General features: G+C 43.2%; 2 protein-coding genes across 2 annotated transcripts; one reads left to right on the top strand and one right to left on the bottom strand.

Annotated features, from left to right (window-relative positions):
* Positions 1–5,152: 5,152 nt before the first annotated feature.
* On the top strand, positions 5,153–22,000 carry MYG1 (MYG1 exonuclease). Its single transcript, XM_073662948.1, has 7 exons — positions 5,153–5,417; positions 9,060–9,172; positions 9,247–9,406; positions 12,218–12,367; positions 20,355–20,477; positions 20,882–21,063; positions 21,734–22,000. Exons 1-7 carry the CDS (start codon positions 5,196–5,198, stop codon positions 21,891–21,893), a joined length of 1,110 nt encoding a protein of 369 aa, XP_073519049.1. The 5' UTR covers positions 5,153–5,195; the 3' UTR covers positions 21,894–22,000.
* A 10,357-nt stretch (positions 22,001–32,357) lies between these two features.
* On the bottom strand, positions 32,358–55,680 carry AAAS (aladin WD repeat nucleoporin). The gene is made up of 17 exons (XM_073662947.1): positions 55,448–55,680; positions 52,309–52,437; positions 48,984–49,111; positions 48,823–48,878; positions 48,601–48,692; positions 47,886–47,932; positions 47,240–47,338; positions 46,416–46,559; positions 45,732–45,852; positions 38,711–38,835; positions 38,570–38,630; positions 38,393–38,483; positions 37,425–37,518; positions 37,284–37,351; positions 36,815–36,896; positions 34,997–35,081; positions 32,358–32,896 (listed from the first exon to the last, which is right to left on the bottom strand). The coding sequence occupies exons 2-17, from the start codon at positions 52,429–52,431 to the stop codon at positions 32,741–32,743; spliced, it is 1,572 nt and encodes a 523-aa protein (XP_073519048.1). The 5' UTR covers positions 52,432–52,437; positions 55,448–55,680; the 3' UTR covers positions 32,358–32,740.
* Between the last annotated feature and the right edge of the window lie 470 nt (positions 55,681–56,150).

The following is a 56,150-nucleotide window of genomic DNA, read 5'->3' as shown; positions in this document are numbered from 1 at the left end:
GTTTCACAATTTTTCTTTACTGGCTGAATTAGGACACAATATTAAATTGCCTTTCTGTTTTGCTATTGTAGCGTATCACAGAACGATGAATCCACAGTCAGGGCTTGTGCAAACCACTGATTTTCTCAAACAAGTGCAATCCATGGTTTTCGTGGATAGCTCTTGTGCCTATGATATTTTAATGGGCTGTGCACTTGTCCGATTTTTTTCCTCGGACCGAGTGGTCCGCAGAAAAATTGAGACAGGTTCAATTTGGATTAAAATTTGGCAATGGGTGTTGGATCAAAATCAGCAATGCAAGTCTATGGATCCGTGAAAAAAATCGGATGTCTTGAACATGTCTACGATTTTTTTCCGCTGCAGATAACCTTTTTCATGGACTGACAGAATGGAGAAACTTTTTTTTTCTTCACATCCAAGAAAAAAAGAATGCCACAATGACCAAATAATCTGACTGTTTTTCTCGGATGTAGAGAAACCGGTCGTGTGACCCAACCCTCACACTGACTATGCAGGTACAGCACCTCCCTATCTTGAATCTCTGGGTTTTTATTAACAAGAACGGCTCCCACTCCCATTTTCGATGTGCTTTTAACACTAGTGCAGTAGTACAATATGTAACAGCACTGGGAGGTGGAACCTCTGAGCTGCAATACAAAGGGGAAGTCCTTGTAAGGAAGCGGGTGACTCCCAGGGAAGGCAAGCAGATAGTCACAGCAAGTGACTGGGACAGTCTCTGGGTAAGCAGGCAGGTGGTCACGGCAAGTGATGGGGACAGTCTCTGGGTAGACAGGCAGGAGGTCACGGCAAGTGACGGCAGGATCTCCAGGCAGGCTGGCAGAAAGCAAGCAGGTGCTCCCAGGTGAGCGGGCAGACAGACGAGGAGGATAACTGACAGGTAACTGGCGGGCGCTCCCAGGTGAGCGGGCTGACTGAGACAAAGCAGGTAACAGGCAGGTAACTGGTGGACGCTCCCAGGTGAGCGAACAGATAGCCAAGGCAGGTAACTGGCGGATAACAGGCTGGCAGGCAGGACGAGAAGTCAGGCTAGCAGCGGGACCTGAGGGCTGAAGCACAGGAAGACACAGTGCAAACAACTTTGCTCGGGCACCTCCATTTTGGAGGAGGTGCCTTATATATGGGAGATCCTCCGGCAATTGGCCGGGGACTCCTTAGGACGGCAGTGCCTGGGAAGCAGCGCGCGCTGCCAGCAGCGCGGGAGGAGGACGCCGAGCACGGAGCAGAGAGGTGAGGGGAACGGCGTCTCTGCCTAGCAGGGTACAGAGATGCCGATGCTACACAATACGATACAATTTTGGCCATTTTCTATCCCTGTGAGGAATGAGTGGTGAGCTTTGACCCACCCTTACACGAACAGCATAAGATGGCGCTACTCAGTTGGCCCCCATCTATTACACTTGGTTATGATAGTCCTCCCTGATTCGCTTCGCCAAATCATTTTCTGTGATAATTGCAGGGAATTATGGAGAAGTCCGCCTGGCCGAATCTGTTGTCATTAATCCACTTTTTTGGGGGTTGATCCTTGTGAATCAAATTGTTTGAATTCTCAGGGACCTGCAAATTTCAGAAAATTCGACTTCAAGTCGATCCTCTGTAGATCAATTTGAATATCTACTAATAAATTCACAATTGAATAAGCTCTATTCAAAGAAGAAATGTATGATTTAAAGGAAACCTGTCAGCTGCTGCATGTTGCCCAAACTACATGCAGCATGAATTATTCTTATTGTTACTTTGCTCAATCTGTAATATTGGATAAAGTCCTTTGGATTAAAGGGGCTGTCCACTACTCGGACAACCTTTTCTCAGTCACTATGTTTCCCTCCAGTAAAATAATAACACTAAGGCCTTGCTCACATCTACGTATAAATCGGACTAGTGCAATCAGAGCAATTTTTTTACGCATATGTGAGCGGAGCCTTAGGGGTCTTTCACACAGCCGTGTTTCCAGTACGTGTGGTGACAGTTTCCACACGTACCAGAGACACTGACACACGCAGACCCATTCAAATCTATGGGACTGTGCACACCTCAGTGTGTTTTCACAGACCTTGTATTCCACACGCTGACATGTCCGTTTTTGGACGACAGCACGGATCACACGGACCCGTTCAAGTCAATGGGTCCGTGTAATCACGCCGCACACGGATGCCATCCGTGTGATACGTACCGGCGCTTGGGAACCAGAGTACCGTTAGTGTTGTTCCCAAGCACTGGTGCTGAACGCTGCCCTCATCATGGCTCCCTGCCGGCGCTGTGATCATCACCAGCAGAAACAATGATGAGAGTAGTAGTGTCTGCTCCCGCAGTGCCCACCTGTAATAATAAGAATAAAATAAAAAATCCATATAATCACCTATGTTTCCCCCACTGTAATCCATGCGACCGATCAGCAGAAGAGCCAGGGAGAATGGAGAGCAGCAGCGAGCGGGCCCGGAGCTTTGCTCAGTGAGTGACAGGACACCGCTCCTGAGTGCAGCTTCGGGGTCCGCTCGCTGCAGGAGTCATTCTCCCCAGTGTGATCAGTCGCATGGATTACAGCGTGGGACACTTAGGTGAGTATATGGATTTTTTATTTTATTCTTATTATTACAGGTGGACACTGGGGGAGCAGACACTACTACTCTCATCATTGTCCCTGCTGGTGCGGATCGCAGTGCTGGCAGGGAACCATGATAAGGGCAGCGTTCAGCACCCGGAACTTGGGAACAGCGCTAACTGTACACTGATTCCCAAGCGCTAGTACATGTGACACGGATGGCATCCGTGTGCGGCACGTTTACACGGACCCTTTGACTTGAATGGGTCTGTGCTGTCGTTCAAAAACGGACATGTCAGCGTGTTTTGCCCACAGACACACGGTCCGTGGAAACATACTGACATGCGCAGACCCATAGATTTGAATGGATCTGCGTGTGTCAGTGTCTCCGGCATGTGTGGAAACTGTCACCACTCGTACTGGAAACACCGTGTGAAATCAGATGTGATGAATCAGACGTTATCAGCGTCGTTCAGATCTTACTCTGAAATTCTAAAAAGTTTTAGAGAAAACATACCTTTGAAATGCGGGCTAGTGACTAGTCAGATGTGGGTGCCCGGTGGTTTCTCCCTGCCTCCTCATAAGACCTCATTTAGATATTCTGTGTTGCACATACGTGTGGTATCAATATCCTTCACGGATACAACACACACCCAATATAATCTCTGGTGCTATTCACATGTCCGGTTTTCCAGCAGCACGGATGACAAGGGCCAATACAAGACTATGGGTCCGGGAAAAACACACAGAGCACACGGATGTGTTCAGTGTACAGACTGTCTGCTGTAAGTGTTTAACATTGTAAAGTATAGGAGAAGCTTTGTAGTTATATATTTCTTTATCTGTGAAAAACATGGATGACACTGATGGTAAAAACGGACACACGGATGACACACTGATGGTAAAAACGGACACACGGATGACACACTGATGGTAAAAACGGACACACGGATGACACACTGATGGTAAAAAAGGACACACGGATGACACACTGATGGTAAAAACGGACACACGGATGGCACACTGATGGTAAAAAAGGACACACGGATGACACACTGATGGTAAAAACGGACACACGGATGCACAACACTGATGGTAAAAACAGACACACGGATGACACACTGATGGTAAAAACGGACACACGGATAACACACTGATGGTAAAAACGGACACACGGATGACACACTGATGGTAAAAACGGACACACGGATGACACACTGATGGTAAAAACGGACACACGGATGGCACACTGATGGTAAAAAAGGACACACGGATGACACACTGATGGTAAAAACGGACACACGGATGCACAACACTGATGGTAAAAACAGACACACGGATGACACACTGATGGTAAAAACGGACACACGGATAACACACTGATGGTAAAAACGGACACACGGATGACACACTGATGGTAAAAACGGACACACGGATGACACACTGATGGTAAAAACGGACACACGGATGGCACACTGATGGTAAAAAAGGACACACGGATGACACACTGATGGTAAAAACGGACACACGGATGCACAACACTGATGGTAAAAACAGACACACGGATGACACACTGATGGTAAAAACGGACACACGGATAACACACTGATGGTAAAAACGGACACACGGATGACACACTGATGGTAAAAACGGACACACGGATGACACACTGATGGTAAAAACGGACACACGGATGACACACTGATCAAACACTGAGGACATCGTTACCATTCTTTTCACGTATGTGTATAAATATGGACATGTGAATGAGCCGTAACAGACAGGTCTCCTCTTACACATGCATTTAGTCACAGACCTGTCTCTCACCTGGGGTGGGGAGAAGCCACTGGCCACCTGCCTCTTTTACCAGTCATGCGAGACCCCTGGTGCCAGGTCATTAATGTTTTGTACACCAATCTTAATGGAGTCAGAGAAGCCTAATTCAATTAGCGGCCTCCAGAAATATTACTCTTCTCAGGGACAGGACTGGGATCCTGGTGTGAATACAGATGAATTCGCTGTGTGGATCAGCCAGCCTCCATCCACTTTATTGGACTTGGCCAATACTGACGTGCAAAGTCGCTACTTTTTGTGGACATTTGAGTTGGGAATGATGTGACATTTCAAGGTGTTTTACCCCAGAAAACTGGCAAAAACACTGTGATGAATCGGCTCCTATGATCCCCAGCCGGGATGTTTTCTGTGAAACACCTCAGAATTTTAGAGTACAGAACATATGGCTGAAAAACCGCAGATAACAGCGGATTCCTGCAGTGTGAATGAGGGGAGAGAATTTATACAGGGGCTAATGTAAACAAGCCATAGTAAATGTAACCTGGCCCAGTGAGAGGGCAGAGCAAAGAGCCCTAAAATTAATCCAATATTACAGATTGTGCAGTGAAACAAGGATATTAATAAGATGCAAACAGCATCCGACAAAAGCTGCTTGGTATTTTGGGCCCTGTGATCTCGGCACAGCAGTCAGCCCTCCGGCTCACACTGCCATGTGCATCGGCTGACCCAATACAGAAAACTACTATGGGCAAACGCCCTCACTAACAATGGTAGCCGCGGCTTCCGGAAGTGCTGTGTCCGCACTTTTATCCTTTCCGCCTCCAAGTCTATTTGGTTCCACATGGTGTGGCGGGCCCTGCAGTCCCGCGCCGTCCATTTGCTCTGCCGCGCCAGCTTCTCCATCACTGCAGGCGGATTCACTCCACTCTTGATGCCTGAAGACCCAAAGCGGCCCCGGCGGGAGGAACGACTCATGGCGCCGAGAATCGGCACCCACAACGGGACCTTCCACTGCGACGAAGCGCTGGCGTGCTACCTGCTGCGGACGCTGGAGCCCTATAGAGTAAGACAGTCGTGGCATGTGCGGGGAGCCGGGCGTGACTGTAGTGTGCTCACCTGGGGCTTGTAAATAAAGTTTATTGAAATGAGCAGTGTATGGTTCGTGCTGTGTCCCAGGTGCTGCTGGGCAGTATGGTGTGTCCCCTCATATGCAGCACAGCGCCCCGTGATGTCCCACCTAGTAACTGCAGTGCAGGGGTGCACCACAGATTTGATTTTCGGGTGCTGGCTGTGTTGTACAGCAGGCACTCCTAACAGCAGTGACCAGAGCTAGCTGATTACTGCTGTCTAACCCTGAAAAGCTGCGGCCAAGTGCTGAGTGTAGGGTGATTCCACTCCCTCCCCTCCATCAGGGCGCCCATTTCAGCACCCATCGGTGCAGTTGTGTTGTCATGGCAGCCAGAGCCATCTGGAAGGCCCCCATCTCTGCCATCCTACAGAAGACTGCGATTTTCACAATATATTGCAAGTGATTGTCCACCCAAGATATCATATACTTTACCGTCCGGTCCAGCAGTGTTGGCGCCGGACTCGCATGACACTGTTATGTCATGTAAGCCCTGCTGATTGGTTCCTGTTTATTAGGCAATCCCCGCATGTGTAGTGTCTGTACACCGCCGTAAAACATGCAGCTGCACGGAGTCAAACATATTATCAGATCACGCCCAAGATACTTTGATAACACAGAGCATGATCGGATAGCGCGTTACTAGAGCACGTTCCCTCATCACTATTCATAATGTCACGGGAGCCCCGGGGCCAACATCTCTGGAACGCTGCGGTAGGTGAGTAGCTGTTATTTTCGTTTCACAAGGGCGACTGCCTCGTTTACAAGGGGAGTTTGTCCCGATAGTGGACAGCACTAATATAGGGAACATGTGACCAAGTGATCGCAGTTTAAAATCACTTGTAGGGACTAAAGTGACAAAAAAATATATATAATGTTCTTTTCTCCAACCAAAAATAAAGAATTAATAAAAAGTAATGTAACCAACTAATGTTAACAAAAATAGAATCTAAAGGGGAGAAAAAAATTGAAATTCCAAAATTGCCATTTTATTTTTCCTTCATCACACATCCCGCAATAAAAAACAATCAAAAATTTCCTCAAATAGTAGAACTAAAAAGTGGTATAAAAAAAAAAAAATCAAGCCGTCATACAGGTCCATAAAAAAAAAGGAAAACTGGTTTTCATAAATTGTTATTATAACAGAAACGGCCATATAAGTTTGCTATGAATGTAATTGTATGGACCTGCAGAATCGTGCCGGCAGGAGAATGTTATTGCATAATAAACACCGTAAAAATAGAATCCCAAAAGCAATGGCAGAATTGCAATTTATAATTTTTTCCCAGCAATTCACATCACTTTTTCCCGTTTATTATATAGGAAAGTGAATGGTGTTTTTTCAAAACTACAACTCATCCGGCAAAAAAAATAAGTTCTCATTCAGCTATTTCAACAGGGAAATAAAACAGTTATCAGGTTAAAACCCCCCAGTAAATCATAGCACACGCTGGGACTTGGAAGCTAAAGGCTGTCGAAAAAGTCGCCTGGACTTAACCAACATTATCCTTCAGAATGTTTCTTTCCAATGCAATTATACCATGCAGGGAACACCTTTGCTTTGAAGTGGTCGTCGTATGAAAGAAATGTTTGTAGCCAATTCTAAATAATAGACCTTACTAATATACTTGTGTTTCCAAAGGTGCCCTGATCTTCACCCATCAGTAATGGTTCTGGGTCCCAATAGGAAACTTCTGTTTCCATGTCTACACTTAGGCTATGTTCACACATGTTGTGTTTGTTTTCTGTCAGAAATCTGCAGGAAATCAGATGCATCAAATCTGCAGGTTTTGCTGCGTTTTTTCAGTGTTTGTTTTCACTGTCTTTCTGTCTCTATTTATGCATGTACATAAAGTTCTGGGAAAAAAAAGAACCCCATTCTATTTTGCCATCAAAAACGCTGATGCAAATTTTTGATGCGTTTTTTTTCACCACCCAGTATTTCCTATGGGTGAAAAAACGCTGAAGAAGTGACATGCTCTATTTTCCAAAAAACCCAACCAAGGCACAAAATACGCAGCAAAAAAAAACAAACAAGATGTGTGAACAGAGAATTCTGGTTTCTCATAGACTTTGCTGGTACTGCAAAATGCTGCTGACAATTTGCATAGAAATCTGCAGCAAAAAACACTGAAAAACCCAACATGTGTGAACATAGCCTAAAGGGGGCTGCCTTATTTCAGTAGCTAAGTCAGCGACCTTTTGTCATGTAAGGCATAGATATAGAAGAGGCTGGCTGTGCTATTGAAATAAGTCAGCCAGCCCCCTTTGTAGAATGATCTGTTGATGCTCTGATGCAAGAAACACTATCCTGCTTTGGACACAATCTACAAGGGAAGATGCCAGGACTGCTGAAGAGCAGTTCACTTCTGTAAATATATTTGTTTTTATGGACTGCATTGATTGGCTGTCATCTCCGTATATGATGGCAGCAGTCACTGGTCACGGCTTTGATACAACACCTCACTGATGGCACTGCTGCGGCCAGTGAGTGGCTCCTGTAGAAATGGTGGATGAGCTTGTTTTATCAAACTTTACTAAATAATGGTGGAGAATGTCATTCTCTCCACTGCAATGTTGTCGACTCATTTCATGACATGATGTCACGTGACTGAGATGATGAATCTGGGCAGCACGGTGGCTCAGTGGTTAGCACTGTTTCCTTGCAGCACTGGGGTCCTGGGTTCAAATCCCACCAAGGACAACATCTGCAATGAGTTTGTATGTTCTCCCCGTGTTTGTGTGGGTTTCCTTCAGGTTCTCCGGTTTCCTCCCACACTCCAAAGACATCCTGATAGGGAAACTAGATTGTGAGCCCAAGTGGGGACATCGCTGTGGAATATGATGGCGCTATAGAAGTGCGCATAAGAAATAACTGTTGTAATGTTATGTTCCTGTTTATAGCCAGCAAGCAGAGATACTAACAATGGGGGATGAATTTCATTGGGAAGCGTATTGTTTCAGTCCATCCACTATTACCATAGTCCCGATCCCTGCATTTGGCTTGGCGTGCATTTTTATTCCAGTGGGGAGAGGGGAATAAGCCGATCGCTGTCTCCTCTGGTGGCAACTTCTCTCCTGGAGGAGTAAAGGAATCCCGCATGTTAAAATCTACCCCATCTTTTCCCCTGACTTCTACAGTCCGGAGGCCTTCTTACGGTCTGCGCTCTACAGTTACTTCCAGTTGGTGGCTTTCTTATGGACAGGACCAAGTTTCCAATTTTTCTCTAAATCGAAATGAAGAAGAAAAAAAAAGTAGCAAGTGCAGCAGAAATCGATGGATCCAAAATGCTTCTCTGCAAGACCTACATGTGGTTATTACCGTCGCTTTAGTTGGAAACAGAAAACCTACAAACTAGTCTGATTTATGGCTGAGTTGACTCTTTCACTGCTATTGTCTGTACAAGTGTTTACATTCTGATTTTAAAGACCGGCAAATAGGTTGGGGAAAAGGGGTTTGGAAGCTTCTTTGGGAAAAATCTGCAACAATTAGGGCATGTTGCAGAGTAAGCCGAACATTACATGTTTCATCTTGCTTTTTCTGTGGCTACCTCACTTTTTTTTGTCCTTTTTAATTAGGAAGCGGAGATTGTCAGAACCCGGGACCCTCAAATTTTAGCCCAGTGTGATGTTGTTGTTGACGTGGGCGGAGAGTATGATCCTCTTCGGAACCGTTTTGATCATCATCAGAGGTAAAACTCCATCTATCAGTCTTGTATTTCATTTTCTTTCCTTATTTTTTACTTTATCCATTGAAATGTTGCAGATCTTTCTGTGAAACCATGAACAGCTTATATCCTGACAAGCCGTGGGTTACCAAGCTGAGCAGTGCGGGCCTGGTGTATGCTCACTTTGGCGCACAGATACTAGCCACACTTCTAGGAACTGATGAGGAGGACCCTGTGATACCCATTCTGTATGACAAGGCAAGTGGCTATAAAAAAATGTCAAAAGTTGATGTGGGCAGTGTATCTCTATCTGTTACTGGCGACTTACGGCCCATCCTTATGAGAGAGCTGTTGGCCGATGAATGGGTGGCGTAATGGATAAGCCAAATTCTGACTTCTCTACTCCTTTATATATGCAGTAATTATAACTAATGTACTTTACTGATCCCTTTTTTCCACTAAATAGTGGCTTTACAGTTCTAAACTTTTCTAAATAACTATGAAGATGAACATATTGGAATCATTACATTTCTAATGACTCCGCTGACACAACTTCGATCCACAGCCCTGGGTGCATCTGTGGTCAGAAGTGGTCATCAGGAGCGTAACTTTAGTGTTTCCTATTAGTATATAGTGATCTTGTTTGGGATTGCAGAATGCAAATTGAAACCTGACTATGGGTCCATTAAAAGCATTGATGGAAAATGCCACTATTGATTTTATTCCTAATCAAAGAGGTATTCCCCTAATAGGATCTTCTGACCGATGACAAAAAGCTCCCGGTTTTGAGAGTCTGGACCGTTACCAGTGCTAAGCTGTAGTGGTGATTGTTATAAAATAGATGGGCTTCCCAGAAACCTACTAGTCATGCTGGTCACCCACATTAGATGGCTGTCGGCCGAATGCTTGGTTGGCCGATAGTTCTCTCTCTCAATCCGCTCAGAAGGGAGTAAGCCACAGCCAGACACGTCTGATGAGTTTATCTCCCAAGTGAACAAAAGGATTGAGGATTAAAGATTGTCTTTAAGGCTACGTTCCCACAATGAGTTTTTTGACGCTGCTTATTTTTGTTGCAGCAAAAACACAGTATCTTATAGTTCCAGCAAAGTGGATGGGATTTATAGAAATCTCCTGCCCGCTGTGCTTTTATTTCACTTGTCGTAAACTCACCTGCAATGAATGTTTCAAATCCGCAACATGCCAATTTCCCGTTCAAGTACACTGAGTTTTCTGTGCGGATTTTCCCCATACACTTGCATTACGTGCAGAAAATCCGCAGGTAAAAAAAAGTTTTGTCAAAGCCAAATAGCAGGAAGTATCAAAAGTAAAGCAACTTTATTTAAAGCATGACACACAAAAAATGCAGCGTCAAAAACGCATGTTAAAAAAAACGCACACAAAGCACAATGAAAAACCGCAAGTAACCTAATTTAAATAATAGGTGCAGAAATTCTGCAGTGTCAAAACTCAACAAAAGCTCATTGTGGGACCGTGGCATAGCAGTCCTGGTGACTGACTGTTTGGGACCAGACAGATCTCTCTCTCCGACTCTGCTAGCGGAAGCAGCTTTGCCTCTGTAGCATCTGAGGAGCGCTGAAGAAAAACGCCTGTGGGGTGCTGCGGGCCCCTGGCGATTCTTCTCCTGACCGACACTTGCCTTTGTACAGATATTAGTATTTATCATATCACCTGCGTGCCTATGTGTTTTGGAGGGCATACTTGGACTGGACCCATTTTCCATTCCAAACATAAGCATATGCCTATGTATATGTTTATACTCAAATTTATTTATTTTTTTTGCATATATCCCTATTGTTCACAACTAGTCAGGTTACCAGGAGTCCCCATTTCTTTTTATCTACAAGTGATGTCTCGATATTACTGTATGTCTAATTGTCCTTTTATGTATTAATAAAATGTACCTTTTTATTACATTTTGGCTTGCACTTTTGTATGTCGGGATTCTTTTTCTATACTATGGTGCATATAAGGCAGTGTATATATGGATTGTTCAGAAGATGAACACGACTCTTCTGGTGGGTGGTGCACAAGTAGGATCCAATCCCATCAAGATATATGAAAAACTTGGCACTCGGGTGTGATAAATAATAGTGGAATTTTATTTGTAGTAATATCTAGGCATAAGGAAGAGACGTTTCGGGCTACAATTTAACAGTCATCAGTCTAATGGAAAAGATGTATACAAAAATATATATGAATATCACTATATATTACATGTCAGAAAAAAGGAAAGAAATTCATGTAGAATTCTAAGGAGCTAGTCACAATCCCCCACACATGATTAAGTGACGTATTCCTCTTTGTACTGATCACTGATGTAACTGTAGACCTGATTATTTTCATTTTATCAGTCGGTTTACTTTCCCCTTTTTGACATGTAAGTTTTTCGTATATCTGGATTGTGGCTGCAGGGGTTTCAGCACTGAAGTTGACCAGATCCAGCAAACCTTCCAAATTCAAAGCAGCTATTAAGTAAAGAGCCCACTCTTTGCTTAGGAAACCTGCCACCTCTATATAGACTGCAGAGGTGACTGTAACCTAGGCAATGAGCGATAAACTATTGAATTAAGAAAAAAGATTTTTAATAAGGGGCAAATGCAAAGTTACTTGTCTTTACAAGCACTTTACAATTTTACCCATTTAATAAAATTCAATATGCCCTTTCTTTATCTCCCTTGACAGCATGTTTCAGGTGAGAGTCTGGAGGCCCTCATACATATCAGATAGTAAGGGGGCAGACAGACGGCCGTATTTCTCGTGTGAGGATCGCATTGCAATCCTCGGACAGGCCGGCACCTCTCCTGACCTGAGCCTGATAGCGGCATAGAAATAAATAAATCGGTCAGGCTTGGGGCAGGAGAAGTGCCCGCCAGTCCGAGGATTGCGATGTGATCCTCGCGTGAGAAATATGGCCGTCTGTCTCCTAAGTGAAACCCTCAAATCTGTGTGTTCATCCAACTTTGTGCTTATGGCTGTGGCCAACACAAGACATGTTTTGTTAGAGAAGGTGGATGTGCTGTATAAACCCAGGACATTTCTATTTTCCAGATGTATGAGAGTTTTGTTGAAGAAATCGATGCAATCGACAATGGGATATCACAGTTCGATGGGGAGCAGAGATACAACATTAGCACCACCCTGAGCTCCCGAGTGGGACACCTGAACCCCCGCTGGAATGAGCTGGATCAGGACACAGAAGTAATAACTCTGTCATAGGGATCCTTTTATATGGGGTCACCTTGGTAAAGTGAGAAGCTGATGTCAAAGTTGCTGTGCTGGAAATATAAGGACCTCCTGTTGTGAATGTGTAAGGTGACACGATCCTCCACTGTGATCACACTGAGGAAAAAGGAGATAATGCACATACTTATGTACAGAAACATTATATGTCACAGTTTAGGAATCATGCAAACAGTAATATCACTGTAGTGTCATAATACACACGTCCTAGTTCAAGGGAGATGCATGCAATGATGTCACAGTCCAAGTGTAATGCTCACTGTGATGTCATAGCATTGCAATTTTAAACATCAAATGTAATTTCCTTTCCTTGCTTTTCCAGTAACGATCATTACATTGTCTACGCTCCTCTTCCATCGGAGAGAATCAGGCCTATTATGCTAATGACGCTTCAATCAAACTCTGATCGGAGTGTCAGCATAGTGTGATCCCATTCTCTTGGATGAGAGAACAGCAACGCACTGTCAGGAGCAGATGGAGAACATCATTTTTCCATGTTCTCCATTGTGAGTCCGGAAATTGGACTGCACTTAGATGTCATCCGAGTGCAGTCCGATATTCTCCATGCACCCATATACTTGAATGAATAAATGTCTTCTGAGTTCGAAGTGAAATTGCAACATGCTGCGATTTCTCTAATAACCCCCCACGACAGTACATAGGAGGATGTAACCCCACCCTAATAGGGACAGGAAATACGAAGAGATTTAAATAGCCCCTCCCACATCCTCCCTCCAGTGTTATTTCCTGTCCCTATCAGGGATGAAGAGGTCATCCCCGGTGTGCTGGGCAGCGACAGGCACAGGGTGAAAGCTATTAGCCGGGCAGCGGAGGATCGAGCGGTTTACCTCTCCTTCTCAGGGCGCTGCTCCCGTCTCCTCCGGATTTGGGACCCCCTCCTGCACTCTGCGTTCTTGGGCAAGGTCTGCAGGATCTTCTGACCGGAGGCCTCTTTGAGCTCTCCGGTCCATCTCCTCCTCCTCTTTCCCGCTGGATGCGCGGGCGATGCCAGCTCCAGGATGTGGAGCGCACGTCGCGGTGCCGGGAGTGACGTCTGACGCCACTTCCAGCTGTTTTGCATACCACTGTAGACCGCTTCAGAAGCTAAGGGGGAAAAGAGCGGTAATGCCGCCGGTGATCACAAGTCTTCACCTGGACACCGGAGGAGGAGCCCTCTAAACAGAGGGAGGCGCTGGTCCAGTCGCCCATAAAGGAGCCCTGGACAGGAAGACATCTACAGGTAGGACAAAACCATGTCTGTTGAAGCTTCTCGCTCTGCATCTGTAGAGCCCAGCGCCGGTCCGGTCCCAGTAAGTATGGCACTGGTACTCCATCTCCCAGATAAAGGTAATAGTGATCATAGCTCCCCTTCCCTTCTCCCCTCTCTTGTAGGGGGACAAGGAACGTGCATCTGGAGACAAAGTTAAATCATCACGCTGATGTCCCATCTGTACAAAAAAACTATCGTCCTCCTGTATTAAGCCCCTAAGCAAGGACTGTACGGAGAAGATTATCAGGCAGGAACAACCTTCCTTAATGGAAGAGAGAGAGGGGATTGTACGTCAAGAGATCAAATCCTCCTTAGCCTCGGTCACTCTCCTTACGCCCTCACCTAGTCGGGGTTCTACATCTACTCCCTCAGCAGCCAAAAAGAGGAAGATTAGCCTGCCAGAGGGAGGGGAAGAAGACTCTCAAGAGGAGATATGTATCTCGGAAGATCTTCCAGAGGAAGGTGAACTGAGTCCAACTCCTGATAACTCCCAGCGAGAGAGATATTACTTTCCATCAGATAACTTGGAGGAACTCCTCATAGCAGTAAGGAGAACTATGGAGGTCGAGGAAGAAAAAGCTCCCCAAACAGTACAGGATCAGATGTTTGGGGGGGCTACGTTCCAGAAAAAAATTGGTGTTCCCTATACACCAGAGTATTAGGGACTTGTTCTTAGAGGAGTGGGAATCTCCAGAAAAGAGATTAAATACCCCTACGGAGTTAAGATAGATTTCCTGTAGACAATGAGACGGCAGAATGCTGGTCTGAAGTCCCAAGAGTGGATATCCAAATTGCACGAGTGGCAAAGAAAACCACACTGCCCTTTGAAGATTCCTCTCAATTAAAAGACCCCTTGGAACGCAAAATGGAGGGAATACTCAGAAAATCCTGGGAGACCTCGGCAGAACTATTAAACACCAACGCAGTCTCTACGGGCGTAGCTAGATCAATAGCTCGTTGGCTAAATCAACTGGAGGAACACCTAGTCTCGGGCACCCCCAGGGAAGACATCTTGGCATCCCTACTGCTTCTACAGAAAGCTACGGGGGTTCTAGCAGACGCTTCTGCAGAATCAGTGAAAGGTGCGGCAAGAGCATCTGGGCTATCAAACTCTGTAAGAAGGGCCCTATGGTTGAAATCCTGGAACGGCGATGTGGCATCAAAAATTAAATTGTTTCATCCCCTTTAAAGGGAAATACATGTTCGGGCCAGCCCTAGATGATCTTCTAGAGAAGGCCTCAGACAAGAAGGCCCTCCCGGAACCTAGGAATGTGAGGAAAAGGCCTTTTCGTTCCTCCCAGGAGCAGACCCCTCAATATAGGGGTAAAGGGAAAACCGGACGATGGAGCTACCCAAAAGGTAGAGGAGGCAAAAATCTTTTTCTCTCCCAAAAGCAACGTCTGAACAGACCATGACGTCCGGACAGTCGGGGGCCGCATCTCGAATCTTCTCTCTGTGGAAAGAAATCTGCTCAGACCCATGGGTCCTGAGGGTTGTTTAGTTCGGAGTAAAAATAAATTTCTACTTCTATCCTCCAGAGAGGATAAAGTTAACACGGCTCTCTTCTCAGAGTCGGCAGGCCACCCTGATATCTGGTCTTACGGACCTATTGTCCTCAGGGGTGATGACTCTGGTTCCTACAAGAGAGATGGGCACAGGACATTATTCCAGACTCTTCCTAATAAAAAAAAACAAACAAATGGCTCACACAGTTATAATCAATCTAAGGCCACTGAATCAGTATATCCACTACCAACGATTCAAGATGGAATCCATCAGGTCGACGGTCCCCCTGATAGGACAGGACCATGTCGTGGCCACAATCGACCTTCAGGATGCATATTATCACATCCCCATACATCCACTTCACAGGAGGTTCCTAAGATTCACAGTGGCTCAAGGGGAACAAATAGTCCACTATCAATTGAATGTTCTCCCATTTGGAATATCACCAGCCCCGTGAATATTTACAAAAGTCATGGCAGAAGTCATGGCTTATATCCGGGGTCAGAATATTTCAATAGTACCATACCTCAACTACCTGTTATTAATCGGGCCCTCAGTACCAGTACTCCAAGAACATCTACAGTTGACCACTCAGATTCTATAGTCTCTGGGCTGGTTAGTGAACCACAAAATATCGGATATGGTTCCCTCCATGACAAAAACATTTCTAGGAGTACTATTGGATTCCCACAGCCAGATGTCATTCCTGCCCAAACAAAAACAGGTCATGCTAAAAGCAAAGATCAATGTCCTAAGGAGCAGGAGATCAGTATCACTGAGAAATACCATGTCGGTCCTTGGGTCTATGACCTCCTGTATTCAGATGGTGGCCTGGGCTCAGACACATACCCGAACATTACAGACCCACATCCTTACGAATTGGGACGGATCCCCACTGTCTCTGAACAGGAGAATCCCTATACCACCACAGATAAGGACCTCTCTATTCTGGTGGCTGAGCGTAAAGAATCTGAACAAAGGAGTACCATGGATCCAGAATCCGCTAGTAACCATAAAAGTGGATGCCAGCGAGAAGGGATGGGGAGCCATGGTCTCCCAAGAGCTATTCCAGGGTATATGGACCAAAGAGGTGAGCCAACGCTCATCAAATTTCAGAGAATTAAAAGCCATAGAGGAAGTCCTCAGAGCAGCAGAGCCTCTGGTCCAGAAATCTCAAATTCAGATATTTTCAGACAATATCACCATGGTGGCACACCTTCGTCATCAAGGGAACACAAGATACGAAAGCTTTAAAAGCAATCTCCGCGAGAATATTTTCCTGGGCCGAAGAACATCTTCTATCCCTGTCGGCTCTTCATATCAAAGGATCAGTCAATGTCCAGGCCGATTTTTCTTAAGCAGAACAAAGATTCATCCAGGAGAGTGGAGCCTAAACCCAGACGTCCTCCAGTCGAGAGTTGGGGCTATCCAGAGGTAGATCTCTTCACCGGACACCAGAACGCGAAAGTACCTCAATATTTCTTCCTGGATCCAAACGGCCCTTGCCTGGGCGTGAACGCGTTCGCTTACCAATGAGAATTCAAACTAGCATATGCTTTTCCCCCACTGCCTATCCTTTCAAAAACCTTACAGAAGATAAGGTCCGAAGGGACCAGAGTAATCCTAGTGGCCCCTCTCTGGCCAAAAAGAAGTTGGTTTGGAATGTTAACCAGTCTGAGTGTGGAGAGCCCTCTAATCCTTCCTCCCATCAAAGATCATCTTCTCCAGGGACCAATTCACCATCCGGATCCCGAGAGACTACACCTAGCTGCCTGGCTTCTGAATTCCTGATATTAAAAACAAGAGGCCTCTCAGAGAAAGTCATCAAAACTCTCCAGAAGAGCAGGAAACCTGTAATGAACACCATTTACCATAAGATCTGGAAAACCTTCTTTAAAGTGGTGTGTGTACCCACTCACCCACACCCTCATAGGGCTGATGTGGCACAGATTCTAGATTTTCTACAAGAAGGTCTGGACAAAGGTCTCAGACCTAGTACTCTTAAGGTCCAGGTAGCAGCGTTAAGCTCCTACTTTGATCAAAGACTAGCTGAACATCAGTGGGCGAAGAGATTTATGACAGCAGCCACCCGCATCCACTCAAGAGTAACAGACTTGGTTCCCCCCTGGGACCTTAACATTGTTCTGAAGGGGTTAACCCTTTCACACTTTGAGCCCTTATCAGCCATAAGACTGGGCAGGCTGACCTGGAAAACTTCTTTCCTGGTGGCAATAACTGCAGCCAGAAGAGTGTGTGAACTACAGGCCCTTTCGGTCAACGAACCCTACCTGAGAATCCTGGAAGATCGTCTAATTTTCCAACTTGACCCTTCATTTCTACCTAAGGTGGTCTCAAATTTCCACAGATCTCAGGAGATAATCCTTCCACCATTTTGTGACAACCCAAAAGACAAAAAAGAAATGGAATTCCACACTCTGGCTGTTCGGAGAATAGTACTGCACTATCTTCAGGAAACAGAAGAAGGAAAGACAAGAACTTATTTGTCCATACACAAGGTCCAAACAGAGGAAAAAAGGCAGCAAAATCCACAATAGCCAACTGGATTAAGAGGGCAATTACGGAGGCTTACCAGATCCAGGATCTACCTCCTCCAGCAAGGCTCAAGGCCCATTCTACAAGGGCGATATCTGTCTCCTGGGCTGAAAAAGCCAGCGCATCCATCGAACAGATTTGCAGAGCTGCTACATGGTCCTCAATTCATACTTTCTCCAAACACTACAGACTAGATCTAATGTCTGTTGGAGATTTAGCCTTCGGAAGGAAGGTCCTTCAGGCTATTGTCCCTCCCTAGTATATCTTTGGTATACCTTCTGTATGCTGTCGTGGGGGGTTATTAGAGATAATAGAATTAGACTTACCGGTAATCCGGTTTCTAATAACCCACCACGACCGCACGGGTAATTCCCCCCCCCCCCCCTCACTTGTTTCTACGACAGTTGGATCAGTAGAAATAAAAATTAATTTGAAGCATCTATACTCTTGTGGTCCTTTGTAATAACACTGGTGGAGGATGTGGGAGGGGCTATTAATCTCTTTGTACGTCCTGTCCCTATTAGGATGGGGTTACATCCTCCTGTGTGCTGTCTTGGTGGGTTATTAGAAACTGAATTACCGGTAAGTCTAATTCTATCCCCCCTCCACAGATTCAGTCAGTGAAGAAAAATCGTCCATTAGCACTGCCCCATTGAGTAACATTAGTCCGAGTGCTGTAACTTTTTCATAATTTGTGGCAAAATTTGCATGCGTTTTTTATATACAGATTTTTGTTGAGGGGTTTCCTCATGGTTAATTTTTTGCAGTATTTATTTTATTGCACAAGATCGAGAATGCACTACTGGATATAGAAGACAAATGGTGCAAAACTTTTAAAGACGCCCACTTGCAAAATATACATTGCTCCAAAAAATAAAGGGAACACTCAAATAACACCTAGAAAATGAAATATTCTCATTGAATACTTTGTTCTGTACAAAGTTGAATGTGCTGACAACAAAATCATGCAAAAATCATCAATGGAAATCACATTTATTAACCAAGTGAGACCTGGATTTGGAGTCACCCCCAAAATTAAAGTGGAAAAACACACTACAGGCTGATCCAACTTTGATGTAATGTCCTTTTAAACAAGTCAAAATGAGGCTCAGTATTGTGTGTGGCCTCTACTTGCCTATATGACCTCCCTACAATGCCTGGGCATGCTCCTGATGAGGTTGCAGATGGTCTCCTGTGGGATCTCCTCCCAGACCTGGACTAAAGCATCCGCCAACTCCTGGACAGTCTGTGGTGCAACGTGACGTTGGTGGATGGAGCGAGACATGATTTCCCAGATGTGCTCAATCGGATTCAGGTCTGGGGAACGGGCGGTCAAGTCCATAGCTTCAATGCCTTCATCTTGCAGGAACTGCTGACACACTCCAGCCAAATGCCAAGCGTCCTGCACGGTGTTGGGCTGTGAGCACAACCCCCATCTGTGGACGTTGGGCCCTCATACCACCCTCATGGAGTCGGTTTCTAACCGTTTGTGCTGACACATGCACATTTGTGGCCTGCTGGAGGTCATTTTGCAGGGCTCTGGCAGTGCTCCTCGTGTTCCTCCTTGCACAAAGGCGGAGTTAGCGGTTCTGCTGCTGGGTTGTTGCCGTCCTATGGCCCCCTCCATGTCTCCTGGTGTACTGGCCTGTCTCCTGGTAGCGCCTCTGGACACTACGCTGATACACAGCAAACCTTCTTGCCACAGCTCGCATTGATGTGCCATCCTGGATGAACTGCACTACCTGAGTAACTTCTGTGGGTTGTGGAGTCCGTCTCGTGCTACCACGAGTGTGAAAGCACAACCAACATTCAAAAGTGACCAAAACATCAGCCAGAAAGGATTGGTACTGAGATGTGGTCTGTGGTCCCCACCTGCAGAACCACTCCTTTATCGAGGGTGTCTTGATAATTGCCAATAATTTCCATCTATTGTCTATTCCATTTGCACAACAGCATGTGAAATTGATTGTCAATCAGTGTTGCTTCCTAAGTGGACAGTTTGATTTCACAGAAGTTTGATTTACTTGGAGTTATATTATGTTTGTGTTCCCTTTTATTTTTTTGAGCAGTGTATATATTTATCGCCCCAAATGCTTATATTAAGTAAAAAAAAAAAAAAGTCCCTAAAGGGACATGATATAAAAACTTCCTTGATTGTTGCAGTTGCTCTGTCGGTGGTCACATGAAACTGTCTGCAGCGGTCACGTGGCATAATCAGTGGCCGCTGATCAGCAGCAGCGTTTTATTTTATTACTTTATCAGAGCAGATGTCCGCTTTGACAGAATAGTAAATGCTGAAGTCAAATGGACTGGTGTAATGCTGCCTCATCTGCACTGGTTTTCCTTACATTCTGGAAGTGCGATAAAGGACTGCTGTGCAGGAGAAAGTAGGTTAGAGGAGGCAGCACTAAAACAGCATTGTTACCCCTTCTTCTTTCTCGGGATCAGTGTTGGCGACTGGCTGTTGGGGCCCCTTGTTGGTGGGAACATTGTAGTAGTTTTGCATGGCGTGTATGGGTGTTTTATTACAGGCTTCTCATTTTATAATTGCACTTATAAATTGTCGGCTGTCCATGTGTTTTGTTTTTGCGACTCACAAATGAATTTACTTTGCAGATCGGATTTAGAAAGGCGATGGACCTGGCAGGAACAGAGTTTGTGTCGCGCTTGGACTTTTACCACAGATCTTGGCTGCCGGCTCGTGCATTAGTGGAAGAAGCAATCAGGCAGCGATTCCAGGTTTTATAACCATGATTGTTGTAACTTGCTGAAACTGATCTTACTTTTGGCGTAAGATTGCTATCTGTGTTTTTCACTGATATCTCTCATATCTGTGTATAGTCTATGGGGCCATTCACATGTCCGTGATTCTTCGTGGACTGAGAGGTTCGTGGAAAATGGCGGACACATGTCTGATCAAAATTGGCAATACAAGTCGGTGGGTCGGTGAAAAAAATCGGACCGTAGTCTGATAACAACATCCAAGTGCGGTCTGATTTTTCACACAGTCAGAACGGAGAAAGTTCAGAATTTTTTTTTTTCTCGTGTGAATGAGGCCTAATGCTGGGTCGTAAGGAGTATGTGATGGTCAGTCTGCCTCTCGGGGATGTAATGTGCAGTAATCATTGCAATGTCTCTTGCAGGTGGATGACAGTGGAGAAGTGGTGGTCTTAGCCCAGGGTGGATGTCCTTGGAAGGAGCACTTATTTCAGGTTGAAAAGGAAACCAGTCTGGATAAACAAATTAAATATGTGATCTATGCAGATCAGAGCGCTAAATGGCGGGTGCAGTGTGTCCCCACGGGTCCCAACACTTTTCAGAATCGGTTAGTATTAATCTCTCAAACTTAGCACCTCCATTCTGCAATCCTTGTTTATGTATCAATAAATCACATAAATTGCAAAATCCTAAACGATAGGCTTATGTGATATTTCTCTTGGAAGATGGCAGTAATTTAGCATAATGTCAGCAATACACTGTGGTCAACTGGTTTACATTAATTGAGCCTTATTTGATGGACACCACCATTGAAATGGCGGAGTATGGTAGACTAAACAGGTTCCCTTTTAACAATTTATTATTCTAGAAAACCAACATTTATTCTGTCACCTGATTCTTGCTAACTAAACCATGGACGCCAGAAGCAGATGATGCATGCGGTTTGGGTAGAATGAATCAACTGACAGGCTCCATTTAAAGGTTTATTCTACAACAAAAATTACAGACCTCTCCATTTTTGTAGATGAGAAAACTTGCAAAATCGGCAGTGTATCAAATACTTATTTTCCCCACTGTAGGTAACCGGCCACTCGGAGACTTTGGGGTGGCTGATAACCTAGGTAACGAGCTTTACACTATAACACAAGAACATAGGGATTTTTAAATAAGAAGTAAATTGCAATGTTTTTTGTTTTCACTTGATGCAATACTTTAAGGTTTATTCTAGTTCTGGTATTTTTGGGGGAGAGTAGGTAACAGTTTCTTTTCTTCCTTAGGCTTTCTTTACCAGAGGACTGGCGTGGGCTTCGAGCAGATGACCTCTCCTCTGTCAGTGGCATTCCTGGTTGTATTTTTGTTCATGCCAGTGGCTTCATTGGTGGAAATGAGACACAGGAAGGAGCTCTGGAAATGGCACGGAAAGCGCTGACCTCCTAAAGCTGTTACTTTGTGTTTAAGGCGAGGTACCAGCCACATTCATCATGCAGAGCAGGGACGATTTTGTATTTATACCATGCGACATCAGTAAATATTTTTGTACTGAACACTTGTCCGTAGTACCAATTATTTTTCCCACTCCTCTACAATTAAGTGACAGTCTAATATACAGTATTATGTAATCACTTAGGAAACCAGTCTTGGTTGTCCCGGTTTTGGTCACAAGTCTACAGTCACTCTGTGTGACTGCAGACTTTGTGAATCCTCACAGTGCGCAGTCTGGATTCTCCAGTGCTATCGCTGGGAGCGAGCGGGCGCATGACCTCAAGTATTTGATTTGCATACATGCGATTATATGCTGACGAGTAGACATGCGCAGCCTCACTCAATACAAGTCTAGTCAGCATGTGGCTGGAAGTTTGAAAATCACATATTTGCGGTCATATGACAGCCCAATCCCGGCACTGGAGAATCCCGATAGTGTATTCACAAGTGTGGAGTAACATACAGTGACTGAAGACTTGAACCTAAAGCCTGGACAGCCCCTTTTAATGTTCAATACGTCTGCCTTATGTTGTCATGTAAAAGCATTGTGTTATGGCAACAGTTCATTCAAAAAAGTGGCCAAGATTAAAAAGCATTAAGTTTCTTTGAAAGACTTTGCTATATTCATGGTCTAAGCTGCTACACTGCTGTTTTGGGTTAGTAGGAAGACTGACAGTTTTGTGAAACTCTGGTACTGAGGATCCCTACGCCAGCTACTTGGTATAAAGATAATGGTAGCCTTTAACCCCTTAAGGACTGGGCGATATCCCCCACCCCCCTTCCCCTTTTTACAAGAGTCATAATTTTATTCTTCTGTTTAGTCGTTTTGAATGACTCCATTCATTTGGCTTCAAGAATGTACTGCGAAACGGGGAACCTATTGCTAGTACAGTGAAAATAAAACACTCTTCCGCTATTGTTTTTACAGTGTTCACTTTGTGGTACAAAGTGACCTGGCAATGTTATTCTCCAGGCCAGTACGCTTATACAGAATATTAAACTTTATAAAAAAACATTTTTTTTTAGTATTTAAAAAAAAAAAAAAATCAAAACTTTGTTTAAAAATAATGGAAAAAAAATGTGTAACTTTTTTTTTTTTTTTCTAGTAATGGAGCTGTATGAGTGTTTTTTTTTTTTTGTTTTTTTTTTGCGTATCAAGATATAATTTCTACTGATACCATTTTTGGGCACATAGTGTTTTATTGCATTTTTGAAGGAACCAGGGAAAAAAAAAATTCAGTTTCCTTTTTTTTTTTTTTTTTTTTTTTTTTTTTTTACCTTTTTAATCTGCAATCGCCTTTTGAATACAGTGGAATTGCGGAGCTTCATAGGGGTTCTAACATTACGGATCTAAGGGTCTTAAGCCAGCCTACGACTGCAATGCTAACTAATCGGCTCCCCGAGATTGGGGGTCTGATGGCCACCTAAAGTGAAGGACGTCATGATGGCAGCATTTAAGAGGTTAATCTATCTACATATCTACAACAGTGGGATACCCGAAAATGAAATTCTTTCCAGGTGAATACTTAATAGCAATTTTAAAATGTACCTTTATAACTGTTGATCTACTCAAGAAAAAGTGGTGCAGATAATACATATTGACCACCCCATACCATTTAATAAGTCATCTATGCAACGTCCATACCACTTTATAGGGATAATTGGTGGAGAAGATAGGATTCCTCCCCCCCATGACATTATCAGTCCCACAAGTGAAGGGAAGAATTTGGACCTTTTCGGTTTTTGCATCTCTTCTTTTCTCGGTGTATGTGAACATTCTATTGGAATGACATGAAGAAGTTACTTGTGAATTTTAAAGAAGTGATGGATTCCTTTTGTTTTTTCTTCTGCCCTGCCGGTTCTTTGTGCTTTTGTCTGCTGTGGATGAACGGTTGGAATCATTGTATTTACTTCCCAGTAATCGCATATCTCACTTTTGTTGTACTACTAAAGCTGGAACTTGTGCTGCATGGAGCCGGCCTCAACTCCTGAGCCCGCAGAACATAGTTCTTTGCCGGCATACACATACAACAGCTGTCACAAAGGTAGTAAAGGCCATGGACGCTTTTGTCATGGGATATGATATGAGAAAAATGTTTACATGTTAGTACACATTTAACTTAAAAGTGAACACTGAGTTTATATGTAATCTTCATTCATTTTCAGAACCCCTGATATCCAGTTTGTAGATAGTTCCACATTTCTCTTTAAAAATGTGTTCCCCTCAGTAATATAGACTGGATGTGAGGTCTGTGAGTATACAAGTTGCTTCTGTCTTCATTAGCTCATATATTCGCTTACTCTATCCTGCACTTACAGCTGAAACCAGAAGTTTACATACACTATGTAAAAAGACACCTATGTATGTTATTCTCATTATCTGACATGAAATCAGAATGACCTAAAACGGGAAAGGTTTAATTAGGATTACCCTCATTTATAATATTTGCCAAATGCCAGAATAATGAAAGAGAGGGAATGTTTTAAGGCAATTTTATTACTTATTGCAAAATCAAAAGTTTACATACACCAAGATTACTATGTGTTTAAACAATTCTGCACTGCCCATATGATGTCATGTGTTTGGAAGCTTCTGAGTTTGTTTTTTGGCAACATCTGAGTTAATTAGGGACACACCTGTGGATATATTTTAATGCACACCTGAAACACACTGCTCTTTGTGTAGCATCATGGGAAAGTCTAAAGAAATCAGCCAAGATATCAGGAAGAGAATTGTGGACTTGCACAAGTCTGGCTCATCGTTGGGTACAATTTCAAGATACCTGAAGGTGCCTCGTTCATCTGTACAAACAATTATACGCAAGTACAAACTAGATGGGAATGTCCAGCCATCATACCACTCAGGAAGGAGATGGGTTCTGTGTCCCAGAGATGAACGTGCTTTGGTCCGACAAGTGCATATCAACCCAAGGACAAAAGCAAAAGACCTTGTGAAGATGATGGCGGAAGCTGTTAAGATTGTGTCAATCTCCACAGTGAAACGAGTATTGTATCAAGATGGGCGTAAAGGCCACTCTGCCAGGAAGAAGCCATTACGCCAAAAGAAACCTAAAAAAGCCAGATTAATGTTTGCAAATGCATACAGGAACAAAGACCTTAATATATGGAGATGTGTCCTGTGGTCTGATGAAACTAAAATTGAACTTTTTGGGCATAATGACATCGTTACGTTTGGAGGAAAAAGGGAGAGGCTTGGAAGCCTAAGAACACCATCCCAACTGTGAAACATGGGGGTGGCAGCATCATGTTGTGGGGCTGTTTTGCTGCATGAGGGACTGGTGCACTTCACAAAATAGATGGCATCATGAGAAAAGAAGATTCTGTGGCAATACTGAAGCAACATCTCAAGACTTCAGCCAGGAAGTTAAAGCTTGGGCGGAAATGGGTCTTCCAAATGGACATTCACGCAAAGCATACTGCCAAAATGGTAACAAAGTGGCTGAAGGATAACAAAGTCCATGTTTTAGAGTGGCCATCACAAAGCCCTGATCTCAATCCTATTGAAAATTTATGGGCAAAGCTGAAAGGGCAGGTGCGAGCAAGGCGACCTACAAACCTGGATCAGTTACACCAGTTTTGTCAGGAGGAATGGGCCCAAATTTGGGCCAACTATTATGAGAAGCTTGTGGAAGGATAACTGAATTGGGAAGAAGAGAAAGCCAGTACCAAGTACTGTTCTAGTCTTATCAGTTGCCATTTTTAAGGTAAGCTGAGGCACCTCGCTCTGTGGAGATCGGATGCTACTAAAAATGCAAAGAGTACAATAAGTAACAATGCAGAGAAAAAACAGATTGCACTCACTGGTCTAAAAAGGAGGATTTTGTGTGGAAGGATATTCCGAATGTTTGACCCAAGTCATTCAGTTTAAGGGCAATGGTGCCAAATACTAATTAAATGTATGTAAACTTTTGACTTTGCAGTAAGTAATAAAAATGCCTTAAAACATTCTCTCTCATTATTCTGGCATCTTGGCAAGTATTTAAAATGATGGTAATCCTAATTGACCTAAATTGGCAAAGGTTTAGTCTGATTTCATGGCACATATTGAGAAGAACATTTGTGTTTTTTTATAGTGTGTATGTAAACGTCTGGTTTCAACTGTATTAGCTCTTCATATGCATTTCTCAAAAGCCTGTTTTCTCTGCCCTCCCAATACCGTATGCAGCAGGGTTGTACACAGATGTAATCTCCTGGAGCCAACTTTAGTTGACTCTTTTAAAAAAAAAAAAAAAAAAACACACAAAAAAAGTCTCACGTGACCCTTCATAAACAAATGAAGCTGTCGCGCTTTGATGGGGGGGGACCTGTGGCCCGTCAGTGCATTGCGTTCTGCAGTCGGACCGATTTGCAACAACTTCTTCCCTTTTTTTTTTATTTCAGACACTAGATCTGCAAAAATATAGCAAACTGAACAGCCCCAAAGACTAGGATGAGTACTTTTTCTATCTGTGAAAAACAGATTGTGTGTGAAAACTGGACTTCTAAATGAGGCCTTAGACTAACAGGTAGCGTATTAGACGCTGCGTTTAGCACGATCTGATCAGCTATAGTAGATGGCATACACATGCAGCTGTTAAGCTTCTGGATGCTATAACAACCCATTGAATTCAGCATGTGTTCCCCTAAACAAAAGAAAAGTGCGCTCTTACGGTAAGTATGTAAAGAGACCATGGAATGCATGGTTTCAATGAAGGGTTCACCTTGACAAGTTGCGCTGTGAGCATAACTCCAGGGAAGATGGGTCAGGAGTGGCAGACTGATGTAGATCATTGCCAGTGCCTAGACTACGTTGGGTGTGCCAAAACCTCTCTGAGATGTAATGAAGCTTCTGCAGAATAGAAGACCTTGTGGTGCAGATAACAAGGCATTGCTGAGCAGAGACTTGATGTTCATGAGAGAGCATCAGATACAATGCGTTTCAGAAATCTGCCAGATTCTGCCAATTTTTACCATAGACTTACATTATTTTGTCACTTGAGAAAGGGACCCAAATGCCTCAAAAAGCATTGTTTCTGATACTATCTCAACAAAGAACATCATGTCTCTCATCTGCACTACACTGAATTTTCCATTCTACGGAAGCTTCATATCAACTCATTGGTCAAGTTGTGCAACAAATAGGTGTTACTATTTTCACATGTATATCATTTATAAATGTCAGGACATAAGGTTTCCCAAAAAAACATTACACTGCCTCTGCCAGCTTGTCTGCTCCCCACAGTGCATCTTCGAGCTCTCTCTTCCCCCATGCATGTGACTGTCCACATGACAAAAGAAAATCACTTGACCAGGCCACCTAATTCCATCACTCCATAGTTCGGTTGTAAAGCTCATATGCCCATTGAAGGCAGTTTGATTTGTGGTCAGCACAGGCACTTTATGCGCTAAGCAGCCCTATATTCAAGAAACTGTGATGCTCCTTATCTTCTGACCCCTTTAGAGCCAAGCTGACCTTAACTTTTGAAATCTGTTACAGTATTTCTTCTGTGAGATCAGCCAAGACAACTAACCATTGTTTACTATGTCTATCGATTAGCCTTGGGCACCTACTTTTGGTAGATAGGTGCATACCAAGGCCACCTCACAAGATGATGCTCTGACCCAGTATTCCTCAATTACATTCATCATGTCGTGTTTGCATCTTCGCATTGCACATGCGATTGTTGTCATGGTCTCAAAGTACCAGAGGTGTCCTCTCTGTAGGATCCCCCCAAGTCACAACAGGTTGGAATTGAAAAAATTATAATTACTTACCGGTGATTGGATTTTCCAGAACCCACGACAGCACCATGGAGAGAGAGGATCTGCCCCCCAAGAACAGGAAACCTACAGCTTTAAAAGGTGAGGTGGTTTACAGAGATACTCCATTTGGTTAGTTTAATAAGACACATAAATATATACATGTTTAGCAACGTACACTTATACTCTTGTATATTTACCACCATTTCCCCCAAATATATATCTCCACATGTCCTTTTTTTTGCAACACCATGCATCAAATGTGTAACACACCACCACAGAAAGAAGGAAGGCATAAGGAAGGGTGCTGTTGTGGTTTCTGAAAAATCTAATTGCCGATAAGTAATTCTCATTTTTCCCTTCCCCATGACAGCACCATGAAGGGAGATTACAGAGGAATTTCTTATGGAGGGACTACTGCTTGCAGGACTTTTCTCCCAATAGTAAGGTTAGCAGAGTCCAAGTTTAACCTATAGTGCCTAAAAAAGGTGGAAGGTGAGGACCACATAGCTGCCCTCCAAATCTGCTCGAGAGAGAGGCGTTAGCCCTCTCTGCCCAAGACATGGATTCAGCTCTGGTGGAGTGTGCTTTCAGGGGGGTCCATACCCACTGACGAGTATGCCAGGGAAATTCCTGTTATGAGCCATCTGGAAGCGGAGTCGGGGTCTTAGTATGACTATCTGGAAGAAAGCTCATAAAGAGTTGGTTTGCTGACAGAGCCTGCAACTCTCCAATCCTGGCCCATGCCCATGTAAGATCTACTAAAATGGCAGTTTTAAGGGTTAGTATTCTGATTTTGAATGGTTCAAATGGAGCTCTTGTCAAGACTTTCAAGACTAAGTTGAGGTCCCAAGGGAGGGTTCGTGGCTGAGGCAGTATACTGAACCAACCCACTACTTTAATAAATCTTATTAGTAAACAGTGATCTGCTATTTTGCAGTTAAAGAGAACCACCAAGGCTGCGACTTGGACTTCAAGTGTATTCATTTTAAGACCCTTCTTCAACCCCTTTTGTAGGAATTCCAGAATGACTGACTAGGGAACCGGGTTGTTTCTGAATGGATTTTACCCTGAATAGGAACATCCTCCATACTCTATCGTAAATATTAGTGGTGATCGTCTTCCTAGAATTCATTAGCGTGATTTAGTTTTTTTTGAGAACTGCCCTGGCCGCTAAAAGCTCCTGCTTAAACACCACGCCGTCAGATGGATTGGAGACCCTTCACGTTGGGATGTAGGATTGGCTCTTGAGAAAGTAGGTGTGGGACTTCTGGAAGGACCCATGGGTCTCCCACCGCCATTAGGCGTAACCATGTGAACCAAGTTTTTCTGGGCCAGAAAGGAGCCTTTAGTATTACCTCCGCCTGATCCATCGAATCTTCCTCAGCACCATTGGAATTCGTGTGATGGCAGGGAAGTCCTAGACTAACACTCTCTGGGCCATTTGTGGAGGAGGGCATCCACCCTATAGGGGAATTCCCTTTGGATCCAGGGAAAAAAAACCTTTTATTAACTTTTTTGTATATTCTGTTTGCAAACAGATTTATTAACGGCTTTCCCCATCGGCGAGTGATTTCCTGGGGAATTAGTGGGTTTAGAGACCACTTGTCCTGGTTTATCTGGTGACTGCTGAGGTAGTCTGCTTCTAAGTTTTCTTTTTATTTTAGGTAACTTGCTGATAATAGCTTTAGCTGAAGAAAATTTTCAATCATTATCTCCATTGCCTCTGCCATGAGTTTTTTTGGACCTTGTGCCCCCTTGCTTGTTCACGTATGCCATCGTCGTCCTGCTTTCTGACAGCACTTTCACGTGGTGGCCCCTTATTCCAGGCAGTGTTCCTAATAGGACTATCTTAATTGCCACTACTTTTATGTTTGAAAATGAATTCTCCAGGACTTGGCAGCCATCTTTCTTGAAGAATCTTGCCCTCTGTGTGAGCCCCCCATCTGAAAAGGCTTGCGTCTGTGGTGATGATTTTTGATTTCCCAAGGAACCCCGAGGTTTTATTTGCAGAGCGGACAACCTAGGGGTTCTTGTGTCCCCCCGTCCAGTTTTTAGCCAAAGACCCTTCTCTCTGAGTTCGAGAGAGCATGATTTCTACAGATGCATTTGCCAGGAAATTTGCCGCCTTCACAATAGTTGTACGAGGGACCAATTAGTAAGCCTCCCGTTTGTTCTTAACCAGTTGGAATCCCAAATTAAGCCACACACAGAGATCTTGCTGTGCATGTGGCCGCTATGTTGGGCTTAAAGGCTGCCGCCCCTGATTCTCAGGCTTTCTTCAGAAAGCTTTCCTATGTACCAGGTCCTTTAACACAGTGTTCCCCAACTCCAGTCCTCACGGCCCACCAACAGATCATGTTTTCAGGATTTCCTTAGTATTTTACAGGTGATGGAATTTTTGCCTGTGCAGGTGATGTAATTACCACTGAGCAATACTAAGGAAATCCTGAAAACATGACCTTGAGGACTGGAGTTGGGGAACACTGCTTTTACTGACCTGCATCATCAAAGGGGGGCGGGATACTTTGTAGACTGCAATGAATATTTTTGGTACCTTGTCCCAGACCTCTGAAATCTCATACTCAAGATATTTTCTTTTAATTTCTCTTAGGATAAAAGCTTTTTTTTTATCTCGCGTTTTCCATTCTTTCTTAATAAGAGAGGCTATGTTCCTCTTAATGGTGAAACATTTATGCTTGGGTACTTCTAGCCCACAGAACATTTTGTCCTGCATAGATTTTTGTTCTTTTATCTCTACATACACTCATTGTTGCTCTGATTGCCTTCACCAGTTTCTCTGTCTTCGGTGGGAATACATGGATGCCCCCCCACCAAATCGTCCAAGGAGGAAGATGCTGATGATGACTCATCTGAGTAGAGCCTCTCTAGTTCCCCATCTTCAATCTCTTCTGGGCTAGAATCTACCATGGTTTCTTGCCTTCCTGTTGAGGTGCTGGGCCCCTTGAATACCTTTAATCATTTTTTTAATTTCACTTGATCTTAGACTTCATAGTGTAGTGTATAGAGAGGCTCCACCTTTTAAAGCTGTAGGTTTCCTGTCCTTGCGGGCAGATCCTCTCTCTCCATGGTGTCGTGGGGAAGGGAAAATACTATTTATTAATGAGAAACATAAGCTGCAGCTGCTGGGTGCCCCAAACAGGGTTAAAATTCTTGTCTTTACTTTCAGGTATAGTCACGTCCTTTAGAGGAGAAAACTAAACTTTTTGGACATATGAAAAGGTGATACGAGTGCTACATCGACAATTTGTTACACATTTGTACAATCGATATAGCCTCCTTACAATTGTTTTGTAAATACATTAACACCAATTAGTTTAAATTTGCAATTCACCGATGGAGTCCATGAAAACCGTACTCCTTTTTGAGATATAATTGTTGGTTGGCTATGACTCAGATAGTTTACACATCATCATATCATAAACCTAATTAGGGCAATCCGAGTTTGCTAGCAAATAGTTCACACTCAATACATAATAATGAAGCAATTCTAAAAGGTGACTGCACAAGACTTAGACCAGCATGCGCATTAGGGTTCCATATAAAGAGCCCTAACATCAGGACATGAAGGAGACTATATCCGAGAGGTTATTCAGGTATAGCGAGCACTAAGTCAAAGAAAAAAAATACAACTGCAATAATGAAACCATATTTCATAGAAATTTACAAGTAGCAAGAAGTCTAACAGTTTCTGGTCCTATTCACTTGTATTATGCTGGGATGTAGCAGTGACACCTAGCAAACTTCGGTAGTGCAACATGTATCACCAAAAAAGTTGCCATGTTGCCCCAACCTAAATATTTATTCTGGGAGGAACATAGTGGATATTTTAAACATCAGGCTGAGCAGAACAATAAGCCACGAGTCAGAACCGGTGGGGTCATGCTTGCTCCCCGCCATCTCTCTTTTTATCACTTTTATTGTGGATTAATTACATATAAACAACAGAATGGGCCAGTCTTCACTTTTCATCCACAAAATCTACTCTCCAGTCTTTCCCTTCAATGTAAAGGTTTAATAACATTGCTGCAAAGAGTAAGATACTTTTCTTGGTTATAGGCTTTTATGTGCATCCTCCTCAGCTGGCTTGTAATCTTCCCTGTCCATATGGCTTCTGTTCGGAGCTTAGTTTACGAAGATTGATGTGAGGCCGAGATCTAAATTGCACATAATGAAGGAAGAAGCAGCAGATTCTCCGGGCTCTTTCTGATATTACAGCTTACACCGCACATGCTGTGAATGAGACAGGAGGTGTCTGGCACATCAATCATTGGGCAGGAGAACAGGAGGCCTCCATCTTCATAATACACCCAGTAGACATTTTTCTAATCGTTAAAACATTCTTTGTGTTCTGGGTAAAGTTGTACTGTTTTTTATTTTCACTAGTCAGTCTCTACATCACCATTACAGTTGTCTAGAGGACGTTAAAATGAAGTTTCTCAAGTGCTTCAAGGGATGGAACAAGGAGGGGTGAACACAGGAACTATGAATAAGATTATAAAGTCCCACCTGATAGGGTCAGTGAAGAGTAGGGAACAACAAATACCCTTCTTGAGCATTTTATGCCTCCAGCCACTACTTTAACTAACAGCGTAGGCAAAGAATAGGTGCATGGGTTTCCAAAGAGAGATTATAGAATTTGTTTGAATGAAAGTGTATTACAATAAGAAAATATACATGCATGACAGCAATGAGAAGCAAACACAAAAACGCCCCTAGCAAAAATAATTTTAATCAGGACGCCTAGGGTGATCTACGTTATAACAGCATACATTCAGAACATGAACGGAGCAGGGGAACTTGGGGTTTCCATCCTGAAGAAGACGACAGAGAGGCCTACAAGGATGAGTGATATTCATCCAAATCCATGACTTAGAATAGCAACCTCTAAGGGAAGATATCCAAGCTGAAAAGTACCACGATTACTGCTGAAGACCTACAGTCCCACAATGTGTCCAGTAACAGCAGAGACAATCGGATACAAGACGTCCACCTCCATAGTATAGGATGTAGTTCACACTTCATTCTGCCAGGTTTGTCTCTGTGAATAGTGACCGTACGGTAGTGCCACTGCTGGTGTCTTCAGCTACAATTGTGCCAGTTTCAGGCAAGAAGCGTGGAAACTGTGCATTTATAAAGTAGAAGGGAACGTGGGTGAGGCGTCCAGAACTCCACAGCTACAGAAGAAAGAACAATCAGTGCAGGTAGCAATAAAAAACAATGCATAAGTGGTCAGTGAGAACTATACACAGTAAGTTAGTGGGAGGCTATCAGCCCAAACTGACAGTAAAAGCACTAGGCCATTTCTGTTTAGCTGAAACAGAAGTTTAAAGTAACTGCTTCCAGGTAATTATTCAGAATTATGTGCAGTTGTGGGTGTTTATCAGGAATAACTCCATTATGTGACTTGTATCCTCCATTCTCACCCGTTTTCCCCACTCTATCTACTTTTTATTTCGGGGAGGGAGAGGAGCTGCAGTGATCTCTCCCATTAACAGCACAGAGAGGGGATTCTTACTCTTCAATCACTTTACAGCTCACAAACTGCAGCATGAGGACATTATACAGCAGAGCTCAGCTGTGTTTATCTGAATAAGCTCTGATGTGAGGTACAACACTTGTTACAGAGCTCTGCAGCATGTTTTCCTGTCTGCTCTTCACTCCTCCTCCTCCCCTCTCCATACAGTATAATGAGCTATGTCACATGAGACCTGCTGTCCGTCTCCTCTGAAGGACTGGAGCTATTTTTTCACAGTGGATGGCGATTTCAGGGAGCAGGGGGAAGGCAAGTGTCTGATAAGCGGGGAAGGAAACAGATTTCTCTGATGAGATATATTACAAGGTTTCGTATAATTAACCCGTACTATTGATTTCTGCAGTTTATTGAAAGTACAGTTCCTTTTACATTGCACTAGTCGTTGGTTATGCATGCCCAGTCTGCCTCTCTGACAGCGTTGACTTACCTGAGCTTTCTACAATCACCAGTGACGGAAGCAGGGACATGCAAAACCAGTGGTTGGAACAGCGAACTGAGGCTCTTGGCCACACCAAGGGTGCATGGAGCACCCAATTAGCATACTTAATTTAACTTTAATTGATGCAGATCGGAGCCAGCTATTAGAACACTTGAGATGCTATTTTTGTTTTATTTTTTTTAAAGGGATTATATCCCCAACAAGGGTATATGCTTGGTGCATACAGTCAGTTTGGGCTGACAGATGCCTTTAAGGGTTTAAGCATATAGGCAAATGGCAAAATGTGTTTGTATGGTATGTCCTTGGGGTACTGTAATTGATTTAGGGTAGTATAACTGCATAAAAGGGCATTCAATAATGCATGGCATCAATGACTCCGTATGAGAAACAACCCCTCTGTGTGCATCTCTATAAGATCCAAGGCATGCAGAGGCACAGTATGGAGTAATACTTATCTATACATTACAAATCTGTACTACATCAGGGTGCTAGACAGCTATAGGTAATATTTTGAGGATACATGCAACATCTGGTAGAAAAAAAAGACTTAAAAGTTTTATTGTGGGTGTATAGTAGGGAACAATGAATACCCTGGTTGTGCATTTATACCAATAGCCAGACGTCTAATTACAAGGAAAAGAAGTGGAGAAGTTCACAGAAGAGGGAAAAATATGCAGAATCATTACAGTCACACCGGTAAGGCGAGGTTTCCATTATGCCCAGGAGATCTGTACACCATTAAATAAAAGGGAAAGTCATGGCACAATTCAAGTAGAGGGAAACATTCCCTAACATTTTTGTGAAAATATTTAACAAATCTATAGTCTCAATTGTATTTGACAAAAGCAATGAATAGTGCATATGTTAAGAACTTACCAGTAGGTAGTTAGCAATTACCTGCCTGTTCTGCCCTGCGACCATCTCTTCCAGCTCAGAACAGTCACGGACCGCTCCGGCTTCCTGTAACGTCAGACAGAGCAGTGCCTTCTCTTCCAGTCTGCTCTGTTGATGGGAAGACACTGTTGACATCATGCTGATTGACAGTCAGCTCCCCACTGATTAACTTCAGAGACCTGGCTGTCAATCAGCATGACATCAGTAGTGACACCTCGTTGAAAGAGCAAACCAGAAGAGAAGGAGCGGCTCTGTCAACATGACATCACAGGATGCAGGCAAGTTCTTAGCCACGTAAGAAATAAAAAAATAGAAGTCACGGATAACCCTTTTAAATCATCAGGTGACTAACAGCAAAGCTATGAGCGAACAGCCATTCTCAGTACAAAAAAACCAAAAACACTTTACCACAGAAAGCAGCGCCCCCTTCTTAAAACCTGGGTGAAACTGCATGAGTTGTGGAGCTTCCCCCACTTGACTTGGAAGAAAGCCACTGGAGAGAAGAGAAAAAAAAACATTTAATAAAATAAAACTTAAACTTAATTATTTTTTAATCAGATGGGTCTTTAAGTTGATAATTATTTTTAGTGCCTTCCTGCCCCAAAAAATGAAAGTGCAAAAACAAAAATTGGCCCCAAGAGCCATTTTTTCCATTATCAAAATAAAAAAAACCAAAAACCCCTCAATATGGTTAATTCTTTATTATGGGACGAGAACTTTTGAATTACACCATTCACTTTATCATGTAAAGCACTGAGAAATGGGGGAAAAATCAAAGTGAAGTGAAAAGAGTTTTGTTTTCAAAGGATAAATGTGTAGTGAAAATGACATGGATACCGTATACTTAAAGTCATACGATCAAAGTGGTTTCAAAATGATTTTTTTTTCCCAGTGGTTTAAAAAAAATAATTAAAATAAAACTCTGAAATCTTCACTCCCTCAAAAAATTGCTTTGTATCGCCATTTTCTGAGTTTCTGCTGGTTCTGTGTCAAGGCACATACAATGTTTTGATCACATTCTTGCTATTTTTTTGGGTGGTGGTGGGAGGGGGGGGGGATTTTGCTGGTCAAACATTCTGGCGTTTCAATGTACCTTTTTACAGCATTTACCATAACAGTTAATTAGTTTAATACTTTCAGAGTTTTGCAGAAATGGCGATAGCATGTATTTTTTTCTATTGCTTTACATTTGTATTGGGAAAAGAGTGGACAATTTAAACTTTTTTTTTATATATCTTAAAATACTTTTATTACAGGAACCCTCTCATGTAAAAAAATAAAACAAAAAACACACACCGTGAACCTACTATTGTTCTAATTCAGTGCGACCGCTGCACTGAAAGCCTGGCTACCGAGAAGAAATAAACTTTATTCCTCCCTGCAGCCTCAGGCTTTCAGTCATAGAGGTGCAGCCGGCTTACAGTGACTGTCAGTCAGTGAACAGCAGCTGTAACCATGCCCCGGCACTATGTACTGAGCGGTGACTGAAGCCGTGGCGGCCGCACCTCTATGACTGAAAAGCAGAAGATGCCAGGAATAATAAAGTTAATTTCTTCCCGGTAGCCAGGCTATCAGTGTGGTGGCCATGCAGCTTTAGAACTCCATTAACCTATCTGCAGGTTAATAGCACTTTTTTTTTTTTTTTTTTTTTTTTTTTTTTAACATGGTTCCCTTTAATTACTTTTTTGCCATACACTGCCTACAGTGAAACTGACGATCTCCCATCACGCCCAATTACAGGGTGGGCTTCATAGGAGTACAAGATGGAGGTGATGGAGCTTTCAGTAGGCCCTCACTAAAATGGCATCTCATGGGCACACCACCAATATGACATAGAAGGCCAATAGGCATCGGAAGAGACCCAGACTGGATCACAGCACAAATTCCACTGTCAAAATGAATCGGAGCTCACTCAGATCGCTGCTGTTAGACAGGTGCCGGCTGTACAACACAGTCAGCACCAGCTGTGTATGGTGCAGGCTTAGCTTATGAGCTTGCTTCACTCAAGCACACCCAATATCCACTGTACATACACAGTGAATGTGTGAAAGAGGTTAAGTCTATGTAATGCAGTGGCCCCCTGTCCTGACACAGAAGGGGAACCCCTCTATAATGTCCAAATGCTCTAATAGGGCATATGGACAAGGGTCACATTGAAGTCCCATTCATATAATCAGAACTTTACATACGGTCACCATAAAATACAAGAATACATTAAAGTCTTACCAAGGAAGGAGCTCAAACTTAGGGTTGTTCTTAGTGCGGTACACTGCAATGGCTGATTCACTCGTCTTATCGTCTGGGTTTTCTGAAAGGGAAATGCATATCAGATAGAGTCTTTGAAAAGTAAGAGTATAGATTAGGTGCTTGGAGCGCCGCGGTCCGGAGCACCTTCCCTTGGCTAGTTTGGCCAACAAGCGCTGCCCCTACGTCACTGACTGAAGGTGCTGGCTGCACTTGGACCAGCGCGGTCTTGACTGAAATCCTGCTCACGTGCGGAACAGGGAGGTGGCCGACTGCAATAGGAAAACTGGTTTGCGCGCAAGCAACTCCAGTGATTCTTCTTAGGCCAAGCTGTCCTACCTGGAGCGGTGTGCATGACTTCCTCTGACATTATATTCATCTATACAATACTTTTAAAACATGAGTGTGAATGAGCCCCAAATACTGGTATAGGAAAATGAATAAATCCCACCTCTCAGCAACACGGCCAGCCTCTCTCCACTAGGGTCCCAGACCATAGACTGTATTTCCCCTCCAACTCTATAATATATAATGAGACGAGTGTTATCGTTTTAGTGATGTTATAGTGGTCTCCTGTCTTTTTTACACTCACCTCACTTCCCCCTCTTCTCTCTCAAAAATTACTTCAGACACATCAGCGACTGGGGTTGCACGTTCACTTCCACCAACACAGGCTTGTGCCTCCCCTATTTATTGTGGGACATGGGCAGAGAATTAAGAAGTACATGTAAATGAGTCCCCAAATTAAAATCTAACATTAAGAACAAAAAGGTCTATTCTCTATAGCAGCACGACAACAAGCGACTGCTTGTGATAAATGCATGTGATCAGTTTCTTTCTCAACACTCGTAAAATTTAAGAGCTGGTATCTGATCAGTTATGGACAATTGCTCCACTGTTCGTTAGCATGAGTTCCAATAAACCAGTCCTAAAATTTCAATAGGATCAGTACTTGTGAGCATCTGCAGTAGAAGCTCTGACTCCCTTTCTGTGTTGTGTTCTCAGTGGGTATTCTCAACTAATACAGAAGATAAGGGTGCGGAGGTAAGAAGAGGCTGCTCTCACTGCTGTCCACCCTGTCTATCTGATCTTATACAGGATATGTCAGGGGTCCAGAGGCAAGAAGAGGCCGCTCACACAGCTGTCCACCCCATCTGTCTGATCCATCACTGTATATATCAGGGGTGCTGAGGTAAGAAGAGGCTGCTCACACTGCTGTTCACCCTGGACAGTATGATCTAATACTGAAGACACTAGGGGGACTCTGCTTTCCACCCTTTCTTTCTGAATGTTGAGCAATTGCTGTGACCTAGGGATTAGCTACAACTTGTACTATCAGTCTTCAGGTCAAAGCAGCGGAGACTCTACTGCATATACTCAATGCACAAGCACTGGTCGTACTAACAGACAAGGACAGGCTTCTGTCAGTGTAACAAGATGGCGGCAATTTAATTCTATAGTGATTACCTCCCTAGACAAAACAATTGTGATTTGCTAAAAAAATTATATTTCTGGAGAAGAATTTTGTGAAGAGGATAAGGTAGTCTGTCAGGCACTTACCTGCTAACACAGAGAACGATAAACTGTATATTACAGACTCTCCTTTCACAGCAAAAAGCAAACGACTGCCATCTGGACTCCAACATCCAGTCTGTGTTGGGAAAAACAAAAAAACACTTTTGGCATGGCAAAACAAAGGATATAGGCAGAAAAATGTAGGTCCCCCCTCGAACTGACCTGACAGCGGCCGTTGAGTGTTGGCCAGCGCTCACAAGTCCACATGTACGTCTCCCATACTCTGGAAGATGCCAACATTGATATATAGATAAATCACCAATGGACACATCGCTCCAAGGCTCTACAGTAATTTCAGCTTACCGGAACACAGCAGATGGGGTGGCAGATAGCACCTTGCTGCCGTCTGGAGACCAAGACAGGAAAGTGACACCACCCCCTCCTACTCTCTGTAGGGGAACGCAGCTCTCTGTAGCGACATCCCACACCTGAAAACACACAAAGAAATCCCATGTATGCAACATTAAGAAGACAGATAACCAGGTAAGATTAAAATCATCACTGGACCCATATTGGTGTCAGGCAGCGTGCCCACTATTCGTTTTTCAAGCGTTTTTGCCACAGAATTTCCACAGCGAAAACACTTAAAAAACGCTTGGTAATCCGTGCCCCATGGTCCCCAATGATAATCCGCATGTGATGGGCACATGCTGCGGAAATTTCCGCTGCGGATTATCATTGCGGAAAAATACGCAGCATGTCCATTAATTTTGCGGACACGCAGCGTAATTGCCGCCATTGACTTGCATTGAAACACATAATATTCGTGTCAATTAGTGATGAGCGAGTATGTTCGGTTAACCCTTTCGCCGAGTATACTCGGCCGAGCACCGAGTATTTATAGCGTGCTCGGGCTTTAAGTTTTCGTCACTCCGTGAACATGATTTGCGACTGTTTGACAGATTTGTCAATATGCTAATTCAGCATGACAGGGGTTTATTTCAGACATTGAAAATCCGTATTAAATCATTGGAAACACAGATGTCTAAATATGACTTCAATAAATTAATAGTGCCCTTTCAAACTAACTTGAGGGACACCATTGACCGTCTTGACAAGGACACCATGGAGAGAAAAAGAGCCAAGTTGAACCGTGACAAGGCTGATTATGATAGGGGCCAAGCTTATAAATGGAAACACAGGGGTAACTTGCGCAAACTTCCATCTACAAAACATATAGAAGGGGGATCCTTATCAAGTATAGGCCGTAGTGATCATTTTTTAAGCTCAGAAACGAGCGACACCGACGGCGGACGAGACGGGGAAAACACAAGCAACGGCAGCAAAAAAACAGGTCTAAACCCTGTAAGGACCATGGCCACCAGGACACACAGGAAGAGGAACAGATTGAGCCAGAGTTCTGACCAACTCCAGATCATTAACCTCTCCACATATACTCTAAGAGATATTGAAAGGTCTGTATTACAGAAGGGTCTAACCTTTTCTCCCATGGTGCCGGATGATAAATTTACCTTGATAAAAGATTTGTATCTCTTTTGTAGGAAAATTATCTTTAAGGTCATTTACAGCAAATCTGACTTACCACCAGATCTTTCCTCCCCCACTGATAGACAGGTCTTCTCTGACCTACTTGAACTCCTACAGGACAACCAGGCATACCAAGGTAGGCAAAAGTTTCCGCATCGATCGCCCTCAAAAATTTTAAAGTCCTTGTCTATGGTCCCAGCAGTGTCTACCTTTTTTGATGTCATGAAAGACGAGATCAGGGGATTACCTGTCAATAATATGTCTCATCAAAATTTAACCACCATGGAGAAACGTGCCCAACTTTGTCTGCAGAAAAATCAGGAATTCCTGATTAAGGAAGCAGACAAAGGGGGAAACGTTGTCCTATGGCCCCGAGGTATGTACACTGCTGAAGTACATAGGCAGCTTAACAACAGCAGATTTTATCTGAGGCTTCCCTCGGACCCGACTCAGGTCTTTTCGGCCAAACTTGAACGGTTAATCCTTAAGGCTTTCTCCATGGGGACTATAAACAAACAGGAGAAGGAATTCTTGATAGTGAGGAAACCAACAATTCCCACGTTTTATGTCTTGCCTAAAGTTCATAAAAACTTGGACTGCCCGCCTGGACGACCTATTGTGTCAGGCATAGGAAGAATTTGTGAAAAAGCATGTATTTATATAGACTTTTTCTTGCAGCCACTTGTTACCAGCCTATCCTCTTATCTCAGAGACTCATCTGATCTGATACAGTCCCTCAACTCCCTATGCTTGCCTGACCAGTTCCTGCTCATCACTGTTGACGTTGAATCGCTATATTCTAATATAGCTCATAAGGATGGCATAGCAGAAGTCCTGTACTTTTTGAACACTACGAGTGGAGGTAATCGCCTACACGACTCCTTTATTGTGGATCTTTTGAATTTCATTCTTACCCACAACTATTTTGTGTTTGATCATGTGTTCTACCGGCAACTCTCTGGGACCGCTATGGGTGCACGGTGTGCGCCCTCCTTTGCCAATCTTTTTTTGGGTTGGTGGGAGGACACACGTGTATCCTCTACAGGAATACAATCATGGGGTTTTTAAGTGGCTTCGCTTTATAGATGATATTTTGATTATCTGGACAGGCACGGAAGCGGAGGCACTTGATTTTGTTGATAGGCTGAAAGTTAATGATTTTAACATTCATCTTACTCATTGCATATCTTCCTCTGCAGTCAATTTTCTGGATTTGGAGATCAAGATAGTGGGCGGATCACTCGTAACTAAATTATACAGGAAATCGACTGCCACAAACAGCCTTCTACATTACCAAAGTTTTCATCCCAGAAATCTGAGAAATAGCATACCAGTGGGACAGTTCTCAAGGGCCAAGAGGAACTGCACAACACAGGAGGATTATAAAACTGAGGCCAGTAATCTAACCTCACGCTTTTGTGAACGTGGATATCCGAAGTCAATAATTTCTAAGGCTCACCAGAAGGTCCTCGCCAAACCACAGGAGGTTCTGTTACAACCACGAGTCAATATGGAGGATACACAGATTAGATTTATTACCAGGTTTAATAATCAATGGAATGAAGTGGGTGGTCTATTTCATAAACATTGGAGTATACTGAGGACGGACAGCCGTCTTTCCAGTATATTACCAGAGAGACCGTTGTTGACGGCCAGACGTGCCCCAAATTTAAGGGATAAACTCGTTCATAGCCATTACATACGTCCGGTGTACAATACCTCTGGTGGTAATAGATTTAAGGGGTCTTTTCCTTGCGGTGACTGTTCTGCTTGTCCGTTTTTTTCATCAGGAAAAACCTTTATCAATCCAACTGATAATCATCAATATCCTCTGAGGGACTTCATCAATTGTAGATCTATGAACGTCATATATGCATTGACATGTCCCTGTCCGAAGGTTAATGTTGGTCAAACATCGCAGGAACTCCGTAGGCGGGTACAGCAACATGTTTCTAACATCCATCTTGCTGAACAGGACTTGAGGAAAGGCAGGGCCATTTCCTCGGTGGCCCTACACTTTCTTCAATTCCACTCAAGTAGCCCCAACAAATTGCGAGTTACAGGCCTCCAAAAAATGAGGCCCAATCCACATAATTCGGATCACACTAGGGATCTATTGAGATCAGAATCCAGGTGGATTTTTATTCTTGACGCGGTGGCCCCTAAGGGCATAAATGAGGATTTCTCATTTACTGGTTACTTGGCCTAAACTCCCATGGTGTCCTTGCAATTGAAACCTTGTCCATTATTGGGGGTTCCCTGGTCCTTCCCTCTTCTCCCTTCCCTCGCTCCTTCCCTTTCCTCCTCCCTTGTGAGGTTGGCTTGTGCATTTCTACTATCTTATAATTAATCAATTTTATAGTCTCTGAATCATTTTTGAGATTGGCAAGTATAATCAGTTGTGAGTATTTTCTATATATATATATATTTATTATATATATATATATATATATATATATATATATATATATATATATATATATATATATATATATATATATATATATATATATATATATATATATATATATATATATATATATATATATATATATGCTCACAGCTGTATATGCATTAATATGTATTGCCACTGCACTTTATTAGCCACTAGTTTAGTGGCTTTCAATATTTATGTGTCTTGTTGATTGTTCAATGTTTGTTTGCTGGTGGTCTGTTTAGTATGTCTTTTATGTTTGTATTTTGTCATGTGATCACATTCTAATGCACACTTGGTGATCTTTTTTCTGATCACATCTTGATCCCTTGGCACCTTTAGCCTGGCCTGTTATCCATCTTGATCAACGCTAGCATTTTTTCTCTTTTCTTCCTTTGATTACCGGTATTTCTTGTAGTGGACGCGCTACTTCCGGGGTCTTTGCGTTCCACTTCACTTTGGAATACAAGCCTCTTTTCTACTGTGGCTGCGCGAAAGATCTATTTTCCCTGCGCTTCCTGATGTGGCGGTTTATTCCAAACCGGATATGACGTTTTACTTACTTCCGCTTGCGCTCCACCGCAGGGTCTGGGTGGAACGCACCAGAGACAGGAAGAGGCCGTTTTACATGCCATGACGCTAAAGAGATTAGGTGAGATCATAGATCCTCACCTGAAGTGAGTCATGCTAAATTGGACATATTATTTAACACACACATGTGCCCATTGACAACATACCCCTGACGAAGCTGCGGTCAAGCAGTGTAACGCGTAGGGTCTCCAGCGCCAGCAGGTAATTATTCCCATACATTCCTTGATTCATTTGTATTTATGATCTGAACACTTAGGAGTACCTGGTTTGCTATTCATATTTGGACTAACTGTGCCACGTCACACATGACTCTGGTGACGCAGTTTGGTCAAAATTGTTAAAATATGGGACTCTAATGCCAGCAGACAATTATTCCCATTCATTCCTTGATTCTTTTACATTTATGATTTGACTATCTAGGAGTGTCTGGTCTGGACTAGCTGTGCCATGCTATTTATGACCAGGGTGATATAGCTTGGTCAAAACCGATATTGTATTATGGGAAAATTTATGTAAATTATACCTGTGGCTTAAGGGGGACTTATTGCTTTGGAATATTATTATCATCATCATTATTCCCCCTTTATGAATATTGTAATGTTTTTGTCTGTTTTAAATGTTTTTATTTTTTCTTTTGTTGTCTATGTGTAATCATGTAATAAAGATTTTTCCATTTTTTTCAACATTGGGTGTGCACAGTTGTATATCCTGAGTCTTATTCTTCTAAATTACCTTGCTCAATTATATCAGATTACTGTAGCACCCCGTTACATTCATAATTATATTATTCTTTAGCAGTGCTCACCTTTTTGTAGTTGACATGTTTGACAAATTTAATACATGTGAGGAATGCTGGAAAAACAGGCATTCCTCACATGTATTAAATCTGTCAAACAGTCGCAAATCATGTTCACGGAGCGACGAAAACTTAAAGCCCGAGCATTCTATAAATACTCGGTGCTCGGCCGAGTATACTCGGTGAAAGGGTTAACAGAACATACTCGCTCACCACTAGTGTCAATACATTCGCACACGCGGATATTATGCGATTCTATGTGCGGATGGTACCCGGGTTTGGAGAAGAGGCGAGAGACTCTCATCCAGACCCAGGTACCATAGAACCTGTTAAAAAAAGAATTTAAAATAAAAAATAAAGATTATACTTACCTTCCGATGGCCCCTGGTATTTTCTCCGCTCCGTCTGGTCTGTTGTATGGGTCGCGGTGGTGTGAAGGACCTTCCATGACGTCATTTAGTCATGTGACAGGCCACGCGACCGCTGACGGCGGTCACGTGACCTGTCACATGACTCAATGACGTCACCGCAGGTCCTTCACACCACCGCGACCCATACAACAGACCAGACGGAGCGGAGAAAATACCGGGGGCCATCGGAAGGCAAGTATAATCTTTATTTTTTACCATTCTTATTCTTTTTTTTTTAACTATTACTTGGTCACACTATGTAAATCCATGCCGGTTGCATGGATTTATATAGTGTGATCAAGTCGTCAAGCACTTTTCCAAATGATGCTAAAATTGCTTGGCAAAGCGCTTGATAACTCGCATGCAGAAATGCATGTGAAGAACGCTTCTACCTGGCAGGAAAAAAGCATGTAAAATCCGCGTGCGTTGTTCCTGCCAGGGAGAAGCGGAAAAAATATGCAGCATTTCTGCATCGTGGGCACTTAGCCTCAGAGTGCATTTACATGGTATTTCCAGCATATGTGCAGTGAAAGCTCCGACTTAAGTCAAAAGTATCCAACCAATGCCTAAATAGTGTTCTCTTAGCCTCCACAAGTTCTGTATATGTAATTTTAACTTTTTTTTTCCTGCAGAGAATAATGTGGTCTATTACATTATTACGTAATAGCACAGTATTGCAGTATACAGTGAAAGTTACAGTCTACTAAAAAACCCAGCTTACAGCTGGGCTTCTTCAGAGTACCAACATGGCAGTGACAGGGGCCTTCTTGTAGGCTCCAGCTACCATGGCCAGACATCGGCTTTCTTTGATAGTGTCATGGTGGAGGGAGCCTTTACTAGAATTGTGCCATTTAAGGGGTTTATCATTGTAATCCTGCCTGTGATGACAATGAATGAGACTGCTGAAAAGTATTCAGTAATTGTAAGATTTCCATTTTTCCCCAAGTACATCAAGGTGCGGGGTTTTTTGGGGTATGGAGTGGATTCAGGAGCGGAGTCTGTAACCTTCAGGGCAGGTGTCGGCTGTTTTAAAGCTCTGATTGCGGCCCTGCAGGTAACAGACTCCGCTCCTGAGCCCACTCCATACCCCAAAAAAACCTGCACCTTGATGTACTGGGAAAAAAAAAAAATTGAAATCTTACAATTACTGAATACTTTCCAGCAGGCTCTTTCATTGTCATCACAGGCAGGATTACAATGACAGATAAATCCCAATATATACAGTAGGATGCATCACTAACAGTAAGTGATGCCACAGCTCTCTTCTCACTCTCCCAATGACCAGATCACAGCAGGGGCAGAAGATACTTGTGTACAACTGAATAGGGTCAGAGTCAGTCTATTACTGCTTATGTGGCTGCTGAAAACAACATATAAAGTCCACATAAGTGTCTACAATCATCTGATAATTCAGAATATTTGACAGTGTGGAATCGATCAGCTCCTGTTGATGCCAAATGACATTCAGTGCATTAATATTAACTGATAGTGAGAACAAGGTGGTCACAATCAAATATGAGTTTCATGTATAGCAACACTACACATAGGCCTTCATCAAGATGATGACAAGAGGATGGCCTGGAGCCCAAGTCCCGGGTTACTCACCAACATGGCGGTGTCAACAGGGGATGCAGACAGCAGCACTCCGCCTTTAGGAGACCAAATGACGCTAGTGACTGGACTGTGACCTGGATGTGTAAGGATCTGAGCGCAGCCTGATGAAGGCCTGGCAATAGCAGACATAAAAAAAGCAACTTATAACACATGCAATTATGGGAGAAAGATGTGCAGAAGAGAATGCGAGACATTTCTGTGTCACAGCAAACATCTCGATCTTCACCACTTCTACATTTGGTTCAAGATATTGAGAAACGCCCATCCATGAATCCTATTGTCTCTCCCACTTGGGACAAGCAGTGCTCCCCCAGTAGTCAGAGCAGAGAGCTGCTAAGGGCTTGTCTACACTGGACACATTGCGGCCATACACAACTGTCGTTCAGCTACAGCCATCCAGCAGCTGTTTAATAGCCTGTGTAGACAGACTGACTGTGCTTCTGGTCGCTGATAGATTGTAACCCAGATCTGTGCTGCCGAGGACAAAGTTGATGTGCTGCCTAAAATGATGATTTTTAAGTAAGCTCAAAAATCATTTCTCCTGCTCGCGTGGACTTTGAATGTGTGACATGTAATATAACATATCCCCTCTAATGCCCTACAAGAATAATCACTGTACTATCTTCTTTATGAGGATAGCAAGAGGGTGAGAAAACAATGTAAGAATTGTGTTACCTTGTGGACAGAGAGGTGGGGTCGATGTGCCACACCAGGACACAGCTCTGACATGCCACAGCTAAAATGGATGCACAATACGGTTTCCATGCCATACTGGCCACGTCCTTCTGCAGACGGTGCTTTAATGTTGGTATTGTTGGGCTAAAGACATAAAAGTGATAGAGATAATATAGTATTGCATAAAAGACATACACCAGGTACATGACCTACATCTCTACAAAGGGTAGTGGGCAAATATTGTATATATACACACGTTATAGTATGGGGTATTTACCCTGTAATAATCATCAGTAACTGCTTCTTTTTAGGGCTCATCTATAATTTGTGACTCCAGTTTAACTACATCACCTAATAGGTGTCTGGGCTAGTCTGAAATCAAGCTCAGGTTGTTGCTCTAACCCTCCCTCATGCTTTACACTGCATGCTTTCTTGATTAGATCGGCTGCTGTGTACAACATTGAGGCTGCCACGACGTTCGTAAACATTTTGCAGCAATCTGAGCTTAAAAGGGTTGTCTGGTCAAATACTGATTCTTTATTGCATTCATTTGCATGTTTTTATGTCTAGCTTTGGACTATTCTAGATTATTATTATTATTTTTCCATATCTATGTTACATATTTTTGCTTGGTTTTTCTATTTATGTTCGTTATTGTTGGAGGAGTTTGAGTTTTCTAGACGTTTTAGTTGATTCCTCAATTGCAAGCAAATTTATCTTTAGGCTAAAGTCGCAAAACTGGTTAAAGCCAAAAATTAAGACCATTTTGAATTTGAGCAGTTAATTGTCTAAATGAGAATACTAACCGTGCCCACACATCTTACCTTCCTGTGGTATATATTCGGATGGAGTCATCTACAAGTGCCAGGGCAAACTTGTTGGTATGGGGATGCCAAGCAAAACTTCGGAGAGAACAACCAGTCCTGATTTACGAAAGAAAAATAATAATTAAAATTTTTCTGCTGATAGGCAATATTTGACAAAACTTAAAACAATCCTCCATATCACAATAAAACTTTCTAAAAAAAATGTATAATACATTGTCAAAATACCCGGTGTTCTATTTTTTTCTTGTGCAGCTCCTCTGATTCCCCGTCCTCTCTGTATGTATATTATATGGTTCCTTCTATGGACAGTGATCTCTGGTAGTCTGAGACACTCCCTCTGCTCTGGGATGGTCCATATAAGAGCAGGGGTGTGTCTCAGGCTACACTATGCACACTGTGCTTTGGTACTCTCAGACACCCCCCCTGCTCTAATATGGACCACCCCAGAGTAGGTGGAGTATCTCAGACATACAGGACTCTGTGCATAGAGGAAGTTGGCAGCCATATTATAGACATTGGGAGAGACCTGGGAATCGGAGAAGCTGCACCTGAAAAAGGAGGACACTGGGTATTTTTACTAAGGCATTTCTTATGAAATGTATACTGTGAGGTGGAGGGTCACTTTAAATCCGCAGCTACTCACCAGTCACAAGCCTGAGAGAACTCCGCTGTGAGATCCTCACTCTTCATCTGTGGACACAAACAAATTACACAAGAAAGCGCACTTGTCCACTTCTATAGCTTCCTTATAATGGACAATAACATCCATGTGGGCCACCTCTTCCCTAGGAAAGTAGGACTAGGAGACCCCATTCTCAGGATTGGTGGTGGGGTTCCAGCACTTCTGCCACTGATCAGACATTTATGGTATTGGGAATTTATAGATACTTCTAGTGTAAACCCACTAACACAATACCCCACTAACACAATACCCCACTATTACACTGCCCTCTGCTCAAATTGCCAGAAACCCTCATGACGTGCCAACAATCAAGAAGTAAATTTTGGCAACACTATATTATTTTGCCTAAAAGGGATCCTGTAAGGATGATTTTACTATGGAATCTAGTGGTGAGGCTGTACAAGTCCTAGTAGGACTATAAAAAGGATACCTGTCTTGTAGTAATCCTATAAGACAGAGGAACATGGATATTAGCCTGGGAGTGTGTCAATGGATTCTAAGTGCATCAACACGCCCCCATTGCACTCCCAGGCCAATCTGCATGTAGCTTCAAAGCTTGACTTCTCAGATGTGAATCATTGGATTACGACAAGGCAGACACTAGTTTCAGAAGTTAGATAAGTCCTGACAGATGCCCTTTAAGCATTCATTCGCCGATACATTACAGGTAACTTACTAGAAGGTGTGGAAACAGTGATCCATGGAAAGAAGAAACCCATCGGCATGCAGCAAGAAAACCGCATGACACGTGTCTCAGTAAAGGGGGCACTGCAAAGAACGATCACAAGTAATCAAGTAGCTATACCGGCTGCCTAGAAGGTAAAACCTGAACCCACTTCATGGTGAAATACAAAATGACTGGCTTTAGCACCCTGGCCAGCTGGCATACAGATATTACCTTCTTCCTCAAAGTTGGATATCTCCTCCAGCAGTCCAGCCAGTCCCGTTTGGTGCCTGGAGAGGAAAACAGAGGATCTACATGATCCACAAAGACCACAAAATATCATCCACCAATAAGTAGTGGACTGGCCCAAGACAGAGAATGAGGAGGGCACACACCAAGCATTTAGGCAGCGATTCCAGACTGTCTCCTTGTGATGTATAAACGCTGAGTTACTGCCCAGCTCCATCCGGCTAGGAGCCTTCAGGGCGTCGAGAGGGATCAGGAGTTCAGAAACATTGACCATCTGCAGAAACAGACACCGGGAAACAGGATGAAAGCAAAATGAGCAACAGCTATATGTCCGCATCATCCTATCTGACAACAAGGATTTACAATCTCCTGTGGATATGACTTTCAAGAGCGATTGCAACTGTATCTTTAATACAGCGGTCTGCAATCAAAATTATTTAACCCCTATTGCATGTTAGATTGATTAACAAAATATACAGACTTTCTGGTGTTTATAGTAAATCAATGTCTAAGGGGTAACATCTCTAGTGGTGAGTGCCAAGGCAGTGTAAAGAGACTTATAGGCCATGCAATGCTCCTCTGGGAAATTAAATATGCAAATGGTCTCTTCAGGGAGGAAGACTACTAACTCTACTGCCACCTACTGGAGGTATCAATCCTAAATGTCAGCATTAACAAGCCTTGCCATAAAAATTAGGATAAAAGCCAAACCAGACACTCCATTTAGAGACGCGTGTTTCAGGGTGTTTTCCCCTCATCAGTGCAAAGCTCGTTAAAAGGGTCAGTATTGACTTTTAGTATTGTTATGTCAAATAGGTGGCACTAGTGTTCATGTCCTCGTCATCTCTCTGAATAGACAATTTGCACAGTAGAGCAATGAAACAAGAACAATATAAAAAGCTCTACTACAACACGTCACCCTTGGGTTTTGACCACCTGCCTCCTCAGGAATCTGGTGGCAGCTTCTCATTTCTGCCACATACAGGTATTGTAGTCAGTGTTCATTTAACTTTGTACGGACAATAATGTATTCTTCCAATTGTATCACTAGGATCATTGAAAATCTCTGCACAGGTAAGGAAAAGGATACAAAAAGATAGCTAAGCAATCAACTCTTCTTACGGTTTTTGGACCACTCTCTTTACAATCCAATAATACAATAGAACTGGAGGTTATTGCCTATGAGGAATCAGCTAAGATTCCCCAGAAACGCTGCCAGAAGACGTTGTCTGACTATGCATCATGTTTGCAGCATGTCATAACAGCCAGAGGGGCTCTATAAGTATGAAAGACCCTTATTATGAAGGGGTTGAAAGATTCGGAGACAACAGTCATCAATGTGTGAGGAATTTGGAGAAATCACTTGTTATATTACTTGTGTTGAGAAGAAAGTTTGTAAATATTGCTAATAAACCAAATTGATAAAGGAGACTGAATTACTTTGATCACAACTGCATTGACCCGCGATGATCCAGACATTCAGTTATGGGTAGCATTCGGTATCTGGGTATAAGCAGTCCGTGCGCTATGAATGGGCTAAATCACAGACACTCCGGAAACAAATAAAACACTATTAAAATCGGGATGTCCCACAAATTGCTTTCTGCCATCTTGACCAGTGAACACTTTAAAAGAAGGTTTTGGTGACTGTTGTCTCACTGCATGATCAAGCACAGCCCGGACATATTCTATGGATTCATGGTTAAAAGAAGCTTCTGGGTGTTTTTTTCTTTTCTATTTAATCTGCCAATCATTGGTCTTTTTAACAGCGTGGCAAGGAGCTTCCCCTTCAGTGAACATAATGGATGATTTGTTCAGCAGCCCACCAAAAAATATTGGAAGAAGAATCCTCTTCAGTACGGTGATGTATTCTTCAGTATTGATATGGCTCACACATTCATGAAGCGCTGCTCGTCCTGAAGGGTGTCCATTTTCTTATGAATTGCTACTGTAATGGTTAATTCTAGTTATGGTCAGTTGGCTTCTGTGATTTGCCCTTTTATTAGGTCATTGTGTGAGGATCAGCAGCATCTACAGAAAACGATGGGTGTCTACTGGATCCATGAGAAGACCCCAATCCTCTGAACCCCATGAGGAGGTGAGCTGGCTCCAGGGGACCAAAAGAATGGTCTTCTTTCTTTTTTTTTTCTTTAAATCAAATGTTTTTTATTGATTTTTATAAAGATTTTCAAAAAGGTAAAAAGAAACAAAAAGACAAACATTGGAGAAACGCAGTTCTCCACCCCCCCCCACCCCCCAACATTAACAATCATTAAACATAAGATATTTACCGTATGTTTCGGACTATAAGATGCATTTTTTTCCTCCAAAATTTTGGAGGAAAGTGGGGGGTGCGTCTTATAGTAAGATGTACATTAATATTTTGGCTGTGGGTGGTGGGGGATACGACAGCGGCTGAGTAGCAAGGCACAGGAGGCAGCAGCCGCCTGCTGCAGCCTACACTGTGCCCGCTACTAAAGAAAATGAATATTCACTACCCATAGGCGTGGGAAGCAGTGAATATTAATTTTCCTTAAAAGCCAGTACACTGTGCCTGCAGCGCGGCTCTTGGTATATATGGAACACTTCATCCCTCATCCCAGTATGTATAGCTCCCTTCATCCCTGTATGTATGGCCCCCCTCATCCCTCTTCCTGGTATGCTTGGCACCCCCTGATCCCCGTCATGCTGCACAGAAAAAAAATAAACACTCATACTCACCTCCTCTCTCCTCCAGCGCTGTGTCACGCTATGTGCCGGAATAGTCACTGCTCCCCACGCCGGGACTATATAGAATCTGGTATTTATTTATTTATAGCATTACTGGTCCTTGACAACCACGTGTTCTTTTTCTGTATGCACTCATCGCCAGATAATGTTCATTTGTGCAGATTTCAATACACTGACACATCAAAGTGGGGTTAAAAGGGTTTTCCAGTCTTAACAAGTTACTACCTATTCTGCGTATAGGTCAAAGTTTACAGGACTAAATGGAGATGACAGTACGGCACTCGGGTATTTCAATCAGTCCCATAGGCTTTGAATGTACTGTAGGATGGTCTGTGCAAAACCCCAGCTTGATTCAAAAGGGAGACGAGAGACCTCGGATCTGGAGATCAGTGGGAGTGAAATCAGATATCCAATCTTTTGGCTACAGAACCAGAGACAACTTTAAAATACATCTGGCGACATACATAGCAGGTATAGTGTGGAGAATCATTGCCCATAAACCAACTTTTGGAGATTCAGTGCCTGGTCAGTGGCAGATAATGAGGAAGCATTCATGAGCCCGTGACCGAGCAGTAGTAGTGGTCACCCACCAATCTTCAGTTTAGGTGCATATTTTGGTATCTAGAGATCCAAGGAGACCTTACAGAGGTCTGACAACGTCTGATATTACAACCATCTAGCAGTTTACATTCTCCAGCAGACTATCCTCATATGACCCCTTCTCGTAACACAAGTTCTTACCGCTGTGTGGAAGGAGGGAGGTGGGCTCTTATCCGCCAGCCAGGGAATCATTGAATTGTTGTATTCATATAGTGTGACACTGCCCCGAGGCAGAGGTGGAGGGAATAGGTCCAGGGAGCACATCTTGATCTGTGCATGACAGAGAGAAATGTATCGTTAGCTGGAAAATAGCACAGCCGTGTTGACTCATGCCAGCTGTAACTGTGTGAATCCATATATGCTGGGAAGAGATGGTCGAGCACCTCCCCCATGGACATGATTATATTAAGCCCACACAAATTGTGCTAAGAGTAAAAGCAGCAATACTCACATCAACTCCCACTGCTCCCGATACCCGACCAGTTTTTACTTCCTGCTGCTGCAATGGATCGGACACAGGAACATGTAACCTAACTGCTGCAGCCAATCACTGGCTGAGGCGGGTTATAGTTGCGGACAGCGAATGGCTCAGTAGTCAATAACTGTGTGTTGAGAGGGACCAGGAGACAGAGACCAGCGGGGTCATGGAAGCATTGGAACAGGAGAAATGGGGAAGATTTAGGCAGGTGTCTCTAGTTGTGTGTGGGCTTTTTTAGTTTTTTTTTTAATGACATAAAAATAACCGTTTTAACCCCTTCTCAACCATATAATTTAAATATGCATCCATGCAAGAAGTGTATGCAGGCAAAGCTCCTGAGTCCGCTCCATACATGACAGATACTGGCTGTGCTGGACAGTCTGCACCTGCCTTAACCGGCAGCAATCAGAGTTGGCTCTGATCAACGCTGTTTAATCACTGTAGACACTGCTGTCAATTGTTCAATCTGTGGGAAGAGGGAACACGGCTGTGGGGCGCCGCTGGGTTACTGATGAAGGCCCCTGTCACCGTCATCTTTATACTCCTATGAAGCTTAGCCTGCAGATTGGACATACTGCAGCACATTGAATATCATATATAGGGGTGGAAGAACACACTTTTTTAAAAAAAAATATCTAACAGTTCAGATCCCCCTTCATTTCCTAAACAAAAAATATGCACATTTTTTATCTGTGCATCTGTTACAGTTTGATTTTTCAAAGTATAACATTATTTAGACCACACAGTAAGAGATACAGAGGAAAAAATAAATAAAATGCCCAAATTACGTCTTAACTCCCACCAAAAGACTGAATAAAATTCAATAAAAAAGGCAGTATGCCCCCCAAAGATGTAATAAAATTGACAGCGTTTCCTGAAGAAAAAGAAAAGGGTCTTATTACCTCAAATAAAAGGAAAAATAAAAACATTACAAGCCTCCTAACAATATGGTGACGCAAACCAATATTTTAACAAAGTTCTGATTTTTTTTAAAGCACAATATAAATTTGCCACAATCTTACTTGTTACAGGTAATTTTTACTGCATAATGAACACAGTAATAACAAAACAATTACATTTTTTATTTTTCCCCATTTTTCACCCTCTTAGGAATTTTTGTCCAATTTCTCAGTACACTATATTGTAAAGTGAATGATGTAATTCAAAGTACTAATCATTATGAAAGCGCACTAATATGGCTGTGTAGAGAAAAAAAAAGTATGTCAGGAAGCACCGACATAACAGGATGGTAGCACTGTGGGTGGGTTCTGTATGTCACTCTGCAGTTCTCCAGAACTGGACACCCACCTTATACTTTAAATAGCCATTGCCATCTTCAAAGACAGGTAGGACTGGAGAGTGATTGTGTAAATTAAAATTTCACACTGCTCTCTTGATAATTACAATTTTCTCTTAGCTGATCGCTTAGACCACAGCTGTGGCCAAATATGCTCAGTGTTTAACTGTCACGAGATTCATGCTCCCCAAATAAGAGGAGGTATGAATCTGACACGTGTTGTGTTACTCCAAGCAATGTATGTTTTATATTGAAATGCTGCGGTGCTGCAGAAAAAAAGCTGTCCGGTGTGTCAGGTTGACTTTAAATGCCTTTTTCCATAGAGATTGTAAGTACTGCACTTAAACTGGCCAGATCGCTGGAGAGTACTGTTAACTTCTAATCTGGCCAGTCCCAATGTGCTTCCAATGCTGCAGAGACAAAGCGCCTCATCTTACAGCATCGGCAGCTCACGGATTGTCAGCAGTAGTGATAAGCGAGCATGCTCATTTAACAGAGCATGCTCGGGTGCTTACCGAGTATCTTCGGCGTGCTCGTATATTATGTTCGAGTCCCTGCGTCTCCATGATTTACAGATGTAAGACAGCCTCAACACATGCAGGGATTGCCTATCTGTTAGGGAAACCTCACATGTGTGGAGGCTGTCTTTCCGCTGTAAATCATGCAGATGCAGGGACTCGAGCATAATATACGAGCACGCCGAAGATACTCCCTAGCAATCAAGAAGGCGGCTGACTGGGAAGCGTTGGCGCCTGAAAGAAGAAGAGGAAACAATCCCTTTAATCGTAAATGGGCATCTTAGACTGGATTCACAAAAGTGTTAAGAGTTCAGTATTTCAGCCGCTTCACTGCTTTCGAAGCCTGAAGTGGATAAAAGAAGCTCAAGGCTGACGCTAAGCTCAGCAAGTCGTTCTGACATTACAACGCATAGGTTAAATCTGTTTTGGCATTTTATTAGCGCTTTCCAAATGACATCTGCCTGAAAAAGACCCTAAAATACCACCATTTCCTAATCAGTGTTCAGAAAATGGCCACAGAGGTCATAAAAAAAAGGTATTAAAAAAAAACAACTTTACAGATTAGATACCATCAGAACAGTAAAGCAAAGTGAATAGGTCACTAGTTTATATTCACAGCTATTAAAAGGCATTTTCTTGAAGCATCTTAGAAGTGGGGATATATATAGCTATATATTATTTCCACCACAACATAATATACATAGGAATAGATCCAAAAACACAGCGAGTTCTGATCACCGCAGTATATATATATATATATATATATATATATATATATATATATATATAACCCATGGCATCAGACATATAAACACTCCAATGACAGCACGCAAGATCCTGCTCCCGGGTACTGTGGCACCACAAGCTCCAGCATGGCCTGTCAATCACCGCTGACAGGACCAGCCATTTCCTGTAGTTCTACAGTGATCATGTATCGTACACACAATCACGATATCACGACATAAGCCCACGTCACACTGCACAGACCTGAGAGAATATTCAGAAATCCGCGCCTCCGGACTGACGAATCAGAGCTGAGAGAGCAGAGATCGGGAGCTGGGACGCGGAATGATGACGTCATTCACGTCAGGTCAGTGACGCAGGTGTCACGTGACTGCTATGAAGCCTAGCATGTACGGGGCTGTGGGGAGGCGCCGTCCTGCGCTGAGGGGCGCGGTCTCCAACAGTGACGATGGGCGGAGTGTGGTCGACAGGTATTATGGTCAGGGAGCGGCTCTAGACACCACCCTATATAGCAGTGTCTGGCCACGCCCATGTGCAGCTGGTCACGTGAGCCGTTATTATCGCGCAGCCGCACGGGTTTGGTGTGTGATCTGCAGTGCGTGCACACACGTGACTTGTGGTAGATCGAAAACGTGCAGGTGTGCAACAGGACAGGACTGAATCTGCGCACGACTGGAGACTTGCCGGCTGCAAAGGCAAAAGTTTAACCTCTTAAATGCCATTGGCAAGCGAAAAAGTCACATTTAAAAGGCCTCAGCATGGCTTCAGTCGGTTCTGCAGGGAGTTGTCATGTTAGGCGTCCCCGGTAGCCCATTCTGTGATTGGTCTTCATGGGAGGTTGACAATTTTTCTATACACTGCGATGGCATGCGATACACTTTTCTACCTCAGTCACAAGCTACTGTCTGCAGGAGCCTGGTCCCTTCCCCCCAACTTCCTCCTCCAT

Source organism: Phyllobates terribilis, unplaced genomic scaffold (assembly GCF_046119375.1).
Source record: "Phyllobates terribilis strain yellow unplaced genomic scaffold, ASM4611937v1 Scaffold_2__4_contigs__length_985480577, whole genome shotgun sequence".
NCBI lineage: Eukaryota > Metazoa > Chordata > Amphibia > Anura > Dendrobatidae > Phyllobates > Phyllobates terribilis.
Note: the sequence above shows the minus strand (reverse complement) of the source record. Positions and strands in the feature narration are given on the sequence as shown.

Coding starts and splice junctions, on each gene's coding strand:
- AAAS (XM_073662947.1), bottom strand. CDS start 52,431: ATGTGCTCCCTGGACCTATTCCCTCCACCTCTGCCTCGGGGCAGTGTC. Junction 46,560..47,239: donor CGAATATATACCACAGGAAG/GTAAGATGTGTG, acceptor TTATGTCTTTAG/CCCAACAATACCAACATTAA. Junction 35,082..36,814: donor AAGTTTGAGCTCCTTCCTTG/GTAAGACTTTAA, acceptor TCTTCTCTCCAG/TGGCTTTCTTCCAAGTCAAG.
- MYG1 (XM_073662948.1), top strand. CDS start 5,196: ATGGTGTGGCGGGCCCTGCAGTCCCGCGCCGTCCATTTGCTCTGCCGC. Junction 5,418..9,059: donor GGACGCTGGAGCCCTATAGA/GTAAGACAGTCG, acceptor CTTTTTAATTAG/GAAGCGGAGATTGTCAGAAC. Junction 21,064..21,733: donor CCCAACACTTTTCAGAATCG/GTTAGTATTAAT, acceptor TTTCTTCCTTAG/GCTTTCTTTACCAGAGGACT.